The sequence below is a fragment of the Rhea pennata genome, chromosome 11 (genome assembly GCF_028389875.1).
Source record: "Rhea pennata isolate bPtePen1 chromosome 11, bPtePen1.pri, whole genome shotgun sequence".
Lineage (NCBI taxonomy): Eukaryota > Metazoa > Chordata > Aves > Rheiformes > Rheidae > Rhea > Rhea pennata.
The window spans coordinates 16,718,558-16,789,565 of NC_084673.1; the positions used below are offsets into that span (position 1 = coordinate 16,718,558).

The following is a 71,008-nucleotide window of genomic DNA, read 5'->3' on the forward strand; positions in this document are numbered from 1 at the left end:
TCCAAGCTGTAATGTGGAAAAAGACATCTGGGCAATAGTATTAGTGGGAAACATTCACTGGACCCATTTCAAAATGCCATGCCCAAGGAACAGTTTATGATTATAGCAGTGTTGTGCAAGGTCAGCCTCCCTGCAGCATGTGCAAGTCTTCAGCAGAGAACTTAAGGAGGAATCAGCACTTGCTCTGCAACAGCTGTCGGTCTTTCCAGATCATCTCTCCAGAACTAAGAAAGAAAAAAAATCATGACTCTTCCCCCCTCACACCTCCACTGCAAGTCCTCAGTGCTCCCTCTCTGAGCAGGAGTTGCACTAAGGGAAACAAGACAGGTGGAAGATATTCCTGACAAATCCCACTCAGATTTAGTCCAGTGATTCCAAATGGCTGAAGGAAAATATGAAGATGGCTCAATCTACAGTACCAGAAGCAGGTTACTTGATGAACCCTGTCCTTTGTACTTTAATGATTGTAACAGAACCATGACAAAGTTACTAGATGTACTGGCAAACAACCAATAATGCTGTCTCCTGTTCAGGCCACTGGCATACCAGGCAAGTACCCTCCTGTAACAGCACCAAACCATCAGGTTTGGTATTTTTAAGATTTCTGTCACTTTTGCATCTAATCCTCACTTAAAGTTTGCAAGGTTGGACTCAATCCCTCTAGAAGCTCATTTCCTCCCCTTCCAATCTTTTTCTTTCTTTCTTTCTTTTTTTTTTTTAAAGCTAGGTCTTAAAGAAGATTCAGGAATGGAAGCCACTTAGAAAACTCAAGGGATTTTAATGACTGAATGAAAAAGGAACTACTCATATTTAAGCAGCAAACAGGTATTTTGTTATGAAAGCACAAGCTAAAGATTTCAAGGAAGCCACAAACATCAGTAAGCCCAACATACAGAAGTTTGAGTAAGAAGGCATTTTACACACAATTTTATCAACACAAAACTGTTTAATATTTATTAAATGACACAAAATACCTAGATAACAGACTCACTCTTTGAAAGGACATGTATTTACATTATTTACCAACTTAAGAAAGACTCTCTGTACCCATGCCAGACTTGTTATGAAACATTAAAAAGGTTTTGCTTTTTGCATCAAAGGATGCAATGGTGACACATGCCCTGTTTGCAAGTCTGCATAAACTATAACTTTTTGATGCAGTGAAAAAGCACAATTGTATATTCTGGTAGCCGAGTGAAGAGGCTTCTGAAAAGTAACAGGGTTGTTTCTCCCTCCCCTCCTCTCCCTCCCCCCAACATACCTTGAAGGATTCTTATACAAAAAGTATATTACATTTTTGAATGCTGCTGTACTCTTACAATTTTAGCATAACTTTTCAAAGAAAATACTCTTTCTACTGTACGAAATCACTAAAAACAAAGTGGTATTTGAACATTTCTTTAGATGCACCTTTTTTTTTTTTTTTTTTAAAAAAAGAAAGCATTAGGGCAAATGATATGTTTAGGAAAAATAAAGACTAACTGAAAAAAAAAAAAGGGAGAAGAGACCAAAATATGAACCACAGCTAAAGCAACTTAACAATTTGCTTTTTTTTTTTTTTTTTTTTTATTAACTATTTACTTTGGCACCTTTGTGTAACCTATAGAACAAAACAATGTTTACAACACATTTGCAATTACAGCATTTAAACAAAATGGTCACTTTTTAAACCAGCCAAGACAAAAAAATAGTCCATTTATGGGTATAAAGATTAAAAAACCTAAAATATATATTTCTAAGAATAAACTGCAATTTCTTATGAACAAGGTGCTATAAACTGCATGCAAGAGTCAAGATTAAAAATGTGTGGCCAAACAGACAAGCTGTGTTATAGCCAGATGAGCTGTGGTCCAAGCCCACATTATTTTTTATATAGAGATATATATGGCTCAATAGGCAGGCACATGATCCCAGCAAAGAGTTGTGGAGTTGTTCAGCTGGACAATAATCTTGGCTGCAGCTTTGTCATTAACCAGGAATGAGCAAGACCTTAGCAGAAGAGATGAACAAGTTCTTGGGGGAAAAGCCATGAAGATACAAGAACGAAAGGCTTCTTCCCTGCCCCCTCTCACCCATCTTCTCAGCCTAGCCAATATTCTCAAAGTTGTTCTTTGGGTTGCTTTAACTAGATTGCCAACAAAAAGCTTAGGGTCTGCCTCAGATCTTGAAGTCTGATGAGATCTTCTGTGTTATAGTTTCTGCACCTAAATTACTGAAATAGATCTGATAAAAATTAAATAAGCATTTGGACCTTTTTTGGTGATTTGACTGAATGTAATACACTTGTCTAATGAGGGAGGATTTTACTTTTGCCTTTTTTTTAAAAAAAACTTTAAAGTTTTTTTTTATTTGCTGTAATAGACTGAACAGAACCAGTTCAGTATTGATTTTCGTCATCATCTGCCTTCTAAAGAGTTAAGTATTATGCTTCTTCTCCAAAATACCTTTTTAAAAAGTAATCTTTTATTGGCTGAAGATAGAAAACACATACAAGGAAAAGGAACATTGACTGCAGAATACAGAAGGCTTTTTTTTCAGGCATTCTTTCCTCCCTAGTGGATCTCTATTTGAACTAATCCTTAAAGATCTGCCTCTGTTTGCAGGAGCAGTGTCCAAGTTTCTTACTAAAATTCTATTGGTAGCATTTTTCTTACAGAGGCAAGGGTGTTCCTGGATGTCTACCAGTGATTATGCTGCAATAGTGTCAAGGAATAGGTAGATTTTCTGCAGATTGTTTCATGAGCTGTATACGACAGTTAGTAGAGGTTGGCAACAATTAATTAAGTAAGAAGAAAACATCTGCTTCATCTGTCAACTGAGGACTGTATATAGAAGAGCTTGGGAAAAAAAAAACACAGCTGGAGAAAATATGGAATTAAACAGTGGACCAAAAAAGCAGTAGGGATGGGATGTGTCAGATACTATATATATATATATATAAATATACACACACACTCTCTCCCCCTAACACACACACACACACACCCCTGAATATGGGATCACAGTGATAAAAGTTATAGATTGTAAGGACTTAAGTTACATTGCCTTTGAACAAAAAAATAACATCTTGCTTTCAAGAAATATCTGGTATTCTCCAGGACTATCAGTGCCTGAAAGAGGATGAGGTTTTCATTGTGCTCTGCAACACAGCTGATGGTAGGTCTAAAGCTTAGCTGGGTAAGGAAGAACAGTTTCATGGAGGAGTTACATTTTCTGCTGACACTTTTTCTTCTCTTCTGCCCCCCTCCCCCCCCCCCCAATATTCTGGACAGACACTACTATAGCAATAAAAAATCATTCCATCGAAACAAAGCTCTGCATTCAAGTGACTTATTCTCCCATGTTTTATAAAGATGCAAGGAATGCTCTCTGGTCATCTAAGGAAATAGCTTCTAGATGCCTCGTAGCAATACTTAACTATCTTTCTATATGAGAGGTAGGTGTCTGGGTTCTAGGAGGCCTGCCACATCTAGGGCTGAGTTCTTAAAGCTTTAAGTTAAAGCAATCCAAAGCAGGGCAGTCTTATTAAAAGCTGCCCTGTCTAAACCTTGAGGTTAGTTCAAGTTTAGAATGTTGCAAAGCAAAACAAGTATTAAAATCCATTTGTAATTTTTGTTCTTATAGCTTTACCAAAAGAACAGTGTGGCTTTTCATAAATATCTTTAAATAGATTCTCTTTGTAGAGTATTGCTGCCAAGAGGTGAAAGCCTCCTACCCATGACTGGTGGAAAAAAAAAAAAGTCGCTTTTTCCATTATGGCTCTTTTATGCTTAAAATTCCCCAAAGTGAACACTAAGTTTTATAGGCAAGCCATATAAATATAAACCTGAACCTGTTTTGTTGTAACAGTTATGTAAGAATGGTGTTTGTATATATAATATATATGCCCACACTGCAAACTTTATACATCATTTTATATTGGTACAATTTTGTTTTAATTGTGACTAAGAATATATTCCATCAGATCATAAGTATAGCTCAGCTTATTCCCCATTTTCCCACCCTCAAAGGAAAAATCCAAGTGTGGGTATCCACCAAACCAATGGTATGTTGCTAATTGAAATGCATTCTGTACAGTAAATTAAAAGTTTGCATGCAGTTTAAGCATTTTAAAGGCTATTTTCTTATATTAATTAACCTTCTGTTTCTGTTTAAAGGTGTGAAAGACATCTGTCATATATCAAGGGACTCCTCTTCAGACCCAGAGACAAATGGAATCACGAAGACCAGGTACTTTCTTGCAGCCTTCTGCACATCTTACTAAATAACATGCAAAGAGTTCAACAGCATTCTTCGTAAAATGTAAATAGTACTCTTTAAATGGGCATGTTAACCACTGAAAGAAGTCCACTCTACTATACTTTTCCATTACACTGCTTTCATTCAGTCATCGGTAGTATAAAAAGTCAATTAATGGGATCAACAGGCTAGTTTATCCACTGGCAATTGCGTATGACACCAAGTGTGCAGTAAAACAAAGGCCAACATATGTTTATGCAATATAGTTGTATTGATTTGGGTTCTCTTTATCTCTTTCCATGTAGTCCCTGTCAATTAAAGATTCTATTCTCTTCTTAAGGTCAGCAGGCTGTAAAATAAAGCAGATTTTTCAGTATTATTATTTTGCTTTCAATAATCCTCAATTCTTCCTTTCCATATAACCCAAACATCCACATTGTTCAAGATGACTGAGGAAACAGGAATCAATCTAAATACTATGAATAATTGACTGAAGAGAAAGCTACAAAATTAGCTTGTCACCTGCAGCTATCATAATCCTTTTACAGCACTGAAAAATATTTGCTCCCTTTCAAATTTAATGCTATTTTGAAAACTGGAATTTATGTTACAGGCCGAAGTGTTTCTGACTTTTATCTAGTAAAATTTTATCTTGATACAAGTATTGATGTAATTCTTGATACAAAAATTTTATCTTGATACATTTTGCAGTAGCTTGGGTACCCTATGATTTTGTTGAGTGAAAAACTTTAAAAATGCTGCATGTTAAAGAGTGAAAAAAAAATATTTAAATTACCTGTTAAATTACCCTACATGCCCAACTGCAGCTTATACAGTACTTACAAGTCTGCAGAAATTTAACGTGGTAACAAAATAGAATTAAATAGCAATACCTTTTATTTTTCCATTGATAGAAAGCACTGTATATTTAAACTCAAAACAAGTGCATACACCACTGTCCATTTGAAAATCTATTTCCAAGTATACACAGAACCAAGCTATTTATATCAGAAATGTGAGCTGCATTGGCTTAGTGACATTCACCAATATCTGATTTTCACTCCCCATATTAATATAATCTGTCCAAAAAAACTACTGTACATTTATTGTTTACTCAATTATAAAAAGTGTCAACCAAGCAGTTAGGATCAAAAACACTTCTACATGACTTATCTGAACTATTTCCACCTCCCCCACAAGAATGCATTGCCAGAGCACTTACAAAATGCAAGAACAGTTTAAGGCAACATGCAAACAAAGAGGGTTAGCTTCATAGCTACTACTAACAACAGATGTCCAATTCTGAAAACATTTGGTAATAGGTTTTATGAACTTACTAAAAGCTTGAGGTAACATTCAGATAAATCAATGCAAAAAATTCCTCAAAGGGAGTATTTGCCCTTCCTAACAGTAAAAAGATTCAGGTTACAGACAGAAACACTGTTTAACTGGGGACAGGCAAGGGAACCTTAAAAAGAAGTATTACATTTTTAGAACAAGGAAAAAAAAAATCAGTACTCCACCTTTACTGGGAATTTAAGCTGGTTGTAAACCTCTGACACAAGCAAGTTATGACTCAATGTCTTGCGCATCTTCATGATTCGCACAATTGCAGCGTCAATCTGGTATTGCCGGTCCTGGAATACTCTCTCTGTAGTGCTTGCCTGTTCCTCTACCTGGAGAATTTGTTTAGGAAAGTTTTTAAGAAAACAGAACTGTCAAATCAATTTTTATTCAAAGAATTGTTCGTAGCATAGATGCTAAGATTTTGGGAATTGTCAAATACTTGATTTAAATTCTTCACGAGTATGAAGACCTATGGTCTATCAAAATAAAAGTTAGGCAAGGGATTAAACTCTTTGCACAGATTTTATATCGGATAGCTGTTAATAGATTAACAATTGTTGCAGGTATCATCTGTGCAAGATATTAAGAGAAAATTCACTTGAACTTGTTGCTATGTTTACAGACCATTTTGTAAAGTTCCACGTAACAATCAAGCATCAAAACATTTACTACTTAGAATTTCTGTTAATGAAGCTTATTTAGAGAGATGTAGAACCACTGGAATCTAAGTTAATATGTCAACTCACATTTAAATCCCCCTCTGTCATGTCTATGCTATCATTGAAAGTATCCTTTATGAAGATACCAATATAAATGTTACAACTGAGTGGAAAAAAATATTTGTAAATGAGTGGGCAGCAGAGACTTGACCCAAGGTTCTAGAAACCAAATGATTAAAAAGAATATACCGTTTCTTTCATCTGAATTTGATTGATCTTTATCCTGAAAAGCTTGTGTCTAAAGTCATCATTGCATGTGAATTTATCACCATCTTCCACATCTTTTCCTTTGGGACTTTTAGTCAGTACTCTGGCTTTGCCACAAGCCAGAGATTGAAGTGTTCTTCTCAGCTCTCCATCCTCTAAAGCAGAAACAAGTTGTTTAGTATTTGGAGTTCAGAGCATTTGGAAGTAGTTGGCTGTTTTCAGTACCAACCTATCCCAGTGGCTTGCTTTATCTCCTCTAAACTGAACTCTTCTCCTTCATTAAACATGAGCAGCACCAGCGTCTGGAACAAGGAGACCTGAAGTTCTTTCTTGCCCTGTCACAGAGAAAATAAGCAGACATCACTAGGCTTCTTTTTTTGGGGGGTGGGGGTGGGGGTGAGAGGGGATGGAGGGAGAGGAAATCACTTGGAGAAAGTGATTGCTATTTTATTCATTTGGGAATATGAAAGAAGAAAAATTACTGGTCATCTCGTGTTAACAGCGAAATGCACAGTAAATTAGAGATCAGAAGGCTAGACTATCACACCACTGACAAAACTCACTGAGATATGCATCAACACTCTCAATCTCAAATGCACTAAGTGCTTAAAACTACAGTTTGAAACAGGTTTAATCCAAAGATTAAGATAAGCATTATTTTTAAAACATAGTATAAGGAACTAAAGGATCTTTGAAATAACCAGTTTTGATAATACTTGTTTTTATCATTAACATTTTTCTGGAAAATGCAGGTAAGTATTTCTATTCTGAGAGTTTTTTTCCTTTGAAATATACTTGTGTCCGTGAACAAATACTGAAGTGGAGTAACTGAAAGCCCTCTAAAAACAGTTATATTCTTGTACAATACGAAACTTTCCTTTAAGTAGCAAAGAGCCCATAGTAAACATGCTTGATGTTGTCAAATGAAGCAAGGTCATCTATGGAACAAGGTCCAATTTTTAGTATAAAAAAAAGTTAGTGTCATTTTTAATATGGAACCACACCCGCAAGATATTTTCCCTAAGCAGTAATCAACAATTTCTTTCTTTCCAATACAGAAACCAGATGCTTCTTTTACCTTAACACACATTTCAGAAACTACCATATCCAGAGATGATAGCAAGAAGTCATAAGTTAAGAGTAAATGCAAAAACAGTGCTAAGCTTTCTATAACAAAAAAAGCTTTTCTAACTATCCTTAAGATGCAATCCAGAAACTTGGAACTGACAAAGTAACAGGAATAAAAGAGAAGCAAAACACTTACCTCTTTAAATTCTGCTTTTAGCACACAGTGTCCTAGTGTTGACTGCCACTGAAGTTTCCTACCACTGTGTTTTCCTAAGTAAAAGGTCTTGAAAATCTCCTGCAGTTTTACCATCTAAAAACAAAACAAATTATACTTCAAAAGCATGCCTCCCTGTCTTACAATAAATAAGCCTTAAATAAAGGCTTAGAAAAATAAAGGGAAATGCAAGAAAAGGAAGTAAACTCTACATAAAGATGTATACTTCTTCCTAAAGATTATATGCATATATCTATATTTAAAAAACAAGTTGCTAGTTGATATTGAGATGCATTACTGATATGCAAACACTGGATATATTATGTGTGTATATTCATTACCTCTGGGGGCAAATGGACCTCCATAGGCACATAGGTTGGCCAATAACCCATAGTCAGTATATTCACTGTGAGTTCAATGTTTCCAGGTACATTCTGATTTTGCATATACTGCAGAAAGAAGCAAAGTAAATTGCAATAAAGCAATGTTTGTTAAACTTATTTCAGCTGATAAGCTAGTAGAAAAACCCAAGCATTGTGAATGCTACCTGCACAGCAAATAAATGATCATATGATGTCTTTGCTATCTAAACTAAAGTTAGATGGAAGAAAATTAGGGTCAGAGAAAGTGCCTTTCAGATGGTCTTAAAGGCAATTTACAGGAAAAGTCTACCAGCAGAAGTAGTGTTCTAGCAGGCTGATGTGAAGATGTACCTAATAAGATGTGATGTGTGAATGAAAAAAAAGGAAGTTAAACTTTGCTTGTATTCAAAACATTAAGTAACTGCCAGAAATAATGAGGAGAAGCATTCTTCTAGCATCACTGGTTGGCCAAACCACTGAACTTAAAAGCCAGTCCCAACAGAATAAAGTAGTGCTAAAATGTTTTATGATTTTTCCTTTACCTTAATACCTTTATACTATTATTATTAAAAGAAGCAGCTCCTTGCTCCAGGTTTTCTACTTTGCAGTTCAGGAAAACTATTAATAAATACAGTAAGGCACAGACAGGAATTAGGTGATCAACTCCCACTGATTTTCAGCAGTAGCTGTTTTCCTAATTGCGCTTTTGTCCACTCCCTTTGAAAACAATCACCTACAAAGCCCTTTTCTCTGTAGTGACAGAGCATTACACACAGGAGTAATTCAAAAGGAATTTAACTCAATTACAATAAATATTGACAATTAAATATATTCTGCACCCTCATATTAGACATATATTTTGAGAATAATTCATTCAAAAAACAAAGCAAAGGAAGGAGCCATGGCAGGCTTTCCAGCAATACCTGTTTGAATTGTATCATTATGTCTTTTGAAAGCTCCATATCCTTAAACATTCCTTCAAGTTTGCTGGTGAAAGCAGCTCCACATTCTATGAGAGAGGAAATTTCATTGCTAAAAGTTAAATCTTGCTTATTTTCAACACCAGAGAGTCATTATTCTAAATACCAGAATGCACTTTGTTGCAAGAAAACCTATTTCAGCAAGTATTCTTTAAAAAAGACTAAATTCCAATTAAGAGAGAGAGTAAGTGCATTAAAAAGGGGGGTGGTGGGGAAATATGTCTTAATTTGGTACCTATTTTGGCAATACAGTGTTTTTCCACACAAGCATAACTGTTCAAACATCGTCAGACTCCACTGGCAACCGGTCACTCAGACAGTAATTCTAAATACAATCAGTTTCCTAGCAAGCCTTGTCTCTTGATGATGAATCAAGGTCAAGTTCTAGAAATTCTTATCACCCAAAGACTCCATACTATGAAGCAATGAAGACCAAACTAGAAGACTGCTAGCTGGCAGTTTCATGTTTCAGATCTCATACACAGTAAGTGACAAGAGGAAAAAGTGATCAAGTTCTCTGAACATACCAACTTATTCTGCAGAAGCACCTCAACTCTATTCCAAACTGAACTTAAAGCTAAAGATTTTTGCCTATTATTACTGTAATTACTAAACTAAAAGCTTCGCAAGTACACCAGAGTCATTCAAGACTTGCACACACAGACTCTTGCCCTCTTAGGAACAGAACAAAAGAAACAGCATTTCTGAGAAGTCCAGTTAAACTAATCTTTTTTTAAAAAAGCAAGCTAGAAGTATAGATATTTACCATGTTTGAGTTTGGAAAGCATAGATTTTTCAGCGTCTACTGATGCACTTTTCCCAACTAGTAGCCTCTTTGCTAGATCTTTTTTATAAAAGGCCTCAAACACATCTTTTCCTGTAAGAGATCAGAGCTGATGATGATGATCACATAGATCTTCTTTAACTGTTAAAGAAATACTGCCTACAAAAGGCGCAATTCAAAGCTCAGTAAAGGTAACAAGAACTTTCACATTAAGATTTCAATAGGTTGAGTCAGGTTTTTGTTGATTCTAACACGCATACTAGTTAAAAAGCACAACACCACCAGCAGGCTCTGTAGACAGAGTATGAATTCTTAAAAATGCAGACTAATTGCAAAAACGATTTCAAAATACCTTTATTATTGATTAAACAACTGTTCCCAGTTAAAAAAAATATCACTTACCATATATGAATCTAAATATGATCATGATTTTATCCAGCATTTTTTCAAGTTCTTCATCAGTAGCTTCTTTGTTGCCTGCACGAAGCTTTGAATCTACATATTTAGCTAAAAATTGTAAAGGAATAAAAATTTTAATATTCGCTTATTGTCAAATGAAATGGCAATTTAATTTTTTATTTGTTTTTAAACCTACCATTATAGATCCTTCAGAAATGTAAAGAATCCTGAAGTTACTGTCAAATCAGTTTGACCACAGCTAGTTTGATATATGTTCATAGATGATGTAAAATTAGAAAAACGCTATAGCCTAGTGTCCCCTTCAGAGTAAGCAGTTATAGCAGTTTAGCTTTATTAATGTACCTAATGTTAAAAAAAAATCTATATTATCATGTCAAAATAAAAAGTCAGTTTTATTATTGACTGACACGATTATAATAAAAAAGTTATCTAGAAGAAAAATAAGAAAAACTTAGTTAACTGAACTTAATATACTGCCCAATTTCTCCAGCAGGTTACAGTTTGTTTTAATTTCAAGTGGTTTGATAAACACATTACAGTTAGTGAATTCATTTAAAAAGGGAGAGGAAAAAGCATCACTCCACACCCCGAACACCATAATAGATAGCAAAACAGGTGTTATTCACTGTGTAGGGAAACAATTAAGGTGTTCAGAATTGCAGCGTGCCACATAAAACACACAAATCTGTAAACAATGTTCTTTGCAAACTACAAAGGCTCTGTTCCCATAACATGATAGAGATTATGGGTACAGTGTATCCTTATTGCTCGTTGTTTTTATATGTAAAAACAAATGATTGTCTGGATCCCCTTATAGCAGCACAGCTGTTATGTAAGCTCCTGAAAAATCAAATTATTAGAAATATTCTCCTGTGTGTCATCTCACAATTAGACACTGGCTAACTGCTTCAATATCTTAGTGCTAATATTTTTCACTATTCTTTAGCACTGGCCGTGAACTGGTGAACAGAGGTCGTTCATGATTTTTAATGGTGTCCTATCAAATAATTCACATGCATAATAAGAGCACAGTCAGTCCCAGTTTGCTGATGCATTAAGTGTAATGTCTTAATATACAACATCATATCTTATCTGTTTAAGCTGCATCAGCCATTACTGCCTGTCCCCCACCCTAATTCTCATATGGGAAGAAACAAGAAAAATACCTATGAGCTCAGCTGGCTTATTTGGTCTTTTGTTAATGAATGTTTCAAATGCTTCTTTCATGGCGTTTACAAACTTCTCATTCTTGAGGAAGCAAACATCAATAATATGGTCAACTTTATCTTTAAAATCAAGTAGTTCTTGGACCATCGTTTTGTCTTTTTCTGGATTAATTACTATTGTGCTACCAAATGCCTGCAAAAAACCAAAACAAAACCAATCTTCCATCACCCCAAAATAATGAATTAAAATGACAAGACTTCTAAAAGCCTAAATTATCTTTTTCAAGTCTTATTAGTAAAAATCTCATATTTTTTCTACTAATAAAACAGAAATAAATGCATTATAAAGTGTTTGCTATATAATCAGAGCTAGAGATAATACTAGACCTAATGTTTTGATTCAAAACCAATCTGTCAATATCTGAACAAATTGAGAACTTCTGTCAGAAGAAATAAATTTACGTGTGGCAGGATTAATGTGTCCTTTTAAAGTATCTATATCTTCAGGTTTTACACAAGTAAAGTTCCCAGTAAAGCAAATTTTATCTAACACTAATCTTATGACATTAGAAAGCACTTCTTCACAACAATAATACTCATAACATTTTCACTGAATAATAAAATGAAAGGTCTTAACTGATATTCAGGCGTTCTTTGAACTTCAATTGTTTGGTGACTGAAGCCTAAGCTACCACTTGTTCTGACAAGAAATTTTAACAGGGAGATGTCAGAAATGTTCTCCCATTACCAGTAAAAATTTATGGAAGAAATCCGGTTGTTCCCCACAACCAGCTACAAGCAAGATAGGACTTCCAAATATATTTCCATGAAATCCAGTACTTTCTTCAATATGATTAGAACAGTTACTGTACTTTTACTAATACAGTTTCAAAGCCTGCCTATTAAATATTATGATTATAAGCAAGAAATAGTCTTCAGCACATAGAAAAATGCAATACACTGTCTAGAGATTATTTTAATATAGGGATACCTGTTCAAGAGTCTCAGAAACAGTACCTTTATGTATTCAATCCAGTGTTGCAAGAGAACTTGCACTCCACCTCTCACTCGGCTGAACAACTGATACAGAAGAGAGAGGTCTTGAATTCGATTTTCATCAAGGAGATGGTTTAAACCTGCAAATGACAGAATTTCAGTAGAACTTATACAGTAATCCAAACAGAATATGGCATATTAGTACAGTAAGGGACCTCCTCAAAGCTAGTATTTTTTAATCAAGCAATTAGATTTTTTTGAAAGTTATCCAATTTATCTGAAAGACAACAATGAAACATAGAATGGCTATTTGAACTAGCTCAAACCTTAATAGCTTTCTGTTACTAGACTGGATATATTGGGCTACACACACTTCATATAACAGACTTATCACAATACCTTCGCTTACTTTTACTTCACCCTTCCCTTAAGATTTGAGAATTCTATGCCTTGTTCATCAGTAAGAAACGTTCCTTGGCAAGACAGAGGTCTGACTCTCAATTCCAGCTGGAAAATAAACTTTGCAGATGTTTAAAAGCAAGCAGGTTCAAGCAGCCAAGAAATATCTTCATGTTTAGGTTTTTGGCAAAGAAGGCCTGATGCTCCACAGTAAGGTTCTAAGAAAGTAGATGGGTAAATATTGCTAACTTGATACTTCTCTCAGTAAATAGAAAGAGTCTGTTACAGATGTACATGGAGATGCTCACACACCTGTTTCATTCAGAATCTGGCTAGTAAGAACTTGATCATTTTCTTATTTTTCCATTTTTGCTGCACCCATATTTATCTCCAGACTACCACTTAGAGCACCAAAGGGTCACTTGACTCCACAGACAATTGCAGAGCTAAAGCAACATACTTTATTGCTTGAATCGTACTAAGTTTTAAACAAGTTGCATTTTACAAGCAGCAAGTAATTGAAGTTTCCTCTTTCTAGTACATCCATAATTCAAAGCTACTCCCTTGCCTCTGTTCTTCAAAATGCTATTTAGCACATTCAATCCAGATATTCTTATTCTACTTTTTCTAATTTTTCGTTTGTTTTGCTATGTATCTGAAGATATTGTGGCTCCTTACCTCTGACAAGGAGATTTGCACTTGCCCTCTTGCAAAACGGTCAGTGCTATTTCATGAACTGAGTGGCAAAGGGCTTTAAAGAATGATGTAGCTTGTGTCCTCCCCCAGCACCTGAATCTGTCACTTTCTTTTCAGCACAGGAATTGAAAGCCCCGAAGCAGTAATTAGAAACATTTCTATAAAGAAGAAAGATTACCTTTCTGAAGAATGGCTGTTAAATGTTCACCTAGAAGTTGCTTTTCTACAGTAGCAATTAGTGGCTTCCTATAGAAAAAATGTTTAGAATTACTTTTCCTTTCTCCATTATTGACAGTTTTAAATCCTTTTCTGAGATTACATTAACTACACTTGACATTGGGAGGGTTCTAGTTATCTGTGGCCACGGACCTAAAATGAATACATACATATTTATACTTTTTTCTCCCCAGTAAGCAACCTTTTTATTTTAAATGTTTGCTGTCTGAGGATTTAATTCACACATCAAACCTGTTGCACATGACCTCAAAGCAGTTGGACAATGATTCCATCAGAGAAGAAATTGTGCAAAAAGTTTGTCAAAGAATATTCCCTCTCCTGCCTTGTGAGAGGAGATTCATATTTTGGGAGACAAAGCCAGGAGGGAAGGAAAAAAAGGGGGGGGGGAATGGAGAAAAAGCTTACTGACCCAAGAGATATCAAAACAAAATGGGAGTTGGTCACTAATGATGGTGTGGAAGAAGGAAGCCACTAAACAAGCCAAAAGTTTTTAATAGCTGAAGGAGGAAGGAAATCAAAATGTAAGAAGATAGCAATAAACCAGCTTCCCCTCTGAGAGATCCTCTGTATCTGCTCTTTAAGAAATTGCTACCACTTGTTCAAAGAGTTGTGTTACGTTACTGATGTGCTTTTCCTCTCAGCCACGACTGCTGTGGCTTTACATTAGGAGAAACTTTTCCTACCCTTCAAGTCATGAATTCTACCTGATTCTATTTGAGAAAATCCTGCCTTTAAGTAGCAAGGATTGAAGACTGACAGTATTCAATAACTCCCCACACTCCACTAAGAATATGTAAATATTCTTATGTAAATATTCAGAACCTTTTACTTGAGAATTCTCTATTCCTGCTCTTCTCTTTTCCAGGTAGGAAAGAGATGCAGCTGATCATTTGCATTTTAGCAAGAGAGAGATGTTTGGACTAGGGGTGGCAACCTGTATTTCTCCAACAAAATGCCCAACTCTGTCAAAATGGGTAGAAGTTTATAAGAATATAAGAATAAGTTGTGAACCAAGACAGTGCTTTACTGTGGGAAAGAAGCATTTGATGGTCAATCAATAACTGAAATAAATTGCAGCTATTAGATGGCCCTCAACATAAATAGAGCCAAACAGTTAAAGATATAAAGCAATGAGAAATTGCACTTACTGTGTGCTCTGATCTAAATAAGTGATTATCCTGTCTGCTTCTTCTTCCAAGCGCTTGTTGACATGATGAAGATATTCTGGAACCTGAAAACGTCAAAGTACTTTTGTATGTTAAAAAAAAAAAAAAAAAAATATGGACAATACTGGTTTGACCACAGGAGCAGCTCCAGTTTTAAGCAGAAAGCAGTAACACCATGAAGGTAAGTGCATTTGAATTTGCTTTCCTAAAGTACTACAAAGTCATATAATTGACCAGCACACAGGAATTAGTCAGTAAGGCTAATATTCTGGATAAAGCAGCAGAATAGTTCCTCTCTGTGAGAGATGTTTTATTACTAAGCATAACAAATATTGTTAAACATTCAAAATACCTCTCGTTCCTGCATAAGCCTCTGTCCCTCTGCTGCATACAAACGGTTAGTCTCTTCCAAGAATCTATGTTCGAAAGAATCTTGATAAATCTAAGAAAATAACATGATAGCAATTCAAGTAAAGCTTATAGAGCTCTAAATACGAATCCAAATTGTTTATTTGTTTGCAAGCGAAACAATTTACTTGCCTGCAAGTCAGAAAGCATGCTTAGAAGGCTTCGCAGTAAACTCCTGTCAATAGCCTCACCATTTCTTTCCCTCTCAATCAGCAGAAGAATGCCATCAATAGTTTTGTTCTGAACCTTCTGGTCACTAATTATATGAGTCCTGAATAATTCTAGCCCCATATCCCTAGAAAGAAAATAAAGTCTCTTCAATAAATTGCATAAAAATCAACCCCAAGCGATCTTATTGACAACATTTGATCTAGATCAAATGGAGAACCCAATAAATACGTGCATTCCTCAAATTCACCTCTGCTGCCAAATAATTTGCAAGACAAATCAACACACACACACACACACTAAAGTAAACCCTGACAAAGTGTCAATATTAAACCACAGATTTTTAAGCACCAACACATACATTTTTCCTAAATATTCACCTAATTTTTGCAGTACTTTTATTTTTCACCTGGTTGGCTAGATGACTGAAACTGAATGAACAGCAACCTACGCTAGGAATAGAAAATAATATCCTGGATCCCAATTCCATGTTTAAGCTATTCAACTATACTCCTTTTTTTCATCACTTTCTAATCTCTAATTCTCTTAGAGTTTTAAAGAATTCAGTAAATTGAAAGACTAGTATCTCTGCTTTGGGCATTCCAGTTGAAACCTTCCATGAACTTGAAATTGTTGGGTGCTGGACACTTTTTGAAAAGCCAGGCCTTCCATTCACCACTCCTTCAATCTGTGGCAAACAAAGTAACACAGGTAGTTTACCCCCCAGTGAAGGGCCAAATGCTATGTGGTAAGAGCACTGTAGGACATTTGCTAATTATTAAAGTATTAGAGAGAGTCCAAATAGGAATACCTTCCTCTGATTTGAAGTATTTTTCCCCCCTTTCAAATATATTCAAAGAACATTCAATAACTAGGTACATTCAAGCCAAACCCTGATGCTTCAGTTGTTGAACATGGCCCTTCCTTTTATTGTGCAAACTGGTGGCTGATAACTACTTGCTGAAATGTGTAATCACAGCTATACTAGAAGAATCCTGCAATTCATAGCAAGTAGATTAAAAGCAGATTAAAAATACAATATCCTTTTGCCACATACAGCCATGTATTCAACATCTAATTCACTGGTCATTAGAAAAATTTTTAAATTTATATATTTATTTTATATTTATATATGTGTGTGTGTGTATGTGTACACACATATGGATACACACACACATGGATAAACACACACAAATATAAACAAAGAAAGATAGTATAGGCTAATGTAAACATTCCCCTCTCACTTTTATCTTTCATGTCCTTACCAAATAGATGGCAGCATTGAATTCTGAAGTACGTAAGTTCGATCCAAGAACAAAAAGATACTTCTAATCATGATCTGTTGTGAGAAGGAAAAGTCAAAATCATTTTACTCCTGAAACTGAAGAGCAACACAACTTGTGCTTGACAACACCAAAAAAAAAAAAAAAAAAAACAAAACAAAACAAAAAAAAAAAACAAAAAAAAACCTCACTGACAGATTCTGAATAGCTCTTTCTTAGAAAGTTTTGATTTGTTTAAAATATTCCACTGATCTCTGTGAGATGATCAATACAACATCTAGCATCTTTCTGCACAAAAGAATAGCTCCTTTCTATAATACCTATAAAAAGGTTTGCACAGAAGCAACAGCTAAGAGATTCCCTCTCCCCCTCCTCCCAAGATTAGATCAATTTGTCTAGAAACACTCTACAGATAAGTATTTTCAAGGCATGATTTCTAATGAACTAGATGCAATTTTATTTCACAAAGAAACCTTTCAGAAGCACAGCACGTCTGTAAAGGAACAGAGATAAGTAAAACATTAGCTGAACTAGGCAACAAATTTTCTTAAAAAAAAAAAAAAACTTACCATTTGTCTGCAGTGATCTTGCCAACATTTGTCTATTTTCTTTAGAAAAAGGACACTATCCAGCGAATCCATGAAGAGATCATTAAGAAAGTTATAATTACTAGTAGTGTGAACAATAAAATGAACCAACATTACCTTTTCTTTAAATAATAGAAGACATTTAACGGAGTACACAAACTCACCTACTACCAAACAGAACCACTTAAATTTCTACCAATATGTTTATTTTTATTTTTTTTTTTAACTTTAATGAGGTTCCCAATGTTAACACAGTAGTATACTTTCTGATAACAGCAAAACTTCTTTTCTTTTCATTTTTTTTAAAGGATCTAAATACATTTGAATGTTTTATCCAGTCTCTCCCTCTCCCCCACCCAAACCCCAAGATAACTCCACAACTCAAAACCCAACAACCCACAATACACTTAAGAGTCTACCACTACACAGATACTATAGTTCCAGGTCATGTTTAGAGATAACCAACATTCTTTCCACAAAGTTTTACTTGCACTCAGTTTCTAGCATAGATCTAATACTAACAGTCCCTTTAATATCCAGCTTAACACAATTTCAGTATGATCCAGCTCCAAACTTTATAAATAAAATGTTTATATCCTCAGAATCTCCAACATCCAACTTCCAGACCACTAGCAGTTTCCAAAAATAAAACAGGATCTAATTTTTCCAAGACAGATGTTTACATCAGCAAGGTAACTTCAACATACAAAACCCCACAAAGAGATACAGCAAACAGCTGTTTCAAGGCCCGAAGAATCTTACTTGAGCTTCTATAAAAACATGTCAAACTGTTTCATAAATACTAATGAAACTTTCTCACAAACCTCAAATGGTTACAAAAAAAACTGGCAGGACCTCAGAGAGAACATTGCAAAAATGAAAACAGACCCAATTATGCAAAAATTAGGAGTTTAGATTACCACTGCCCAGTGTCATGAACTAGCAAAATAAACTTATTATATACTTGCTGGTGAAAAGTATTTTGGCTTGCCAACAGTTAAAAAAGGATATTCTCTGAATTGGTGAATTTGTGCTTTAATGTGGTCTTCACAGATCTGTCTCAATTGTTTATACAAGTTTGCAGAAATCTTGTAGGAGCAGAGATTTTCAACAGCCTAAAGTAAAGAAAAACAGATACTAAGAAGTCTCTTTGTATTCTCACACGTAGTTTTACAAGGAAAAGGGTGAAAAAAGAGGTACTGAATTCTTCTAGTTCTCATTCAAAAATTACTAACTTTTAACATATTTTTCAGCTGCATGCAAAACTCCAGGGAGATGCTTGGAGCTGTACAGTAGCAAGACAAGAGAGCCATGCTCTGAACAGCTTAGATTCTACAGGCTTATTAATTTCAATTGGAATACTGATATCTAATTAAGAACTGCAGAATTCACCTTTCAGAGAACAAGGATGTTAGTTTAATATTGTTCTAGCAGCATGTCGGGTTTAATACTTCACAACACACACTTAAGTTCTTAGTTTTATTAACTATTGTGCTTTGCAGGCATACTGAAACACTGGTAGAAACGCACTGGTCACGTTACTCCTTTCACAGTCCTTATCTTGATTAGGCTTCTCCTCAATCCCAAAACTGTGTGTGTATATGTATGTGTGTACATGTATGAGTGTGTATGTATTCCTTACCTCCTTGCCCTAAACAATTGTTATAATTCCGAACAATTTTAGCAGTACAATTGTATTCCAAATATTTAGACTGACAAACCCAAAATGTCCTATTTCTAGATCATAATTACATGTTAGGCAAATTGTCTGTGCTTCACAAGTGATTTTAAGCAAGAAACAAAAAAGTTTAACGGGGTCATATCTTGGAGAGTGATCAAACAAACAAGCAATCATTTAAAGAATGTAAGTTTAAGACTTTTCCACAATTGATATCAAATGCCCAGATTTGGAAAGCGCTGTAGCAATCTTAACTCTGTGGATGGGTGAGAAAGAAACAGACAATGTGTGATTATTGTGTAAAACACTCTGTTCAAGCTGGAGAAGAGAGGTATAGCTGATTTTCAACTACTGCTTTTATTTATTTTATAAATGAAAAGGACTTCAATTGCCAGTAAAACCATCTCATAAGAACAGCGGACTGGAAAATCAAGTTCATTTCCTAGCAGCTGTGAGCAACCATGCAGTAACAATGTAATCCAGAAGCATACACAGTGTATCTAGTCCGTAACTCTGAAGCCCCCCAGCAGTCTATAGAGAAACATTCAGCATACAGTGAACAGCCACCACTACAGTGGAGCAGAGTAACAATCAAAAGATCTAATCAGGGTGTTCCCCAGTTTGTCCTAGGACATCAGCAAGAATGATTCTGTGGGGGGGAGGTAACAATACACTCAAGCAAGTACACCACAGCTAATACTGGCTCTTGGACACAGAGGAGTTAAATACACACACACACACACAAAAACAAAAACAAGAAACCCCAGAAAAAAACCAAATGTGCATAAGCTTATTGGCAGAAACAAACAAATATAGTAAGAGAATAAAGGTACCAAGTAAGACCAAAAGGGCATTGTCTGAACACTGATATATCACAAATACAAGCTAAGTACTTAAGGTCTGAATGGTGATTATTAGGAAAGCCGGAACTTAATTATCACTAAAATATATAGCTCTTAATAGTTGGAAATAGCAGCAAATTCACCTCTCAGTCTTAAAAGAAATCCTAAACAAATATAATCATGTAATGAAAACTTATACAGTTCATTGTACAACAGCAGAATAGAATTGAGCACTGTCAGTGACATGCTCTGGTCAGAGTCAGGTTCCAAATGAAACAGCAGCAAAACACAAGAAATAAATACTATTTTGATATTAGAAGAAAAGGTGGATGGAAAGCACAGAGGTCTAATCAGACTCTAAGTTTAAAGTGCAATGAATAGATTTCTTCCTTTTACCTACTTATTTGGAAGAAGCCAACAGTGCTGAAAAGATGAATATTTTAGATAGAACTTGCCCTCTGCAGAGCACCAGTTAATTTTACCTTAATTAGTAGACTAGGACACCACTGGCTACTTTGCTGTACTTTGTATGTAAAAATTTCTGGTCAGTCACTCTAACCTCAACTACCCACGCATGTTTTCATAGTTCAAAACAAGTAATACTTAAATCATGCTGCTCCAATCCTTAGAAGAATTAGTCTTTGCACTGTAGATGGAAAAACACATACTCATTAACACTTAGTGAAATAAATTAACATATGCCAATATGCACTTTTTTTATAGACAGCTGCGCTTTTCCATTTGTGTGCCAGAAATTCCAAAATGTTAAATACCATGTGTGTGTTAATATCTGAGTTTTTGAGCATCAAGCACAGATCTTTTGCATCTTCAGTGATAACATCCACAAAAATTGTTTGAACTTTAATTTGTGAGTTCAGCCTGACTTACTGGCATTACTTTTTTTTGTGATTGATAAATTGTCTAAGCACACAAATATGAAGTCTTTTACTAAAACTCACTCTGTGGAGCATAACACCACTAAATGTCATGCTGTGCAAATTTAATTATTGACATTACAAAGTGATAATTATAATATATCAAAGATTTCTGACAACTTCAGGAGCTGTAGTTCACAAAATTATTGTATTCTGAATTAGTAGAATAAAGGTTGCTGATCAGAAAAAACTATGCCCAGAGGATGGTCAGAACATCTGAAGGCAGTGTCACATTTCCATTAGGTAACATCATTTTGTTTCTTTAATAGTAACATCTGCATCTGTATTTGTGTGTTGAGGGAAGTAGGAAAAAAAACAAACCTAGCTCTGCTAAGAGAATATTGGAACTTTCCAAAAGTAGTTAAATATATGATTGATTAAAAAAAGTAAAAAGGGTTAGGTAGGGATCTGGCACCAGAGCTTACTAGCTCTTTAGTTTCTGGTACTAACGGAAGGAAAATCATTCTAAGAAAAAAGCACTTGTGAAAAGCTTTCAATTCTCTACTGCTTCGGCTACTTGGATGTGTACTATTTCTCTTGTTGGGGAGGAAAAAAACGAGCACAAAGCTTGATCTACAAAGAAATAAAATCTCAGTGTTCCCTCAGAGGAATTCTACTGACACATACAACAGGTAAAAAAAAAATAAACAAACTTAAGAAGCTTAACTCTGTTTAAACTCCATTAAAAAAAAAAAAAGTTATTTTGAGGTGCGTAGAAGAAACTTGCAGATTCTTTTGCTGTTCCCCTCTATGCTTGGATAATGATGTCTGCCAAGGAATATTTGGAATCAGATCTATTTACCAAGCAGCTGTTCAGAAACGACATTAGTTCAGTTAGTGTTTAAAAACACTAGTGATTGCTATTACTATTTTTAAATTAAGATTTTTTTTAGATTTATAATAAACAGAATGCAAACAAGTATGAAATTTTTCTATTTCCTTGAAAAGTATCTAAGCTATTGCAATGTTAAAATTAAGATTTAAAACAGAAAGCTTATCTTCTATTTTCTGAGCATAAGCACTAATAAAATTAGGTTGAAGTGCAAAAGAGCAGAAATAAGTGCTAACTTGGAAGTAGAAGTAAAGCTTTCAATGGAACTGTATCTTTAATCGATATTGTTCATTCTTCCTGTACTGGATTAACAGTTATTAGCTCTGTTATTTTTCTTTGAAACTAAGCATCCCGATATCAACAACTACAGTGGACTGTAACTTATTAGTTTCATCATGTTGTATTGCAAAAACAATTTTTTTAAAACAATATCATGTATTATTTTAAAACAAACTCACAGAAAAAGCTGTTTTTAAATTAACTGAACATTATATACGAATATCCTAAGCTTAAAAATGCAATGGGCAGAGGAAATTGGCCCATGCCAAGAGCAATTTGTCCTTTCCCAAATCTTTCCCCAAACATTGTGCAAATAGAAATTTTTTCCCAACTCTTCATAGAGGTCAGTCACATTCAAATGTACTTTTATTAAAAGGAGGGAAGAGGGGAAGAAAAGACACTAAAACAGATGAAGAGAAGTATATATACACACAGAAACCAACTCAATAAGCAATTTGGTAATAAAAGCTTTAAAATTACAGTTAAAAAAAAGTACTACTTAATACGTAGCTAAGGCAGTAGTGTTACTAGGCCACTAAAAATACAAATACTAGAAAGCTGCGGGGCGGTGGGCGTGGTGGTGGTGTCTCTCTAACATGTTAAGCTGAGAGAGCAGAGTGGGAGCTTATAAAGAAATTGAGATGCAGTACAAAAGCCTGATCACTTCCTAAAACATTTAGAGCAAAACAATCAGCACTGTTAAATGAATTTTGACTATCAATTGTTAGAGCATACAGAACTCTAATAATCAATTACAACCAAACCAAAATACTAAAATTCATGAAGAAAAATGGTATTTTACTTACTTTTAAGAATTTTTTAATGAATACAATTATTTACAATTGTCAAGCACAAGCAGATTTTGTCTTAAGACAGAGGATTACATTTCAATCCAAACTGTCCTTTGTTTAACCTAAAGACCAGTGTTCATACTTCTCCTTTAGCAGCTACACACCACAACACCAAAAGTAAAGGAAATACAGCTCCTTGCCTTATTTAATTCTTATCAGCTGTTACAAGGGAAACCATACCTTGGATTTTTTTTATTATTTGCCATAAACATAAAATTTAGTTCAAGTGTAGGTCTTTCAAGTCTTTTACGGATAATTTCAAAATCTGAGAATCTGTTGTAAGAGAAATTTGTCAACTAGAAAAGCAACTGTCAAGCAAAACGTCATGTTTTCCTTATTATCCCAAAACTATTTTTAAACAAAAAGACAAATTTTTTTTAACTTTTATTTAAAGCACTTACCTGATAGAGCTCCTCTAAATTGTACTTAATTGAAGTACTGTTCTGGATAGCTTCTACAGCTTCTTTCAGTTTTTGCCAGGTTTCATCTGTGTAGTTTTCAGGCAATTTGGGTTTATCTTTAAAAAGAGAGAGAGAGATTTTGAGAAAGCAGAACATTTTACCTTTCCCAGAAATGAAAAACATTGCTTTGAGGAAAAAAAAAAGTACAAATTGATGCTGCATTTTTTAAAATACATGTATGAATAAGAAAGCATTAGCCTAAGAGTAGTATCTGGTTTACATTTGAAATAGCAATGCCCTGTAAATATTCAGCATTACTTTTTATACCACTCCGTTGCACATGCATATTATAGCCCGAATCATATGCATGAGTTACAGAAATCACAGTACTGTGACTTGCAAGTCTGCATCTTCATTACAGTCCTTTTGACTACCAGAACAACACAGCCAGAAAAATGAAAGTGACATAAAAGTTGGAACATGATGGATTAAGAACACAATACCAATATAATCGATATTCCACAACACACAGTTGTGTATAGGATATTTTAAATTTACTGCTCATTAATTCTACTCTGTATTCATACTTGTAAGGAAATCTCTAAGAAACATACATGGAAACGCTATTCTCAGAATACTGTGGCTATTTTAAAATTCTCTGTGTTATCCTAACTAAATAAAATGGCCATTTCTGTTCTGATATGCACCTTCTCAGAGGGAAGGAGGAGACAATTTAAGCAGGGGAAGTCACATGTACATCCATGCCACCAACAGGTTAAGAGTTGGTCCAGAGTTTACACTGTATTAAAATTACCTTTTATGTACTTTAAGATAAAATCTAAAGCGTTACGATTCTCTAGAAATAAGAAATGGAGAGAAGTTTTCTTCCTCCCCCTCCCCCATAAACAAGAGTTCTCCTACAATATTAGCAATATCCTCACATCACTTGTCTCACACGAATCTGCGGAGCCAATTAAACATAAGCAAAACTTACTACTTAATCGCTAGTAAAAAGAGGAAAGTCGCTCAAGCACAAACAGTAAGATTCTGGATTTCAAGAAGTTATTAGGTCGTAAAGGATGTTATCGCTATCACAGATAAAGGCATACTAAAAATATCATTCAGCTTAGAATCTGAGAATAAATAAAAATCAATCACAGTTGCTAGATTTTCAAGACCTCCGTTTTAAGCAAGGGATTCAAATACCAGTTCATAAGCAATGATGATCATTGCAACATGCAAACCACGATATTTAACAAATATTTTAAACGTGAAAAGCTGACTTTCTTTAAGGATAATAGAGTACAAGCAGCAGCAGAATGGCCTTTATCCCTCACCTTCATGCATCATCAACAGAAAATTTAAGATAATCAGTCACGTTAAGTGATGATAATGACATGTGAGCATGGGAAGAGGAGGAGAGAGCATTTTTGAGAATCAGGAACACCTTAAAGCAAGAACTTACACTGCAACCATGCACTGCTGTAACACATTACGGTGGCTAAAGTAAGTCCTACCTTCAGTGCTATCTTTATGGCATATCTGTATCATGTATATATTAGTTTTCACCTCCATAATATTAAAATACTAAAAAACAAAACAAAACAAAACAAAAAAAACACACCCTCCCAAAGACAGACACATAGGGGAAAAGAAACATAACTCAGAAAAGAAAGCTACCAGACTAGCGTAGAAAATAGTAAGAGGCAAGAAACAAGGAAAGCTCCTAATTTACCCCATTTTATATGCAAACTAACAGGATTTTAGGTCCCTGAAACTAAGTTCTCTGTCTACACTTATTTGTAATTTATTCACTAGCAGCATCAGCAGAAAGCTTCATTTTTCCATATCAGTTGGTTTCAAGTAACAGTACTTTAGAAGATCTAACACTTGCTTGTTGAGAGAAGTTTACAGAACAAGCTACAACTTTTTTTAAAAAGTAAGAATATGTTATAACACAAAAAGGTCATAAAAAGGTAAAATAGTAAAAGCTGCACTGAGAATATTGTGAGGAAAACAGTCGGCAAGATTCTGAACTACCTACTTTAAAAACAAGTAGGGCAAGTGGAAAGAAAACCCACCATAACAGCCTGATAATCACCTTAGTTTCAACATTTTAACTAAGCACACACAAATTAACCTATAATCAGACAAAACAGATGGGAGCAAGACATATAACTTTGGGCCCCTCCAAAACAAACAAACAAACAAAACCCTTCTGCCAAGACATAATAAACTGGGCTAAACTATACACTGTATCCTGAATCAGGATTATAGAAAAGCCGTATCAAATTTTACAAGTTCAAATAAAGGTGGTTTACACACTTATGTAGTAAAACATTTCATTTGACATCCAACTTAAGGCGTTCTTAAAAGGTAAGAGTGAAAACAGTGAAAAATAATCTCAAGCAACACAGTTTAGCTCAAGATAGGAACAGGACTGGGCAACATCCTAACATAATGTGTCATAACACATTATTTCCCCCTTTACATATGTGTAGAAGTGTTTACCACAGAAAAGTATTCCCCATAAAAATTAGACCTATTTGAAAGCCAAAACACAACACACTTTGTTTGAAAACAAAACACAAAGTTAAGTGCCAACTCCTCACAGGTTGTGACAAATTATGGCCTGTTACCTTTAAAGTTCTTGATCACTAGTTTCTTAGCAGAGCCAGGTTTACTGTTGGCGAAACTGGAAACAGTAGAAGAGGCAGCTTTGGTCAGACCATTTGCATGGTGCCCCACAGCCACTGAAGAAATCAAAAGGCTTTTGTTTTTGAGCTGTTGTTGGTGCTGCTGTTGAGAAGAGGCAGCAGGAGAGGAGGAGGAAGACGACTCTTCAGCCATCTTCACATCGAGTCCAATAAAATCCAAGGAATCCTCAAAACGCAGCTTCTTCTGGAGGTGATGGTTGGAGGAGGCAACTCCTGAGGAGGAGGAGGTGATGATGGAGGAAGATGATGAGGAGTTGCTTTTAGAAGGAGAAGAGGAGCAGGAGGAAATGGAATCAAATTCCTCTCTCTCAGAGTTGTTGCTGCTGCTGTTATTTAACTTTCTCTTCTTGCAGGAGGAGCTGCTGCTACTATTACCATCAGTGGCAGGTCTGACCTCCTGAGCTGCTGCTGGGGGGTTGGGGGAAGAGAAACCTGTGGGAAACATGAACACACAGAAGTGAACAGGCTGAGGGGCATCAAATCCTTGTGGAGTGACAAAGGGAGTACGAGAGTTTTAGAGTTAGTCTCTGCTTGCTGGCTTTCAGGAGAGTCTGTCAACTCTTTTTTCTCTCCTCCTTTTATGAGCAGAGTCTCTCCGTGTCCTCTCTCCTCTGCTCTCTTCTTTCGCGGAGGAATCGCTTTATTTCCTCCCTTCCCCTTTTCTTTATTACTGCTGCTTCTCGTGGTTCGTCTCCGCGTTCAAGCCTCTCCCGGGGAGCGGCTCCGCTCCGGCCTCTCTCCACCCGCCAGCTCCCGTCCGCTCTCCTCTCCACGGCCTGGGTCTCGCCGCCGCTCCCCCGCGCGCTCCGTCCGCTCCCCGCCGCCTCCGGCCGCCGCGTCTCCGCCGAGCAGCAGCCGGGAGGGCCGAGCGCGGCTGCCGCCCGCCTCGGCTCCAGCCCCGGGCCCGCGCTCCGGCCGCTCGCGCTCCCGCGGGGACAGCCCGGCCCGGGCTTGTTATTGTCAATACAAGGCGGAGAGGCAGCCTAAAGATGGCGGCACATCCGGTCGCCAGGCATGCTGGGCCGCAGCCGCCCGGAAGCGCGGCCGGAGCCCCGCGGCGGTAGCGGCGGCTCTCGCCTCGCCGCCGGCCGCGCCGCGCCGCCCTCCCCACGCGGCGCCGCGCCGCGCCGCGCTCCTTGCTCCTGCCGGCGGCCGCGGGCGAGGCCGCCTCCGCCCGCTCCTTTCCGTTACCCTCTGACCTACCGGAAGTAATCATGGTTGCCGGCAGCCGGTGACGGGCGCGCTCGTTACCCCGGCGCGCGCCGGCGTGTGGTGCGTCGTGCGGAAGGGGGCGGGGCCTCGGCCCTCCGCGTGGCGGGAGCGGCAGGGGCGGGGCTCGCGCGCGCGCGCGGGGGGGCGGGGCGGGGCGGGGCGCGGCTTGGCCCTCGTGAGCCCCCGTACGGCCGCGGCGCGGGGGCGGCCGCCCGGCGGCGCGCGAGACTCGGGCGCGCGGGCGCGCGGCCGCCGTCGGCCAGCGCTGAGGGCGCCGGGCCGCGAGCGCGCCGCGCTGGGCGCCCCCCCCCCCCCCCCCCCCACAGCGCGTTTCGGAGACGGAGAGGTTTCGTCTTCGCTGCTCATAAACACATAAGAACCGTTGTGTTCTCAGTATCACGCTGCCTAGTGTGTTCGGGCTGGCGCTGGCCCGGAGCGTAGCACTCTGAAAAAAGAGCTCGGGGGCCGACACAGGCCCTGAGCTGTCAGCGGCTCTCTGTGATGCTGGTGGTTTTCTGTTATTAAGGGAGATGTGAACTCTCCGAGAATACTGTAGTTCGATCGGGGCTGAGAAATAGCTGCAGAAAGAGTGATGGAACAAGCTGTGAGGTGTTGTTTCAGGAGAGAGGCTCACAGGACCTCGCTGAGGGTTTGCACCTGCCTTTCGGACAGAGGAGCTCCTCAGGGGAAGGCTGTTGGCAGTTGTGTTCTTAACAGAAAAAGATATACAAGCTTGTCTTGACAGAAAGTGGTTTGTACAGAAATGAATGTAATTTTCCTGAGTTTTTTTCTGGAGCATGTTTGCTATCTGAGTAGCTGTCAGACAGCTCCTAAGGCCTGAAACCTAATCATGGAGTTGTGTAGAAAAGTACTTTTTCCAGTTTAAAAAAAAATTAGTTTGTTTCTGACTGGATGCTGAACAAGTTATATAGTTGCAAAAGCTCTAATGAATTACATTCCAAATCATGTACAATAGAAATAAACAGGTTTGCTAGGTAAGCAAAGCTCTAATGATTACACAGTCAAGTTTTCCTCTTTTCCACTGAGACAGATGGAGAAGAAGGGAAAATTCTGAATCCATCATATGTAGAATATGATCCTACCAGGAGATCTTCCTAGGAGTAGGAAGGGTTGTAAAACTATCTGCTAGATGTCCCAGTTGCTTGGCCAGTCTTAGCTAGGTATCATGCTTTTAAAATTGTTACTAAAAAGTAACTGTGCAACCAGAGCAATGGTGCCCAGCTTTTTGGTGGTGAGGCTCAGTAGCTATGAGAGCTGGGTTACAAAGTTCTAGTCTAAAGATATTCTTCCAAAATTCTTTATACAAATAAATTTGTATTAGGCAAGGAGTTAGCTACCTTGAAGCCTGTGCACACCAACAAAAAGCCTATGTATTTGGAAGAGAAAATGGAGATATGGAGACCAAACTGGAGATTAGCTCTGCTCTGAAGGGAGCCCATGACCAGGGTGAATTCAGCTTTCCGAAGAAAAGAAATAAGAGCTTCCAGGGTGAAAAAAAGCCATTTTTGGAGAATTATTAACTGATCTTGCTGTTTCATGCTTGTGTGAAACCAGTGGTTCAGAGGGCTTCAGTGAAATGTGCTATTTATTAGGAGTTACTGAGGGTAAGAGTTTTTGCCTTGGGTTTCTAATGTGTGTGAGAGTATGATGAATTTTTCACTACTATTTTTTAAAATGTCACCACACCAGTAAGGATTGTTATCTTGGCAAAGTATTATTAAAAATGACATTCTGAGGAATGCAAAAAATGTATGGAATAGTTTGTCGGTGTGAGAAATTTTCCCTTTCACTTTCTAATCTGAGTATGAGGAATGTTATTGTGCTTTAGTTAAAATTGGATCTTGGATTGTAGCTTACTATTTTAAGTGATGAGACAAAGTAAGAGAATGTTTTGCATTTAAATGCTTGAATATTTATATAATGCTACGATTCTTTCTTTTCCTATTTTTTTAATATTAGTATGTTCCTAACTCTGTATTTTACAATTTGAATAAATTTTACCGTTTATAAAAGCTCGATTTTATATTGTATTATAAAATTAATCTTAATTGTTAGGTTTTAATTAATTATATAATACCAAGATTGACATCCTTGATTGATTTTCTTTCGTGTAGCAGTTAGCAAAATGATGACCTGATCTCTTTAGTCCTTTTCTCTCTCCCCTTTATGTCAGAGATAATGTTTCCATTGCTCTCAAAGGAAAAAAGAATTGTGGCCCCTATGTATGCTGCTCTTGCAGTTCACTGCATAAAGAACAAAATCATGCATGTTTGCTCTTCAAGGAGATAAAGAACAATATGATAAAATCCTCTATCTATAGTTTTCATTATTATTCACAATTACAGAATTTCATTATTATCCACAATAAACACTGTAAAACATAATTGTCTGCACCAGAACCAATTTTTGTGTTTGGCAGTTGAGATCTTCATGGGAGACCAGGTATGTTTTACTCCTCCACCCTGAAGCATGGCATGTGGCACTGTCACCTTTTCCTGCGGCGGATTTCCTGACTGGCTCCAGATCCACTGTTTGACAAGCAAACACACCTCTCACAATCCTGTAGGTAGGACCTTGTTTCCTGTTCTCAAACTGGGGAAGAATGCCTTCTGCGTCGCTAGTTTGAAGGCATCTGCAGTTTTTTCTTGTTAAACACATTTTGTATTTAAGTAATTGTAGTAGTATTAACTCTTTCACTTTTGAAAGTTTTTTTTTTTTACAAAGTAGTATAATACATAAGAAAACAATGCTATATCTGCAAATAAGCAAATTGTTATTGTGAAAGCAAAATAAAGACAGTGTTGTGTAATAGCTAATAATATGACAGAAAGGCATGCTAAAGATCTTAAAATGAGATGACTTCTTGTTCCATCCATCATCTTTCTTCATGTTCTGACAGATGTGGGGTTTTACATATGCTTTGACAAAACTACAAGCAAAGTATCTTTGATCAATTTGAATACTTTAAAAATAGTTTGGCAGTTTGAAGAAATTACTTCATTTTTAAACTTAAAGTCTATCCTTTGCAGCAGTTTTGCAGGTCAGGACAAAATCTTATTGGAATCAGGAACATGAGGATGTTAATACTGGATCAGTCCATCCACTGCGTGGCTATTGCATCAGAGGCAGGTACATACCTACTACAGGTTGAGAATGCATTTGCAAGGGAACTTTTTAAACTCTTTTAGAAAATACATTTGCCCTTGGGGGAGAGTGACTTTTTTGAAAATTAATTTTTAATTCATATTGCCTTGACTATTGCTGTTATTTTTATATGTGCATAAAATGCCTAAAGAGTTTTACCCGCTTAAGTGGCATGTTTGAGCTGAAATGCCTTTTTGCAAAAAATAAGGTACTTCTTTTTAAAAATGTGATTTTACTTTCAAAAGTGACTGTGTAAAAATAATTTCTTAATAGAACAATGCCATGTTTGAAGTCAGGTTGTATCTTGCTGTCTTGAGAAACAAAAATAGTGCTGTAACTCCCAGTAGTCCCACAGCACCAATGCTCCGAGGAGGGCATTCAGGTTTGTTTCTTGTGCAGCCCCAGCAGTGCTGCTTGCTAAGCTGATGTGCTGGGGCGCTGCAGCCATCCTGGGCATAACTGCTTTGCAAAAATGGAGAGGCTCAGAGGGGAACAATAAAAATGAGCAAAATGCTAAGGGCTAGTGATGTTTGAAAGAAAATAGGAGTCTGACTCTCATGTGGTTGGATCAAAACCAACAAACTAGAACTGATGAGCTTATGAGATGAATGAGAGTGTAGTTGGGAGATGTCTTGAGCCTGTTTAAGCGTGGGCTCCTCTATAGTGCCGCTCCTAAGCTCATCCAGTCCTCTGCAGTAGCAGCAGTGCTTGTGAGCTGTAGCTCTCTGAACCTGCTCCCTGGGCTGATCCAGGTGGACACCTTTCTTTTTGTGGGAGGATAGAGTCAATTTTATTTTTTGGGTAAATCAGGTCCTTTAGCTAGTTTTTTGTGAGGGACTGGGAGAATGTACTGGGGTGAGGAGAGCATGTTCTGACAGCCTCGATTAGATAATGTGAGCTGCTGTGGAACAGACTGAGAAAGTGGAACACAGTAGTTTTTCTAAAACTATGAAGGAAGCAGAGTAATTTAAGTGTGTATATGGTGTCAGGAAAAAGGATTTTTACTGCTTCCTTTTAAGAGTCTGTTGGCCTAATGTAGCTGACTGGAAACTTTCCCTGTTACTTAATTTATTTAGGTAGGAAAAAAAAAAAGCACTGATGGTTCAATGCGGGAACCAATCTCGTTTTGGCAGAGACGCAGATCAGGTTAAATTGGCCTTTCGTATAAACATTTATGTGATTATCTGAACTGTGCTGCTTACTGGTAAATGTGATTGTTTTAACGTTGCACTGACCAGCAATGAGAAATCACAATAAAATTTTCCCTCTGATACTTATTGGCTGTTAGGCATCTGCTGAGTTTGAAAGTAGTTGTGTCATCGTAAACACTATGCAGACAGGCTTTTCTGGTTAAAAGAATGTGGTAGATAAATGGAGGCGGCTCCAGGGTGCCGGTGTGCCTGGCGTGAATTTCTCTGACTTTTATTGTTAGTCTCTCTGAGCTTTCGAGTTTCATCTCCTGGGATTTTGTCTTTGCCGGGTGAATACCGCCTGCCTGCGGTCCCGAGCTCCTTGGGAGCGTGTTTTTACGCCGCCCGGGATGCAAGGAGAGGGCACCGGTGAGGGAGCGCTGGCGAGCCGAGGCCACGAACGAAGGCGTGGTGAAGGACTTGGGAATGGCATTCCCTGAATTTCCTGTTAAAGTCGAGCCTATTCTTCAAAGGCCTCTTTTGATTGCTGTAATTGTGCATATATGACATATACGCGTTGGCGTGGTTGTGGTATGTACAGCAGGTGGCTTTCAGCCGCTCGGTCTGCTGCTGCACACGCTGCTTTCCCGCAGTAGCGCTGCCTGAGGTAGCAGCTGCCGCTTGTTACTGCGCCTTGCGTACAGCTGCTTTGGTGATCACACGGGAGAGCGAGAACAGGGCGGCGGGGCTGGCACCGCCTCGCGTCTAACCGCCGTGAGCTGCGCGGCGGCGGCCTTCGCCACACGGGCGGCGCGCGGCGGGGCGGGGCCGGGCGGCGCGCGGGCTCCTGGGAGCTGTAGTCGCCGCCGGGCGCCGCGTTGAGGCTGCGCGCGCCGCGTTGTTATGGTGCGGCGCGACAGGCCGTAAAGCGCGCGGCGCTTCCGGCTGGCGCGGAGGGCAGGGCCGGGACGGGAGCCTCGTGCGAGGAGCCGTGGCCGCCCGCGCCGCCGCCCGGCCCCAGCCCCATCCCCCGCCCGCCCGGCCCCCGCCGCCCCCAGGATGTTCAAGAAGTGAGTGCGGCGCTATCCGGCCGGGCCCAGCCACCCGGGCCGGGCCGGGCCGGGCCGCGCGGGGGGGCGGGGGAGGCCGGCGCTGCCCCGGGGCCGCTCCTGCCGGCCGGGCCCCGCGGGCTGCGGCTGGTCCGGCGCGTAGTTACGTATCTGTAGTTACTTAGCTGTCTATTTATTTATTTGGTTATTGTGAGATCTTTAAGTTGCCTAAGCTTTAGGGTAATACAAAGCGCGATTCATGTGCCTGTGGTAAAGCCGAACGGCAGTTCGTAAACGCATCTGAACAACGCTGTGGAAGTTAGGGTAATCGGCAAAGTCTAACTGAATAACGAATGAAGTACTACTGTGTGCCGAGGTATAGCTGTGAGACAGTTAAAGTTGTTTCACGGACATAAACAAAAGTTTTGAGGGAAAAACAGGCCGCTAGCGAGACATTTTGTGCCATCCCACGCCCAGTGTCTCCAGGTGATAAATTTAAGCCCTGTGAACGATCTCCAAGACTCAAAAGTTGAACAGCTATGACATTGTTTTAGCCAATTTGCAGGCATTTCTTAAAATGCTACTTAAAGGTGTGGCATCTTGTAGGCAGCAAATTCTGCTTTTTGAAATGCTCTCACTGACTTTGCAGATTTGATGAAAAGGAGAATGTATCAAACTGCATCCAGCTGAAGACTTCAGTTATTAAAGGTATTAAGAATCAGCTGATAGATCAGTTTCCTGTTATTGAACCATGGCTAAATCAGATTATGCCAAAGAAAGACCCTGTCAAAATAGTAAGATGGTAAGTTTCTTCTCTCTTGTCTTACTTCTGTAAGCTATTTGGATTGCTTTATTCATATGTTTGCTTTCTCTAGTAGATTAACCTAATGGTTTTGAGAAGTGTGTATCACTTCTTCTAATTGTGCATGTTATGACCAAGCCATAAAATTTGGATGTGCTTATGCTTTCAAAGCCTGTTATGAGGATGTTTGAAGAAAGTAATAATACCACTTAGTAATGAGTACATGTACAACATACTTGGGGACTCTCCAGGGGGTCAGTCTTGTAAGGGAAGCTTTCAGCTTTACGGCTATGAAAGTTCGGGCTTATTTGGATAGCTTCCACTAGCCTTATTTTTACTAATTTTAGGCTGGATTTCTTTTTTCTTTGGGGGGGGGGGGAATACAGGGTAGTATATTTTTGCTGATTTTCCTGTTAATGCTCTTTATATGAAACTTTGGGGAGAAAAAAAGATCAGATTGAGAACTACTGGATGTTTGTTTTCAGATCTTTTTTTGGAGCGAAGAAAATGTGCAGGGGGAAAATGTTGAAGAATAGGGCATACCATAGGATAATATTTTTTGTTCCATGTTTTCCTGTTAATTTACTGCCTTAACTCTTAGATGTGAAGACAGACCTGACTATATGATCTGAAATATTTCGCTTAAAATGTCAGAGTTATGTAGTTATTTGAATAACACCTTTTTTTCCCCCCTTGTGTTGCAGTCATGAACATATAGAAATCCTCACTGTGAATGGGGAGTTGCTGTTCTTCAGGCAAAGAGAAGGGATTTTTTACCCAACCCTAAGGTTACTTCACAAATGTAAGTTTCTTGAGGACAGTTCTGGTTGGGAGGAAAAGGGTGAGTGCAGGATTCAGCAGGACTTCTGAAGAACTGAGTTAAAAAGAACTTAGTTACATGCATATATAGGTTGCAGAATATATCTTAAAGATAAGTTCCAGGTTAGAAGATGTACTATATTGCTTTGATATTTCAGCTGCTTACATGGATTGCTTTCTCCAGAATTGTTATAATGCTAGATGTTAAGCAACTCAAACTTCCATTTTTAAGAATTAAATTGCACAAAGTGCTATAAAAATTCTTGAGAGAGTTTTCCCTAAGACTGAGTCTAAATTTCTTGTTGGTCCTGTTGCCTCATGTTGTGTATCTTTATTCTTGCAATGTTTCTTTAAACTCTTTTTGCTGCCTTCAGATATTTGTAGGTGCTTCCTACAAAAATATTCTTAAATATCAGTTAGAGTTTATCATAGAATTGGTAAGGTTGGAAGGAGCCTCTGGAGGTGATCTAGTCCAACCTCCCTGCTCAGCAGGGTCACCTAGAGCATGGTAGACAAAGTTGCATCCAGGCGGGCCTTGAATCTCGCCAGAGGAGACTCCACAACCTCTCTGGGCAACCTGTTCCCGTGCTCTGTCACTCTCACAGTGAAGAAATATTACTATTACTACTTCTCTCCTTCAAGAATTTATACTGCATAGTTTTAACTTTTTAAAACCGAATCTCTTTTTGCTATTCTCACTGTTCTTGATTATACTGCTGTGGTTCTCAGCACAGGTGTTGAGCTCAGGTGTTCCTGAAGATGTTAGTCAGATCCCAGTGTTTGAAAACTGTTTGAAATAGTTCAAGTAGTTGTGGACACTTGAATGGCTGAGAGAGCTGACAGCCTTCGTAACTTTTGTCTGTCTGGCCCTTTTTTGGCCTATTTAATCTCTTAAATGAAAAAGTAAAGTTTATACCTGTAATTTGGAGTATTCAAGGCTCTTTGTATGTGGGCACTTAAGTGATTGTTTTCATTTATGAAAGCTTGTTGAAATTGTTATTCTGTATAGAGGTTCCAGGTGTATGCAGGAGGGTTAGTTCTGGATTAGTCTTAGGCTCTGAGAAAGAGCTGTGAACTAGGAAAACAGTACTCATGCCCTTTGGGGCAGTACTGCTCCAAATTGTTTCTGAAACTTCTTACCTTTTCAGCACAGTGCTGAAACTGTGCTGGAACTGCCCCTTCTAACCTGACTTGGTAATGAGTTGTTCATATTGTGATCTTACCGTATTATTGTAACACTGTATCTTTCCCCTCCTAGATCCATTTATTCTACCACATCAGCAGGTTGATAAAGGAGCGATTAAATTTGTACTAAGTGGAGCTAATATAATGTGCCCTGGCCTGACATCTCCTGGAGCAAAACTTTACCCTGCTGCTGTTGATACTGTTGTTGTATCCTTTAATGATGAATTACTGCTTGTTGTGAGATGAGTAAATTTCTTTGTGTTTTCTCATCTGGTCATCCAAATTACTTCGGATTTTAATAATATTTCATGGATTAACCAATAAGCTGAAGAGAGATGCAGATAATGAAATGTTACTTGGCAAAGTAAGCATTGTTCTTAATTCCTTCTACTTAGTGTGGTGTTCCAAGCCCAAAATAAGTTCCTGCTGTGCTCACTAAAGTTAGATGCTGTTTCATTAATCTGATGGATAAGTGGAGCCTCTTTGTGAATTTATGCAGAACTGTGCAAAGAGATGAGGTACAATGGAATTTGTCCACTCCCCACCTTAATCCTGTACCTCCTTCAGTTGTAGAATTTGGTCCAGTTCTGACTGAGTGTGGAGAGAAGTTTGTGATGAGCTTTGCTGTAATCAGGATTTTGCTCTATGCATCTTATGATACTTTTCTCATTTCACAAGTTCCTAATTTACTCCTGCCTATTATTTTATTAAGAAAGGAACTAAGAGCAAATACAATCTTGTTAATATCAAACTCTGCTGCTTTTGTTGTTACTCAGATGCTGTAGGAAAAGATCAGCAGTTAATGCCTCATGTTGTTGAGCTTTAAAAATGACACATCTGATTTCAACGCTTACTTTTTCAGATTTGTTTTGCTATTCTTTTGTACCTTGGAATCTGAAATGGACTTTCATGTAGTTGTAATAGTGTCATAGAAAGGGAGAGTCTATAACTTCCTTGTTTGGTACAGAGGAAGAAATTAAGTGTAGTGCTGGAAGACCTTTTATTTATTTATTTATTTATTTATTTATTAATGTAATTGATATTTGAGGGTCATAAATATGTTTTATGTTCTGTGCAAGGTGATTTGGCTGTTAAATACAACATCGTTATTTTGCTTATCTCATAAGCCAGTGCTCTAGAATTACTTAAAGGGGCAAAAGTTCAACTAGGGATTTTGATACTTTTTTTGAGAAGTGATTTCCTCATGTTATTGCTTTTACTTTTCTGGAATAGTTTTAAAAATAAAAATATACTTTCCCTTAGCAATAATTTGTAGGCAATAATGGCAGAGGGAAAACAGCATGCATTATGTGTGGGAGTAATGAAGATGTCAGCTGAAGACATGTAAGTCTTTTTAAAAAAAAAAAAAAAAGAAATATAATCTGTTCTGTGTCATAATTCCTGTGTTAGTTTGGAATAGAAGCACCATGGCCCAGGTTACTGAGTCACTGTTGCAGCTTATTTCTTTCAAATACAGAATTTATTTAGACCTTCATTCTGGTGATTAATATTCAATATGGAGAAGAAATGATGGAGAATATCTTCCATATTTATCTACCAAATGGAATCAGAACAGTTCTTTTATCAGAATGTGGATTTTTAAGAGACACAACATCAATAATGCCTTTGAATGTTAATATTTCTTCCTTTCTGGTCACATTTTCTCAAGAATTTTGCTGAACAAAAAAAAAAAATCTATATGGACTACTTACTAGCTGGACTAGGCAAGATATGTGATTTGAATTTGAGGGCATCTGAAACCACTGAAGTGCTTTTGTTTGCAGGGATAACAGATCGAAGTCCTGCTGGTTCTTGGTTGACCAGCCAGTTTTTTTTCTGTGACCTGCTGTCTTTCTCTGCCTTGCTCCCACACACAGCATTCCTGTGTAACATGCTTAATAGCTTAGCTAAGCTTCTTGTAGAAGTGTCAGCCAAGGGATAAACATCAAGTGAAAAATTACCTGAGAAGGCAGAGAGGATGTTAAGTGGAAGGAAATGGATGCTAATTGTCTTTAGTATTCAACTAACGCTAAGCAATCAGGATCTAAATCATTTTGTGATTTTAAGTTCTATGACTTGTAATAGTAAGATGTAAGTTGCACCTAGCAGGTTTGGCCTGCTTTGGTTCCAGCTGCTTCCAGGACATGTGTGGGTGAGAAAGTTGACTGTGATTGAAAAAAAAAATCACTCTTTGGGGATAATTCTCAGCTGGATGATCTTCTGCACTGGATCACTGCACAGTCATAGGTGGTAAGGGTAGTATGAGGGAGAGCAGAAGTGCATTAGTGAGGACAAAAGTAGAATGGGACTGCAGCAGCATGAATTTGGACTTGCTTTAGCTGCGGAGGAGTTGCATGCCTCAGGACGTTCATAGTGCCTTCAAAACACTCACAGAGTAGCTAGGAAGAAGGGAGATGCAGCTACTTATGTCCCCTGTATGTGTGACCTGCTGGGATCACTGCAGACCTAGAATATCTCTAACACTGTTCAAATTCAGCAGCGTAACAGCTGAATATCCAGTTCCTGTGAGAAGCAATATGAGCTGAAGAGGAAAGAGCAGTATGAAGAGGAAAATGACATGATACCAATCTGTGCAGCCTGTTAGAATACTGTTGCGCATGATATAGTATAAAACAAAAAGATGAAATAGTGTGATTTCTGTTATTTGGAGTGAGTGTGATGCATAATACAACCACTTGTTACTTATTTCCAATAAGCCAGTAATTTTTTCCAGTTTACTTTTGGGCAAGTTGTCAGGGTAATGGGGCACTGTAGTTGTGAATACAGCAAATTATGTTCTCGAGGGGAATGAGGCCTGTTCTCAGTCCCCGAATATCTTGCTTATTGTGACAAAACTAGATTCTCTAATGGAATAGTGTTCTGGAGAAAAGATAAATGCAAATCCAGTGGAGATGCACAAAACCATATTTGAAAGATGATACGACTCACAAGATGTAGAGGGATAATCTCCAACTGCAATATGTTGCAAGTCCTTGGCATGTGAACTTAGCATTTGCAGTTCTTTATGAAGTGGGCAGATACCCTGCAATAGAAGAGAAGCAGATCACCTGCCTCTGGTTGTGTTGGTAGCACATCTAGAACCAGAAGTTGTTGAATTCTGCATTCCAGCTCTGTTTTGTGTTACACCACTGTGTGTGCTGGGAGAAGGGTCACTCACAATTTGTATAATAGTTTGATAGAGGAATGAAATGGTTAACAAAAATGTTGTGTGAAGAACTGTCTACCACAAAGAAGCTGTTAAGAAATACAGTAGTACGTCGCTGATAAAACCTGGAAGCAAATATTGTCGTCTTATCATACAGCAGTGTGGTTGTGTGTAATAACTATTGTTTCTTCTCCAGCTGCTGAGTGATATTATGACTTTATGGTGATAGCTTCTGCCTGTTCAGTTGATAAATACTATATTTTGTACTTTAACTATCGTGTTTTTTTCACTGCTTTAATGTTTAACCTAACTGACTAATACTTGAATACCTTTTTCCTTGTTTTACAGTGAGAAGGTCAACAAAGGGATTGGTATAGAAAATATCCATTATTTAAATGATGGCCTTTGGCATATGAAGACGTACAAGTGAAACAAAAGGAACTGTGTTACTCCAAAGGAATGCACTTAGATTAAATGTGGACTGCTTTGTAATTCCTTCTGTTTTTAATGTGACTGAATGTACAAATTACTTTGTTCTGTGGCTATGCTAAATAAATCAAGTGAGTGCGAAAGTACTGTTAGGCTACAATAGTTTTCTAGATTTTTCATTACAGTTCTTAATTTTTTTGTCTTAAAGCCAAGTCTTTAGTCACTGAAGATATTTGATGGAAAGAGCATGCATGGACTGTGAGTAAACTGTTTCAGACTAATAGGAAGAAAAAGCCAAGAAATGTTTACATTTTTATGCTCTTCTAACAGAGTAATATAAAGCATATATGAAATACAATTAATACAGTTTATACAACCTCTCAAACTTTTTTTTTAACTTCTGATTAACATCTCTTTAGTCAACCTGTTTTCTGAACGTGGAAACATTTTTTTTAACTGTTATTTTTTTAACCTAATGTAATTTATTAACAACATTAACTTCAGTATTTTACTTCAGGGTTTTTCTTCTTAAAATGCATTTATCTGTATAGGATTTATGGACTTAATCTAGATTATGTGAACTATTTCTTTTTTGCTAGTTGGTATCTAAAGAATATATATATGAATGTTTGAGTTTCTACCTGCCAGCACTGTTTGATCTCATGGGCATGCTCCATTTGGAGCATGTGCCAATCGGTGCCTGATGCTCTATTCCCTATTTGCTTTTTTTTATTTGAGGAACAGAAACAATATCATTTCTCAGCAAAGGCATGATAGCAGAACATGGTTATCAGTGTAGCCAGGCGTTTCTTCTTCAGGTGGAACTTCAAAATGATCTCAGTTTGTGCGCGCTGCTACATACCTGTACATCTGCAGTACTGGCTAAAGAGCACGGTGTGTTTGTCTGGGTAACTCAACTCTGTTTAGTGACTGCATACCCAAAGTTATACATATGCAAAACAGCCTGTGCTGTGGAATGACTTAATAAACTAAGGGAATGTTAAGGTCTACCACTCATAACTCTGTCTCTGGAAGCATTTATTGTTTGAAGCCTCTATTCTAATGCTTGTACTTTTATTAATGACAGAGCTTCATTTTGTATACAGTGCCTTGTCTCAGTGCTGTTTTGCATGTTTTATTTCCCTGTGCTGTGACCTCTGCAGAAGACAGTGACAGAGGTCTTCTCAATCTGATCTTAAAGTCAAATTACAACATGGGAGATGTAAAATATTACCTAATCTGTGCTTTTTTCTTCCTGCAAAGATGATTGAAAATGTCTGAGAGTGTAGCTGTTTACTAATATAGGGATACAAAATTTAAGGTGATTATTATAGTAGTGTCATAGGGAAAGGAAGTTCAGTCAAATCTCAGGCATTCCCTTTGGAATGCTAGTAAGCATTAATATGTAGCTTAGAGTCTGCTATAAGTGTATTCCTTGTTAGCACTATGGGGAATCAGTTTGTGCCTCAGTGGTTCTGTTGTACATAAAATAAGCTAGTCAGTCTGAGTTGGGTGGCTTTCTCCTCCCTCATCTCTTCTGTTTCCTTCTTCCCCTGCTGAATCACGATATATTTCATTTGAAATGTGTATTTCAGATCTGTGACAAATAAGGTATATTCTCTTTCGGACTGTTAACTCATGCTCTTATCCTGACTTGACCTAAGACCATAGTTGCAGCAAGGTCAGAATTGTATTAAATTCTGGAAATACCCCTGAAATCAAAATTGTACTTAATTCTCATTTTGTCTGGCTTTGTCAGAGTATGCTAAACTGTGAAGCCCACCTTTTAAAAATGATTTTGTAAACAGAAGTTAAATCAAGCTTTAATTGATTCACATACCAGTTAAGCAAGTTCTTGCAGTTGTTAAAAATACTAACTTCAGTTTTATGGTAGCTAGATTTTAGCTACCATTGTGTGCTTGTGTGTCTTGGTATGTCAGCTGAACTCTGGCAGCAGGAGGGGAACATGCACAAATTGTGAGGTGAAGTGTGCCCTGTTAAACTGCTGAGCTACAGTAGCTTGCTTGGGTGTCTGAGCGGTTGCTTACCATTCTCATAAAAAATGAAGGATCTGACACCACCAAAAGAGATAGTGATATTCTTGTCTGAAGCAGCCATTTCACAACTGTGTTTTCCTGCAGCTGAGGATAGAATGAGATATTACAAATGGTCGGATAAAGGTGTTGTAACCTAGTATCTTCTCAGGTGTTTTATAGATTTCCCTAGTACCAGCGCCTGTAATGCTCCTAGATGTAGTTGACAGTTGCAGGACCCTTCTTAAGTCTTGAGATGTCTAGGTCAGGGAGGTGAATTTTAAATGGAGTAAACATACTGAAGTGTTGTGCATCGCTATTTACTATGACCAGGGAAGGAATGGAGTGTGATCTGGTAATTTGCATAAAACTATCAGTGCAGTTTCAAATGCACTTTTTTTTTTAGCAAGTGTTTGGGAGTTCTACACACTGCTTTGTTGTACTCTTACCTATTTTGAATCACTTTCAAAGCAAGGTTGAGAGTGAAAGTTTATGTTGCTTCTTGATATTAAGTATCTGTGAATACATCAATATTTTACACTTGCATTGACAGCTAACCAACTTCTTCCTTGTAATACTATAATCACCACTAACAGGAATGAAAACTAATAGACTAAATCTTTATTTTAATATGCTTATATATCAAGCACAACTTAAAATGAGCAATTACTCTTGTGTTAACAGCCTACCTAACTTTGTAAATATTTATTCAAATTTAGTTATCTCTTTCTTTTGTCCAATTAAGAATGAAAGTCCAAGGGTCACTTTAAAAAGTCTGTTAAAGCTGTTCTGGAACAATATTGTCAGCTTGCTTCCTGCTCTTAAGAGATTAGAAAATTGCACATAATGATAGGAGACTGCAGCATAACCAGCATAGCTCAAGCTGTTGTAGAGAAGGTATGAGCTTTTCCTTGCCATGGAAAAAATTTTCCAGGCACATGTCTCTTTACTGTTCAATGTAAGTACTTCCCTCTCCTTCCCTTATAGGTAAATAGTAGCATACACAGAATACCCTATTTTTATGCAAGCAAAACCATGTATTTGAAACCTTACCTATTGGCTGCTTAAATCTTAAGATGATGTTTTGGGCTGGGATTGCAGGTCATTCTCCCTACATTTGTCTGCTGCTTCTTAATCTTACCATAAGGCATAGAAATATGCTGAACCTGATCTGTGCTGTAAGTTGAGTAGTTTCATAAGAATAAATTAAGACAAATACTCTTTACAAGAATCAATTCTAGTGATTAATTAGTAGGTATAGCATCACTCTACACTGTCCACAAACATTAACTAAGATTCTACAGACCACTGAAATTTAAGACCACAGAAAATGAGTTTGATAACAACGCAAAGAGAATAACTTAAGGTTGATTGTTGATAATCAATCTGTAGTCAGTTTTATTGGTACAGCTTAGAAAGATATAAAGACATTCTAGAAATGCCTGAAAGAATTCAAAGAATCAAAATATTGCAAAAATATTTGTAACAGATTTAAAGTTCACTTGAATTTTCATTAATAAATATTTACATATACAAACACCCCATATAAATTTAATTTCCTTTATCACAAACATGAACAACTCCTTTTATCGTTCCATTGCAGCACTGTCAAAAGCCAGAAACATTTCTGTATAAAAGTTCTAGAAAAAAGTTCTTTCCACTTTTAAAATTAAAAGCATTACCAAACCTTATTGTGCAAAAATGTTACCAGTACCATCAGATACAAAAATGGAATCTGTCTGTACAGACACACGTCACCAGAAGGGCTGACTTCATGGTTACATGCCTTCTTCAAAGAGACATCAGTCATTGTCTGAGCCTGCAGGTGGTAAGAAGACAAGTGCATCATTGTAAGTGTGTCCATATGGTCTCAGCCTGTAAACACCATACATCATTACGTGCATGTGGTTTGGGGCCAGTCCGCTGAAGGTGATGGCCATGTCTGAGCAGCAGCCTTCCACCACTTGTTGAGGGTGACTAGACATCGCTTCTTTAATAAGAGTGCTGACTGATTTGGTGTTAAAGACATCTTTTCCTTCCGAGTCCTCTGCGTTTTCAGCAAACACTCCAGTATACTTCAGGCAGACTGCTAGCTGTTTATCCTCAGAAAGTTTCCAGATCATACCTCCCTGCTCCGGACACTTGTCGGAGTCTTCAATAACAGTGGAAAGCCGTCGTAGTGATTCGATGCTTAAGACTATTCCTCCATCACCATCTACATACTCAAGGTCACCAGATTTCACAGTATGACCTATATAAAAAGGCTGTGAGGGGTCTTTTTTCAGCAAGAAATACTTAAGATTTTCAATAATGGCAAATGTTGTTGGATGTGCAAGAAAGAACCAGTTGAATTCATTTTTATAACGTTCGTAAGTTATTTTGTAAGCTTTTCTCATCATCATCCACATATCATTTGTGTTGAGGGCTACTGAATCAAATACTTTAACCTTCTCAGAGCTGTAGAACTCCGCCTTGTCACAGTGTTTGCTCCACGTCTCCTTCACGGCAGCCCAGTGCCCGAGATCCTTGGGTCTCACCAGGATGATACAGTAAACGCTGATACTTTGGCTAAGCTCCATGCGCTCACCTTCTGAAAGGTTTAAGACGTCTTCTTTGTTGGGAGCTTGAATGTGATGGTGCTCGTGGTGACGTGCCTTAGTCCCATGGCCCAGCTTAACGTGTCCCAGGAGCGTGACCAGCACGCAGAAGACTCCTCCTAGCACCAGTCCTTTCACGAAGGAGCTGCTTTCGGAAGTCATTTTCCCTAGAAAGCAACGGCGCTTGGCGCACTCGCGGGAAGGGCCCGGCTGCTGCAGATTCCCCAGGAGGCGCCTGAGCCCAGGCTGCGCTCCCGTAGCTTACGCACCACACGGCGGTGGCGTTCAGAGCAGCGGAAAAAAAAAGAAAAGGGGGAAAAAAATCAAATAACGTTTTTGTGAGCCGCGTTACGGACTGCCGCAGGCCTCCTCCCCGCTCCGCCGGCCACCGCCGCGTCGCCGCCCCGCGCAGCGGCGCTGCGGCGCGGAGCCCTCCCAGGCCGCCCGCGCAGCCGCCCCCCGCCCGCCAGCCCGGCCCGGCCCGGCCCGGCCCGGCCCGGCGCGGCGCGGCACTCACTCACTCACCGGCGCTGCCGGGCCGGCCTGCGTAAGCGCCCCGGCGCCCGCGCCCCGCCCCGGAAGCGGCCCGCCGGAAGCGCCGCCCGCAGCCCTTCTAGGCAGCACCCCGCCCGCCACTCGCCGGTGTGGCGGTACCGCCTCCCTCAGTGCGGCCGCCATCTTGTGGTGGCGCCGCCGTCCCGCGCGTTCCCGCGCCTCGCCGCGACCGCGGTGCCCGGGCGCCCGCCGCACGCCCCCTTCGCCTGTCCCCGCCGCGCCACGCAGCGCCTAGGGCCGCCGCGGTCCGCCCTGCGGAGGCGACCGTGCTCCCAGCCGCGCCCGCGCCTCGCCCTCACGGCGGCCCATGTGTACCTCGTGCCCCCCACGGGGCGGCCCGCCCGGCCTCGTGGCGCCGCCGGGGCGGCCCGGCCCCTGGGCCGCGTGTGTGGTGGCCCGGGCCTGCGTCCCGCGCCCCGGGGCGGCCCGGCGCCTGGGCTGCGTGTGTGGTGGCCCGGGCCTGCATCCCGCGCCCCGGGGCGGCCTGGCCCCTGGGCTGCGTGTGTGGTGGCCCGGGCCTGCGTCCCGCGTCCCGGGGCGGCCCGGCACCTGGGCTGCGTGTGTGGTGGCCCGGGCCTGCATCCCGCGCCCTGGGGCGGCCTGGCCCCTGGGCTGCGTGTGTGGTGGCCCGGCCCCTGGGCCGCGTGTGTGGTGGCCCGGGCCTGCGTCCCGCACCCCGGGGCGGCCCGGCCCTGCCCTTGCGTTGCCTGCGCGGTGGCCTGCCCCGCGCCTCGGCGTCCCCTTGGGCCCAGGGAGGTAGCTGCCCTGCAGGCAGGTCTCGCATCCCTGTGGGGCTGGCAGGCGGCTGCCCCGCGCTGATGGTGGAGGTGCCCCGCAGGTCCGTAAAGACAAGGGCTGTGCTTGGAAAGCCCGCGAGGGACCGAGCAGGGGGGCTGCCTTGCAAGACTGGTGAAAGCGGGAGGTTTGGGGAAGAATGAGATTGCCCCGGTGCCCTTGTGATTGGCAGATGTGTGAAACGGCGCCGAACACGGGTCATTCACTTTTAGAAACACCCACAGCTTTCCCTGAAGGTGGTTGTCACAGCTAAGGGAGTTGTAACAAATTTCGTACAAGAGGAGAGAACTAGGCAGAGAAACCCTGCCATCTGGTGGGGAAGGATGACTTGCAGGTTCTTCCCTGCTGAGTTCGCAGATCAGTGTGAGGTCAAAACAGACTCTTCCAAGCTTGAAACCCTGAGAAAAGCCAAGGGCTGCTGTGGTGGGAATACCTCTATCCCTCTGCTAATGAATCGTACCAACGAAAATAACAATTGTGGAGGCCGGTTAGCATTTTGTTTACTATATTCCTCTTCTGAATCTTTCTCTTTTTGAATGTATTTATGTGACTAGTTAGGAAAGCGGTTTAATTTTCTAGCACAAACTCATGCTCTTAAATAAGAAAGTATATGAATGAAGACAGGACAGCAATTGAAAAGAGGAACCAGCCTTAAACCATGTCCAGGATAAATTTACTGTCCCCTATTGGATTTTTTGTCCTGCATTTTAAAATCAGTACAATATTCTGTGCTGGAGGCATACTATAATGATAGTATATATCAGTTGTTTTTCTGTCCCTAGAATAGAGCACAACACACACACACACAAGATGAGTTAATGTTTAAAGAACAAAGCAAGAACATTTTTCTACTAACCTATCCTACCTTAACCTTTCTGTTCCTTTAATAATAACTATTACTGAGCTCCGATTGAAATAAGTATGTCAGCTAAATCATCTCTCAAGAATTTAGAATTGACATCTGACTTGAAGGAACATGACTGAACAACAGCAATTTGCTTTCTTTTTCAGAAAGCTCCTTTTCAGCCTCTTGTAAAAAAGTTTTGCAGTTTTTTCCCCTTTATGAGCTGTTTGTAGCATATCCTGAGGCCAACCCAGTGGCTAGGATAAAATCCTGTCTGGGTTTTGCCTGTACTGGAAGATACACATTTCTTTTTTATTCCTGCTTGGCTGAACCTAGTGGATTTAAGTCAATTTACAACTCAGCTGCTCTGGACTCCCTGGCATCTGGCTGGGTTCTCCAGATGCTTCAATTATTCAAGTCAGCTTCTTTCTAGACTAGTGACTGTATTGCAGACAGCGTGATTTAACAGTGTTATCTTTGGCAAAAACTTCTGTAAGAATTGCTTGACTCATAGGCCTGGAAACCTCCATAGTTCATGCATTACAAGATGGCGATTTTGGTTAGATCAGTGTGTCTCCAGAATGGTTCCATTCATTGGACTAATCCCCAATTACACACTATAATGGAGAGAAAAATTCTGTCAGCTTGCATGTTCTGGTAGTTCTGTTGGTATGCTGAAGGAGCATCACTCGTCCTATCTTTTCCCACCTGGCTGCCTTTGAGGTATAAATAGGAAGAATTTCAGGTTGTTATCTACCAGTGACAAGGTCAGTTCAAAGCTTCTGTTACATACGCTCTATTTGCAGCACCAACTGTGGCTTTTATAGCTGCAGTAGTTGCTTGATCATGTGTGTAGAAATATTTCAATGAGATGCAACTCATTGCTTCAGCTGATGCCTCAACAAATTGTTTTCCTGCTTTACTTCAGTGAGGTTCTTTCCAAGGCTCTGACAGAATGACTAATGTAGCTACAGATTTTGAGTGTCACGTTAATATATTTTCAACATCGCTTTTATCCAGCAGCAGATCAGTGAAGAGAAAGTTTAAGCAGCATGTAAAGCATGTTATAAATCTGAAAAGACTTTTCTGGCTTCTGTGTTGCTCAAAATTGTTGCTTGGTGTTAAAAGGAGTTAAATGGCATAGGAATGCTCACACCAGCTGTGGTAAGGTGTTTTGGGGCTATGTTTGGGGCCCCTAGACACACTAAACTCTGTACACTATCCATCTCAAATTATCATAATCTGATAAAGAAACACTTAAGAACTGCAGGAGATTAGTGTTTAAAGTCATTCCAACATGGGCTAGGAGCAAGTCAGTTCTCAAGATGAGAGTTAAGCGAGGAAAGCCGAGGGAGCTGCTGCGTTTCAAGGCAGCAGTTTGTTCTGAGACAGGATCGAGCCAGGAGAGGTGGCTCCCCTAATATGATTGCAAGTGGCCATGCTTTAGTTTTGTATTAAAACCTATGTAGTTATGCATGCACACAGAATATCAGCCAAATTTCAACTTTGAGCACTGACTTGCTGTTGATTGAGATGTTCTTTAGCTGCAACTTCACCCGTTACTGTTGATCATTTGTACTGACTCTACTACACTCTCAAACAACAGCAGCTTTTGAAACCTACAGACCTGTGCCAGGATCTCGACTGCAGACTGAGCTGAAGAGCTCCTCCGTTTGTTACCCATCTCGACAGACAGCTGATCCCCTGCTAAGTTCTGTTTGTCTGTCTTCACTGGCTGCAGGTACGTTACCTTCTGATGTTTCTTTGTTGCCTCCAAGGAAAGACATCAGACATTATGTTCTCACTGTGTGATCCAAAATGTCCGTGAGAGACTGGCTATTATCAAAACATACGTAATAGGAACTCTGTTCCAATTCACGTGAAATGTTCCAGCTGACACAAGTTGTCATCTTTTACGGTGACTGCTTGTTAATGGTCACAAATGACTTGTCCACTCTTTTGGAAATGAACTCCTCTGTTTCTGCATTATGTAAGTGTGCAGCTGAGAGAAGCTTAGTGTAGAGCAGCGCTGTAACATTCAGAATGGGTAGCGGAAGCTGGAGGTGAGCTATTGTGGATGTTTCTGGCTAGCTAAAACACCAAGTCAGCTGTTGGCCGTATCAACAGAACTGTTAGAAGATATTATTGAAATTATTAGAAATGGTTAGAATTATTAGAAATAATTAGAGTGGTTGAATTAAGACAATTGTCTTGTTCTCATTGTGAAGTATTGTCTCTCCTTGTGAAGTATTAAAGCTTTTGGAATACATGCTGAGTTGCTGTTTTATAATTCCTTCTGTTGTTAATGTGTGTAGCTGAATACAAAAGCCATCTTATTCTCTGGCTATGCTAAATCAGTCATCTGAATGCTAATGTCCTGCTAGCTCCAGCAATTCTGCCGGAATTGAACTAACAAAGACAATGCTCAGAGCTGAGCTGACATCACTGTGTATGGCTCTGATGCACAAATACAACGGAAAGAGAATAGGAACTAGCCATGTTCATGTCATCTCTCTTAGAAGCACAGGGAAAAAAGAATCATTATTGATCAAACAGAAACAGACAGGGAGAAAAAAAAGAAGTCAGAGATAGAGAAATCTTATTTTTCAAGCTCCCAAAGGAAAAAAAATAGTGGAGGTGAAAATAGACTTCTATCAAAAAGAATCCTTTTTGATAGAAAGGTCCTTAATCATGTTTTAAAATAAAAATATGTGTGATGAGGTTGTTTCACTGCATCTTTAAGGAGCTTGTTTTTGTCATTCTGAGGCTCCAGTTTTTGAAAGGTGTCTCCGCAGAAAATTGCGGTCTCAGCAGAGGTTTTCAGGCTAAGTCTGCATTGGTTGGTAGCATCACTGTGAACAGCAGTGACAAAGGCAGCCCTGTGGCATGTAGGCAGGCCAGGAGAGGAACGTAGCTCTTTGGGCACTGCCTTGACATGCCTTAGAGACCATCTGTGGTGCACCAGCTCCAGGTGGGGAATCCTGGGCCTAGAACAGGACTAGATTTGCATTTTGGATTATAGAAGTTCTAATCCAGGGTCTAAGAAAATCTTGTTTAGACCTTAGTCTCAGTTCTGTTACTAGCATCCTAGGGATACAAATGCTTCTGGCACAGTATTTATTGTGAAAGGTGTTGAGGTGAGTAAACAGTTACTGTTATTAGATGGAGAGATTTATGATGTTCTGTTGACATTAACCCCTTAAGGGAAAAGGAGCAAGAGGAAGGGTGGAAACAGCAGAGCTTTTGACAGGCGAGTGTGTCAGTAGCTTTTTTGAGATGCCTTTGTGCATCAAGTGCCAACATACCTCCTTCTTCCACAGAGGAAAGTGAGGTTCTGAAATGTTAGATACTCCAAGCAGACATTTGTTTTCCTTTACTGATGTTGAAATAGGAGACTTCCAAACTCTATGTGCAGAGGCAAAACAGAAGTGTCTACTAGATACATGTGTTTTCACCAAACTGGAAATATTAATGACATTAGAGCAGCAAATCAGAGCCCCATACTGCAGTTGTAAATCTGGGATTTAGTGGAGAGCCGTGTGCCATGAACATTACATACCTGGTCCTGGGGGTGAGGGAAGAACTGCTTCATCTTCACCTGTTAGCCAAGGACCGTGAAAGAGAGTTTCTTCTGTTTGGGAAGGGATGCTGTCACTGTAGGACTGTGATTTGGAGGAAAATGTGGTAAAAGCTTTGTACTTTTCCTTTCTGGAAAGCAGTGCTAATAGTTTGTGCATGTGAGCAGGGAGCAACACAGACTGCAGGCAAAGGACACAGCGGGTCAGAGATTGCCGTGTCTGAGATCACTCAGTGCGTCAGATTTTAGCCTCTTTCCCTTTCAAACAGATGTTGACAGTGTCGTCTCGCAGGGGCTCGGTTTGGCTAGTCCTGGCATGCTGTCTGGTTTCCTTTAACTCAGTTCATTAATAGTGGGCTGTGTTTAGATCTCCTGACTTGCGCAGCCTTTTCTTACTGCAGCTACTGTGCTGCAGCCGTTAGCAAAGGCTCTGCTGTCAATAGCTGAACCACAGTGCTCCTGAGCTCTGCCAGTTATTGGCCTTTATATATCCCCTTTCCCTACACAAGTAAAAAGGTACCACTCTGCTCTTTGGCACTGTGGTACTAACAACAGTGTGCCAGAGATACGGCTTAATCATATAAGAAGGAGACCCAAGAGAAAGGCACCTGTGGGATTTCTGAGCCTACAAACTCAGCGCTGCTCCTGGCTCCCTGCAGTACTGGCAGGGCTGCATTGCTCAGGGAATATTGTTTCTGTTTGCACCAGCTGTGCGCCCCCAGTGGTCCTTTGCTGACAGAGGGCAAGCAGTTGTGCCTGCCACTTGGGTCAGCGCACATAGACGAGACACCCTACTCCCTAATTTCCAAGGGAATGATGTCCCAGGTGGTAAATACAATGGAATCTGCTGAGGAGCAGGGGAGGAAATGTTACATGCTGTCTTCTCTGTCCTCCCCTCATTTCCATAGAACTTTCATGTATTTTATTCTCTATAGGTGGACTTTTTTTTTTTTTTTTTTTTTTTTTAATACACATAGTATTTAACATTCAGATAATCCTGAGATTGCATTCAGTTTCAGTTGCTAATATACTGATAGGTGGAAAATAATGACCTATTTTCCCAGTCACACCAAACCATCTGCTTTCAGATAAGAATATTGCGGTAGTTGATTGTTACACCATCTTTCATCTGGGCTCAATTTTGTTATCTCATTATTTCAAGGAATTTTTCTTGAGAACAAATTATGTGTGTGGGTCAGTTATCTCAGGATAAGAGGCTGTGAAACAGCTATGAAGGAGCAGAAAAATCTGTTTAGGACTGTGAATTGTCAGTGATGTACAGTATCTATTCACACTCTAAAAGGCTGAATTAAAAGTGATAATTATGTGCTGGTTTTGCTGCTTAAATGGTTTAATGCCATTATGACTGTGCTACTTAATAGAAAAGCTTAGAATCAGACTAGCATGGGAATACTAAAAAATTTAATGGATTTCTGCTCAAATCATTCTTTCTATTAGGAAACAAACCCACCAAATATATAACTAGGTCTTTGGATTCAATTATTAATTCTCTGTCCTAATTTGAAGAGCAAAATTATCTTTTAACAGTGGTTCTCTGAAATAGAATTTTAATGATTCTAGTCATCTTATAGCGGAATATGATTTTTTCTGATTAGAACAAAGTTGGAAGACTCATAGTCCTGAATCAGTTTTAGTTTTTAGTCTTAAATATTTAAAAATATACTGTCAACAGCGTATCTTGAACATTTATCAAGGAAGCCATCTGAAACAATTTCACTGGATTCTCTTGTGTTATCTGTCTTCTCTGTATGAGGCAGTTTTGGAAAAGGCTTTATGTAAAAAGGCTTTGGGACATACTAATTGGAATGGACTGTAGAAATAATGTATAGGAAGAGAACTGCACTCTATGCTTGGAAGGATTCTGATGGTCTGAGCCTGCCATAGTTTTAAAATAAATCTGATAGGCCTCATCACAAAGTGATCGTAGCTACCCAAAGAAATGTGCAGTATTTTACCTAAAGTTGTTGTTTTGACCATGAACTGAGAAAAGGAAGCAGGTGGAAGACTGAGCAGTTGGTAGATCATTTATAGGCTGATGTTAAAACAAATGGATTGAGATGTTATAACTCATGCTTCTTGAATGTGGATGCAGATATTCATGGATTACAAGGCTATATTGGTTACAACTGCTATCGCAGGTTCAAACACAGAAATAAGTCCTTGTAGAACCTCTGCAAAACTTTTCTAGGAAGAATCCAGATAAATGTGGGAAGATCAAGGTCAAAAAACTCTATTTCCTTCATGATTAGTCACGTATTTCCACTTCTACCTGTCTCTGATTATTCCCCTGGATTTCTTTATATCCACTCAGAAGACTGTGTAAACTCAGAGGAGATCCGGGTGGATTTCTGCTCAGTATGCTGTTAGCTGCCAAAGCTACTTTGTTCTCAGTGTCTCATGGCAGCTATTTGTGCTTTATGATACCTATACCAGAAAATTAAAGTTAGCAATTATATTAAATGATGCCATGCTATTTGGGTCAGCAGTAATTTGCCAGAGCAACTTCTTGACACATCTAAAAGTCAAGTCAAAGTTTGCTTAGGCAGCAAAATGTCAGTACTTACACACTGCTAATATTTCAGTGTTTCATACCATGTGGGTCAAGTTGATACTGACCAAGAGGCTTATTTGGCCAGTCAGTAGTCATGGACTTCTGGGTGTTCATACCAGAATACCCACTATTTCAGCTTGCCAATCCATTTAGCTTATTGCGTATTTTTCCCTTTCCATATATTTTCATTTTTTCCTCTTCTCATGCTTTAATGTCCAATACAAGGGTATAGAAGATGTATGTTGTAAGTTCCTGAGGTCTTTCTGATGGAAGTATTGGCACTTCCTTTACAGTTCTGCTCAGTCATCTTGACTATAATTATGCAAAAAAAAATTATGAGATTGAATTCCTTCCCCTTTGAAATTGAGAAACTGATAGAAGTTGACAGAAATGTTCATAATGCATACAAACATCTTGCAAGAAGAAGGCTGTCTGTCTGAGGTCCTCGGATGCTATTGTAATCAATGAAAATATGATGATTTCATCTTCTACAGTGATCTCAAATTGTCTTGTCAGCACTAGTTATGCTAGTTGTGGGAGTTTTCTTCTTGGTTATTTTTCTGGTTGGATGTCCGTCAGGAATACCACTGCGGTAAACATTAATGTGGGTTCCAATCCCTTTCATCTTTCCTCCACTTGAAGTGAAAGGGAATTTGGAGTACAGAATCAAGCCCTTAATTTGTTACTTACATTTGATTTGAAGCTTAGTGTCCAAGGTTAAGCTAGGTTGAGGTTAACAGATTAACTCAGCACCTGCAAACAACTTGTGTTAGACAGAAAGCAATTTGGTCCAAGGCAGAGCATGTTGGAAGATTGCCACTTCTTTTTTCTTTCAGTATTGTTCTGCATTCCCACTCCTGTAAGCATTCTCTTCATCCACTTTGTATGGTAACTGAACTTTCTTCCTGAAGCCTTCCTAAATGCAAACTGCATTTGGCAATAATTTTGTATTTGTGTTTGATACAAAAGTTTTCAAAAGAACTTCACAGACACTAATCAGGGTAAAATACAAATCTAAAGTCTGTCTTATTCTAATGTTTCCGTTGGAGCCATTTCATTTCTTACAAGCACACTTTGGCAGATGATGTGGCTCCCACAGCAATAAATCACAGTAACATGAGACACTCCACTGCAGCTGCAACATGGCTAGTTAGGATCCTATTCAAGAAAAAGGCTTAGGCAGTGTATTTTCTTTCCTATACTCTGCTGTACCATTTCTCCCCTTTATAGATCAAGTGAAAAGACTCTCAGAATGCTCTTGTAATTCTCTCTTTAGAGCTATATAATGTGCAAATGCATTTTTGTAAAGGATAAAAATACCCAAATCTTAATGGAGCCTTTTTAAATGGCACATTGTTAACTCTCCAACCTCCTTCGTGGTTTTGTAAATCTCTTTAATAAGGGTGAGAAGAAGCTTAGAGAGGTCTCTTTGATTAAAGGTTTGACCTGGAATTACTTTGAATTTGTATTATGGAGTCAGCAGGTTTACCATGGTAGTCTTAACAGAGAATCTTTTGAAGTACTTTGCAGGTAGAGCTGTAAAGAGAACAAGTGTTACGTGAAAATTCCTAAAAATTCTGCAGAACTGGTTAACCATCAGAGTACTAATTTCTTGAAAAGCCACATCCACAGAACACTGGGAATAAACTACCTTGCTAGTTTAAAGCCTGAATTTGCAGGTCTTGCAAGTAGACTTCTATGACACGATTTCAAGAAGAGGCTGGATTGTCCCAGGTTCCTACAAGACTATAATCACTGAGAAAAAGTAGAATTACTTAATTCAGCAAGAGATGTTATGAGGCCAGTGAGTTTCACGGAACTGAATGTGCTCAGTGCTTCATCACCATGCATGACTTGGCTCAAAGGAAGGGACCAAGGACACAAAGACCTGTGAGGTTTTGTGACTCCACTCATTTTGAGGCTTAGGGGTGCAAGCTTCTTAGTAGGTGGTGTTCACCTCAAGGTCATCTAACTCTTTGCCACCTGAGCAGATTTGCTCTATATGTCAATGGTACCCCTATCGTTATGGTTAATGAAGATGTTTCTCTGCTGGATGGTTGGCCTCAATTCTCCCTGTCGCAGCCTTTTGTAAGGTCTCTAAAGCTTAGGCAGAACTTTCAGTACAGGGTAGTGAGTCTGCACCTGATTTACTGTACAATATTTCGTGGCTGACTTTCAAGGTGGTTTGAGCAGGATTGCCTAATGTATATAGTACTCATGATATGTCAGAGACTTACAATCAGAAAGGTCAGATTTTCTTTGGCATTATCCCTGTTTTCAACCTTTTGTTGGCTTTTGTTTTTGAGGTTGGACTTCTTGGCAGGAACATACTTCGAATATCCCTGTAACTGCTGACTAAGGACAGGAACTTGGAGCTTAAAGAAACCAGCATTGCAGTATAGATAGCCTTTACTTTGGAGAGTATAAGTCTGTATGCTAGGCCTGCATGTTAGATGTCTGCATCACGGAGCATACACTGTATGTAGCTAAATTTGCAAGACCTGAAGGCAGAGCCACAGTGTAGACAATACAGTTATGAAGTCCACAGGGGAGGTCAATCTTAATTTCCCTTGTTTGTTCATTTTTTCTCCTGGTTTTTATGTTCTGCAGAAGTGCAAATAGTCTAGATAGAAAAGCAAGTGTATGCACATTAATTACCAATTCACTGCATAGTGATAGGTGGTGTCAACTGAACTTCCCACAGAAGCAACAGCATCTCCCCATGATATTGCTCAACCTTCCAGACATGGTGCCTGGGCTTTCTCTTCCCCTCCCAGCTGCTCCCCACCCTCTGCCACTCTACTTTTGCTTTGGTACAGGACGTGCCATCTAGAGGCGCTCTTCCCCCAGACACACAGGGCAGCTCCACACCGACACTTTGCTGGGCAGATAGGGAAGCATTGCTGGTTGGGAAGAGGAAAAGGTAAGAAGAGGGGAGTGTGTTTTCCATCTCTCAATTGCTAGAACAGAACAATTGTTCAAAGAGGACCCAGATCTGGAGAAGGGAAACAGAGAGGGCATGCAGAAGTACTGGACAGAGAAGAGATAGTGAAAAGTAGGACATGAAAGTAAAAAGCTTTTTATGGGAAGTTTTGTTAGTCTGAAAGAAAAATGAAAGGCCTTTGTACTTCCGGAAGGAAAGGCTTTTCAGTGGTGGTTTTTTTTTTGTCATTTTGAAGGGAGTGTTACAAAAGAAGAGACTTCTCTTTGTATGCTCTGATAAAATGCTCTTTCCTTCCTGCAATGATAGCATTAAAGAAGTTGCAAGTGAATTTATTAGGCTCTTGTGTACAACATGTGCACATCCTACCGCAGACCTTGGTGACTAAATGTAGACAGATTTCTCTGCAAGATGTTCAGTGGTTTCAGTCCCTCCTGAGGCTAGTGACAGAGGAAGTTTCAGCTCTTATCAAGACCCCTTAGCTTTCTCTTAGAATTAAAAGTCTCATTTCTGCAGACCCTGGGGAAAGTGAGTGCTGGTCTGATTAGGTGGCAGCAAGACTGAAATAACGCAGAGGAAGTATCAGTGCAGAGCTGCTTGAACAAGAATATTTAAGGTGATCCCAGAAGTAGCTGGTATTCATAGTTGCTCAGGGGAAGGCACTCAGCACATCTGATGGGACAGGTAAAGGGCATAGTAAGACACTAGCAGTGCCAGGTATACTACAGGCTTCCAAAATGCCTCAGAATTTTTGATTTTTTTGAAGTTTTGTTACTGTTCCTTTTGAAGAAGGTTGGTAGATGTAAACCCCATAAACAGAAGTGGCACGGTACCCCTGGATGTATCCAGGATCCTATGTGGCCAAATATGGTGGTCAATAGCAAGTAGAACAAAATAAAGCATTTAGCTGTTTTTACCGTATTGGTGAGAAGTTTGTGACTTCCTGGCAATCTGCATAATCCTCCTGAGGAGACAGATGTGATTATTCCTGCCTGTGACAAACCTTTTTCGGAAAAGCAACTGCAGTATGTAAGTTTATTGAAATGCTGGATGACAAAGCAAAGCCTTTGTGTAGCACTGATGTAACTAGGGGGATGGTCTGACGGTAGTGAGATGACATGGCTCCAGGTCACCGTTGCCCTTTCGCTCAGCGGGGAATGTCAGCCTCCAGCCTGCATTTGACCAGCTCCTGTTAAACATGATGCAGAAGTACCCACAAACTTTTCTATTACAATACCTAGACCTATGAAGATCCCTAGTGTTTGCTGCTGAGGCATGCTGTGATGCTTCTGCACTGTTTTCACAGGCATTGGTGAGAGCAGAGGATGGTCAGATCTTGTTAGGAAAAAACATTCTCTGGTGAAATAGATGTTCTGTGGCTTGTGCTCCACAGCTGTAAGATATTTCTTGTATGGACCAGTCGAAGGTTCCTTGAACCATCCTGTAGTCCTCTGCTGCCTGCAAGATCAGGCCTTTCTCAGGAGGAGTGTGTAGTCCTGTGGATGTGACACTGCTGCAGGACATTACAGATGGATGGTGACAGACTGGGGCTACGCGGGCCCTGTTGCTGCCATGCTGCACATAGGGGAATGCTTATACTAAGACTTCTCTTACGTTTGGTGTGGAGTTTCAGAACAATAGTGGAGCATCTAAAGGGATAGTGTTGAGAAGTCCAGCTGCTTTACAGGTGAGAGGATTATTCACCCAGTCCATGTTTTAGGCATGTAATTTTTTTGTCCTCTGAATCACCTTCTGGTGCAGTTGGAAATACCCACCTCTCTCTGCTGAAGGTGGGGGGAATATAGGCTTCTATCTGCAGATGCTGCTTTGAAATCAGATACCTAGGCAGGCTGTGTATGTACCCCTTTCATGTACACAAAGGCAGTAGGAAAAATAAAAATGGCACCTTCTATTCCTTGGAGCTCTGACATCTGTCTCCTATTCTCTGATTTTCCTACAATGCCATTTCCTCATCTATTTTACTGGGTGCGTAGGAGCCTTTATTGCTTCCAGTATTTAGATAGAATGAAAACTCTTGCTTAAATGAGTAGCTCCTGAAATTGTTTCCTTTCTGGGAATCATTAATATGCCATATGGATTCAGTTCATGTATCTGAGCTAACATTGCATCCAGAATTGCAAGTCTGTTTATTTTGAACCTTTAACCCTTTATTGGACAGAGGAGGAGGATTTCTTTTTTTCTTTCGGTGACTGAGGTTTCAATATGAGTCTTTGTTGCAGTTCGTTCAAGATGTCACACTTGAGTGTCTTGTCCTCCCAGGATGATATATATCTTCATCGCTTACCCAGAACCTTAGGACATTTTGCAAAGTTGTTCTCAATTCAGACATGAGGAAAATTGCTCAGGAACAGGGCTCTCCCTAGCACTCAGAGATCAGTGGGAAGTTCAGCAGGAGCTGACCAGTCAGGCTTGGGAGGGTCAGGAAAGGTGAGATAAAAATGTGAAGTCAAATAAGGGCAAGAGATTGCAACTGATAGACATTTCAAGGCAAGCTACTGTGACTGGTTTTAGGTGCTCTTTTGGTCTACTAAAAATGCAGAATTAAATGTATTTGCCTTAACGACCTTCCTTAAGCCTTTCTGATGTTTAGTGCTATGAACATGGAAAGAGGAGATTGCAAATGGTCAACTATTCTGGCTCAAATGACAACTTGTAATTCATTAAGAAACGGTAATTTAGTTGCTTGTGATTGTCTTTCTCCTCTCGTAGTATCTGAGCAAGAAAAGTATTCTGAATCATAAAGGAAATAATTCTTCCTGACTTACGCCACCAAAAATATCCTGAGGGAAGATTAATTCTAAGAAATGAAAGTGTCTATTAACATAAAAGACAGTTAGCTATAGTGAGCATTAAACTTAAATGTATCTATTCTCTCCATGTGGCACCACAATTTTAAGTGCAGAGGCCTGAGTGCTGCAGTAATCTGAATGAGAAATAGTGGAAGCTTTATAGCTCAGCTAGGCACTGAAATGGTAGCAGTTTGGAAAGCCTGACAGATGAGACAGGGTTGAGGAAAATAGGTGAATTGAAGCTGTAGTTAGAAAACCAACGCAGCCCGAACATACTCATCTCTCCTATGGTTTAGTAATGATACTTCTGTTGATTTACTTGCCTCACCGTATCTCAGAAGATGAGATCAGTAATAGTGGCTGAGGGTTTCCTTTTGAACCTACATGCTCTCACTCAAAAAGTGGATTAAAACTGGATTTTAATGTAGTAGCTCTCATTTTGTCTAGCACTGAAAAGCATATTGCTAGCAGGATAGATAGCTTGCCTGGTGTGTGTCTGTGTGTCCTCAGGCATTAATGTGCTGCATAGATGCCTCTATTTTTAGGACAGTTTTGCTCAAATTGCATCTAGCAGGCCTGTTGTGGCTCAGACTATCCCTGCATTCTGTGAGCTGTCCCCAGCCATCCCCTTTCCCAGGGACAGTGTGAGATTGAATGTGTTGTGCTGGTACCAGCCCGCTCCTGTGTGACAGGAGGACAGTGCTGTGCATTTGCAATAGTCATTCTGCATGCTGGCAGGAAGCCGTAGAGTTTGTGCCTGCCTGCGCTACTTCACCTCTCAGCAATCAGCCAGACACCTCCCTCAGCTGAAGAAGCTACTGTGCTGCACTTGCAGAGGAAAGCCGATGTGCCCAGAAGGTGTCAGGGCTGTGTGTGTGTATAGTCATGGCATGGAAGGAAGAGGTGTTGCTGTGGTTTCTGGCTCTGCTTAGGCTGAAACAGGAGAACTGGCCCAGCTAACCAGAGAGAGAGAGTATTTGTTTCTGTGCTGCAAGGTGGAGAGCAGTCTTGTGAGGGAGATTTGCATACTTAACTCTATCCCCTCCCTTTATGTTGCTCAGGCACGCTGTGCTCACACTGAGTGAAGTGTCCAGCATCAAGTATGAGGGATTATTGCCCAGTACTGTCAGTGGTGTTAACAGAAACTGGAAAAGCAACATAAATACTTCAGATATGCCGATACAGTAAGGCAACTCTAGTCTAGATGATGCCAAAAGAAGTGGTGACTTCCACGGTTACCCTGTCTCCATTTTGAAGGCAGGGAGGAAGAGGTCAACGTGTTTTAAGTTTGTCCTGAAAAGGATGCTGCAGGGAGGCAAGGACAAGAAAGCATCTGTTCTAGGAAGTCAAGGCCTGGTGGAACAGCCTGCTGCAGCTGTTTAGCAGGTGGCTGTTAGAGGAAGCTGAGAGGTGGGACTGGTCCTGACCTGATGAAATGTATCTCTCCTTCAGCAGTAAATCTGTAGAGGCAAATGTGGCAGTGACAGCTTCCTTCTCTGGCTCCTACAAAATCTTCAGCCAGCTGGTTGCCTCAGTTATCAGTCCTGGACCATTGAGATGCCTGTTTTTTTCCTTTAAGTGTCCTTTGTCTTCATAAACTATATATGTGAGACTAGCCCTGCAAGGGTTATCTTGGAAGATAACTATTTCTAACATCATGTTTAGAGAGGAATAGACTTTTATTCTCTCTATATGTTCTCTATTCTTAGCTCCAGCCCTTGCTTATATATTTCTGTTGTGATACTGAATAAGAGCACCTACTCAGTTAAAGCTCAGATCATTTGGAAATTGAACTCCAACTGGTAAGAAAGAAACCAGATGATGCTGCAGAACAGGTAGCAGTGTGCCTGCTGGAAGCATTCACCGCAGCTGGCAGAGCTCAGGAAGGGAGATTGCTTGGCTTGAAAATGGTCACTATAATGTTGAAGCACAGAAATATGTGGTAGAAATCTGTCTAGACCTGTCCAGAGCTATTTGCTTCTTATTCTCTCCAATGGAGGATAAAACAGTTAAATAGAAGAGTCACTGCTTTCAGATAGCTTGGAAACTTAAGCAAATGAAAGTTTCCCTTAAATTGTGATGGGATGGCTAAAGTGCTAGGAGATCGCTTAGTAGGGCTGAGATGCATCTGATGGAAATTAGTCAGTAGACTGGTGACTGTATTGCACTTGTTTCTAAGTGTGTCTCTTTCTGAAGGGAAAACTTTAACCTGACAGAGCTTCAGTTCAGTAAAAAGAGTGCTACTCTTCCGCAAGCTCACAGGAAACACCGTATCTCATTCAAAGCCAACCAGAAAGGGCTGGATTAGTGCACTGTTACAAGCCTTTACGATAGACAGGCAAAACAGATTCCAAAGGAGCTGACTGTTTTGGAAGAGAAGGAACTGGCTGGATAGCTTTATGCCTTGTTAAGGTATGGATTAGTCTACTGCATGTCATATTTTAACTCTAGTTGTCCTTCAAGCCTGCACCTAAACTCTTGGCAGCAAGAGATCTTTTAAGCCATTTAATTTCATCTGCTTGAAGTCTCTTGTTGAATGACCAGTGATAAAATCCCTTGCATTAAATTAAATGGGGACACTAGCAGCACAACACCAAATAGACAAGTGTTGCATGATGTAGCACTCAGCACGATGTTACTCATGGTTTGTGAGGAGGATTTCCACAAAGTAAATAGCAAATATGGAAAGCTTCCCTATTCAAAGGTCTCTGCCAGTGATGTATGATGACCTTTGTCAGCTCTGCACCACCTTTTAAAAGACTCAATACCAATTTTAAAACCCTGCATACTTATCTACACTGGCTTAGAAATCAGATGCAGATCTGCACACAGCACAGTTGAACAAAAGCAGTTGGGGGGAGACTTCTTGTCAAAGAAAAAGCTGATTGTGATAAGCTCTTGCTTTAGTGCTTGACTGCAGAATAAATAGAAAGGTTGAGAGGAAGAGGAGATACACTGTATTTTCCCATTTGCCTTTGTTCCTTTATGCTCACTAGAGGCAGAACTGTATGCCTCATTCACCCTTCAGTGTGATGAGGCACAAGCAGGTAAGTTCTGACTCCTAGGAATTTGGTAATGTGCCTGCTGGAGGAAAACACCACTATACTGCTGTAGTGCTGAAAGTAAAAAAAAAAAAAAAAGAAAAAAGAAAAGAAAAAACAAACAGACCCCCCCCCAAAAAAAACACTCCCCCTTGCTCTGCCGGACTGGTGCTACTCATCCTGTTTCCTAGTTATGCAGTTAGAAAGAGCTTGTACTGGACTGCAGTCCCTGAGCCTGGCATCTTCTGCCTCTTGAAAAGAAGATGATAACTTGTATGTAGAAAGGACCAAGGACAGATTCTCTTGCCTCAAGACATTTCTATAAACACTAGAGGCTGAGTTGAAAGTTGCATGGGTAGATGAGGTTATGAGTGAATGAGTGACAGAGGATTACTGTGCTGATGGGGCTGTGCAGGAGTTTGGCAAGCAGCTCCTAAAGCAATTAATTCAGGGCTCTGCTGACTCCCACTGGTCTGGTTTGCTCTGGACAGAATTGTGATTGGAAATTATCTCCATTCTCAAGGTACAGTCGTACATAGTATCCTATTTTGAGAACAAAAGTCAAATTTCTGTAAGTATGGGTAATAATGGGCAAAATGTTTGATGTAGAGCTCGCACAGGTCACTCGATGAAGTTGAAATGACATCATGAGCCTTAACCCTTAAGAGTTTCCTAGCTCAATGTCTGTCCTATAAATAAAAATCTTTTGAACTCTAGTGAGCGCTGGCTTGCGTGCTCTGTGCTTTCACAACATGCCTGTACTGGAACAAGAGCTCTGGAGCAGTGGGATGGAGTTTTAGACAGTGAAAAGGATAGGTGGGAAACCTCTCTTAGCTCTTACTTCTTTTTCCTTGCTAGATGAAACAAGTGATCCTGAGGCTTGGAAGTGCTGTGCAGAAAACAGTAGGTGTGTGGGGGTCAGACCTAACTATTCTAGGTGAAGTAAGGATTGTCATGTTTGACTCAATTTTTTTCTTTCTTTTTTTCTCCTACAGATCTGTTTCTGAACAGAGATGTTTGTTTTTATAGCTAGGAGCTGAGGCTTTTGGTAGAGGATGAGTTATAAAGTACTTAATTGGGAGGGTGGAGAGCAACTTGAAATGAAACCTGCACCTTCCCACTGAGAATAACATTGTGCTTCTCAGCTGTAGAGGCTGTATTGATTAATTCCTGCTGTCTTGAAATGCTGTTGTGCTAGTTACCTTAACTCTACCTAATGGTGTTTTTATAATGAAATGGAAAAGGTTTGAAATAATGAGACACAAAAATAATCACTGTGGTGGAGCAATAAAAAATTCCATCTTAATATATATACCAACATTTCCTGTGTGATTGGTCACGGCAGTGATAGGGTAGCACATCACACTGACTACTCTACTTTTTTCTATCTGAGATGATGAAAGGAAGGCAATCTCTAAAATTAAGGTGAGAACACACTGAAGGTACTTTAACTGACTACAGGCTCCTTGATCAACATGATGAGTAAATTCAGACAACTAGCAGTATATCAGAAAAGCATATAGAATTTGGCCTGCTAGAAGAGGGGTGAGAAGGTAGCCTTCATTCTCCAAAAAATGAAACAAAACCAAAAACAACTCCCCCCCCCTCCAAAGCCCCATCAAGAAACGTCTTGGTTATTTTGAAAGCAAGCAATACATCTAGCCCTTATTGATTATTTTCTGGGGGAAGGGAAACCAAATCTGATTTAATATTAGAACAGTGGAGTAGTCCCATAGGCATCTGACTTGTGGCATGTTCATTGCAGGAAGAAAGCTCAGGAGAGAAGAGAAAGAGGATGGAGATTCTTCTTTTTGACAATATTCTGTTTTTCTATATAACGTAAGTCTTTGAAAATGTTTATATGTACTGAATGTAAGAGAGGATCAAAAACTATTGTATCACTCCCTGGGAATGAAGGAAGTTGTTTAGATATGAAGATTTTATTGCCTTTGAAACAGCTTGTTCTATTGCAGCAAAAAATTGCCAGCTGCTGGCCAGGATTCTTATTTGATATTATATAAAACAGAGAAAAAAAATCTATATTACTTTAATGATTTTGAATATTTGCATATCATCCTCTATTTCATATCCTCAAATACTTTTACAGACTACTACTAACTTCAGCTTTCAAAACACAAAAGAGTAGATAATGTTTTTTGCTCCTTACAGGTGGGACAATCTCAAGCCCAATTAATTTGAAGTTGCAGTCCTCAAAGCTATTATCTTATAATTCCAGTTGAAGATAAGGCTAGCCCTGGAGGGGCTTGCTGCAAGTTAGGATACAACTGGATTAGCGTGGATTTGGTGCTGTGCTAACCTTTTTACAGCCTTCAGCAGTGCAGTTACTGAGCTAAGAGCAGGGGTAGAAGACTTTGTCTGCACCTGCATGTTCCAGAAAGCCCCAAATGATTTGCTAGGAATAGAAACCAGGTCCAGGCAGTAATGATGATCTTTCTTCTCTCTACATGTATTTGCAAGACGAATATATATTAAAACTAATGTAGTAACCATAAACATCAGTAAGAATTACCTTACTTGAAATGAAGATGTCAGACCCACTTGTCAGTATTTAAGAGGAAAAAAATCATCATGTGCTGCGTTGCAGATGAGTCCTGTGGGGAACAGATTTTTAGGAGATTCTCTATATCTCAGTGCAGCAGTGATGGCTGTTCTGAAACAGAGCTACTTAAATTAACTGTTTGGTGGCTTCATTAAATGGTAAATTTCTCCAATATAAGGTATAGTTCAAAGAGAAGTTTTTTCAGTATACTTCTAAAAATTAAACTCTCTGTCCTTTCTTGATAGATATCTGTGACTGGGAACCAATGATGCTGTAACTAGTCTGATTAAAGAGTCCCATTCTTGTTCAAGAGGCAAAGTATTCCCCCCCCCCAAAAAAAAAGGTGGTTTATTTGCTATACTTTTGATGTATAACCTGAATTAGAGAGCTGTAGATTCAGGTCCCAATGTAATATGGATGCAATTGCAAAAATCAATGCATAAAAGAGAGTCCAGAAGAGAATTACATTTAGCAGGAGACAGAAAATCAAAACAGATTCCAAACAAATTAGAAATTAAGACTGCAGCAGCTTGAGCTAAATTTGCCTTATGGGGAAAGCTTACTAATGTAACTAAGGCAATTTTTTTCTCCAGGACTCCCCATCAGTAGTATTTGCCCATGTCATGTCTCTGTTCTGTGACTTATTTATAAAGCAATGCGAGTAGCAGATCAACAGTGAAAAAGAGCCAAGAAGATAATTAAAGCTTTACAGTGTGTTGGAACTTTAAAGATATTGGAAGGTGCTGATATGGAGTCTGAGCAACTGAGCTGTAGCAATATTGCAGAACTGAAGCAATATTGCTTTTAGTCTGGAGAAATATCCTGCATTTCCCAGATCTAATAAAGTATATTGTATCTGTAATTTGCTTTAGAAAAAGATCCAAGTGCTTTGCATTTGTTTAACCTAATCTAATCTTAACCTAATCTAATCTTAACCTTTGCTAATATGAAAGGGCTTTGTCTTGCATGTCCCTTGGAGAAAGATTTGCCAAATATGTAACTATTGATAGAAAATGGTCACCTGTGGTCAGAATATTGGACTAGTGGCTGCAAGAGTTGAGTTAGTTTTGTATCTAAGAGTAGGTGAATTATTTTGTCCCTGTTTGTCTATCCAAAACAAAGAGAAACCTCCCTCTTTCATATAGGTGGTGGGAAGTTGGTTTAAAATGCACTGGAAGTCTTACAACTTTTCACTATCTAAACTATTTGTAGGAAGAGAAGGTTCTTCGTACACCTAAGAGATGCCTTACTGCTGCCTGCAGCTACCTGATCAGAGAATACAGAAAAGATGGAGCCAGACTCTTCTTGGAGATGCACAGCAACAGGATGAGAGGCAATAGGCACAGTTTGTAAACTTGGAAACTGAGAAATTCTGGTTGGGTATAAAGAAAAGCTCTTTTTTTTTTTTTTTTTACCATGAAGGTGGTCAAGCACTGTAACAGAGTGCCCAGAGAGGATGTGGAATCTGTGTCATTGGAGGTGTTCAAACCGCAACTGGAAAGGTCCCTGAGCAACTTGGCATAATTGTCCCTGCTTTGAGCTGGAGGTTGAACTAGGGCCCTCCTGAGGCCTCTTCCAATGTAAATCTGTGATTTTTGCAAGTGGAACTAGGTCTTTAACTCTTGAACTAGTGTTTATTATGTTTAGTAGTTCAAATACATATAATCTCTTGACAGTCTGTAGCAGCTGAAATTGCTTGAAGGCATTTGACCTGGCATTCTGTATAAAGAAATCATTTGCACTTGGGTCAGTATGTGGCAGGCTGTTTATCATGGAATCTGGAAGTAAAGGAACAACCACAGAATTGTTTCTGTGTTTCCCAAAGTCAGTGTAGCTGGAAATAATGAGAGTTAATATGCTGACCTGGGGTGCTTAAAAAATTATAATTGGAAAGATAAACATGTTGTAATAAAGAAGAAAAAAAAGAAGCTAATTCAGGATGTGACAGCGTGATACTAGATTGTTCATGTGCCTATGGTAAGAGTAAGAGCAACTTCAATGTTACAGATCTACACAGGAATGTATTTTACCGACTTCGCGCTGGATACCAACACAGAACCAGGCGTTTCTCCAGTGACTTTCGTAGGTTAACCTGTGCTATCATAGCAAGCATTTTATGGACTTCTCTGTTCCTCTGCCCAGTTTTTCCACTCAGCTTCCTGATTCCGTACCATTACTTGGTGCTACCCTCAGTTACTGAAGACCATGTGGTTTTTTATCTTTGCTGTCTGAGTTTTTATTTTTCTGTCTGAAGCAGGTGAAGGAGCTACAAAAAGGTCAACTGCTTATTTACAGCTGTGCAGCAATCCATTAAATGTCTTCTATAGATACCTGTGGTCCCTTGGTCCATTTGGACCGATAGCTTGGAATACATTTAGTGCAGTAAAGCACCACTGTCCCTTTTTCTCTTGAATTTCGTTTGTCTTGTAGAAGAAAATGTTTAATGAGCCCCATTCATGGTTTTCCAACTGTTCGCCTTGGCTACAAGCTGTCATTTGCATGAGGATATATTAATGGTGCTGTTATCTCTTGATCATGGCAATGTTAATGCATGGAAGTGCTGTTTTTGCTTTGTTCCCATAAAATTACAAGCCTGTATTTGGCAAATGAGGATATGTTTGCTTTTTTGATTAAGAAGGTTCTAAGAAATTTTTGCCTACTTGGTAGGAAATAACTTATGAAAAGAGCTAATTTAGGAGAGAATCCCAGCAGTAGAGGTTCTTAATATTTCCCTAATACTTTCCTCTGCTGGGCAGAAAGCAGTTTGTGAATGCTAATGAAATCAGCTTTGCATTACCCCAGTGAAGTAGCTGTGCATTATTCCCATGAGGAGATGGAGGCACAGCATGAATAAGTGACTTGTCTGGATTCATGTGACTACTGGGATTCCAGCATTTGCACAGGTGTTGGCTCTCATGCTAGACCCAAGGGCCAAACTAGAATAGAGTAGCCTGATAAAGTGCTGTTTTTTTTTTCTAGAAGCTGCTGTTCTGTGTCCGAAAAGCTAGCCTCTTGCTTAAAGTAAAATGTCTCTATTCTTCATGAAGCTAATATTTTAAAAGTGAACTGCATGTAATCAATGCCTTGTTCTTGCAGTTAGCCTGAAATAATAAATATTTGAGAGAAATGGACTGCACCCATTTATTCCACTCTGAGTTAATTTGAAAGTTTGCCATAAAGATTTGGATAATGCCACTAAACTATTTCACCCACAACCAAATAAGAAAGAAGGAGGGTGGGTATATTAATATGCTAGAAGAGACTGCGCACAGCACATCTTTTTCATATCAGAGGTAATGGTTGTTGAGTCATGTGTGTATCCTCATTTCTTTCCACTCTGATCCCTGCCTGGATCACAAAGGAAGAAGCTGTTCTTTAGAGCTGATCAGCGGTGTCCCATAGTCCAAGTTTACCTGTTGGAGACTATCATTTTAAAGAATTTTTTTGATGAGCCATATGACTTACCTTCATAGCTTGCATTATCACTATCAAATATTTTAGATTAGTTTCTTTGATAGCAGCTTTTAAAAGCATTTTGTCCTGTTACAAACCCTCAATTGTTTTCTACTAAAGTTGCTTTAGTAGCTGATACAGTGTTACCTCTGTCCTTGGTGTTTGGGGCCTTGCAGTTCCTAAAGGTCCTGGGATTCGAAGAACCTGGTCTAACTCCTGCCCATTTTGAACAGAAGACCATAATGATTTTAAAGACATTTTAAGTATTTGTCTGTTTGGTCTTCAGATTTTTTTAAGCTTCTCTAGAAGAACACAAAAAGTTGGAAAAAGTTGATTATGGAGGGCCCAAGCTCTTTCTTAACATGCTTCAATATTGCAGTCCAATATTTAAACTCAAGTAATGCCAGCAAATATGGTCAGACAGCTTTGTAGATGTTTGGGAATGGGGTTATATACAGGGATCTCTTGGTTGTATGCCTGTTCAGTTCAAGGAAAACCGCTGAGATCCTCCACTGATTGAAAGGAAGCTGCTCTCTTGGAATCAGTGCTGAATTTTAGCCAGCTTTAGAGCTGGTATTCCTTTATATGCTATCCTGTGGAGAATGCCTTAAATTAGAGCCTGTGCAAGGAGGCCAATAAACAGTTTAATTTAGTGGTTGGTTAGTGCTGCTGATTCCCCAGACCCTTTCAGGATCTAATTCTTTAAACACTTGTGTCAGGGGAATGACTATTAACCCTCAGTTCATTGGCAGTGTTGCTGCATCTATTAACTTGGGTGCTCTAGCAGCAGAAAGGTACTAATGATCTCAGATATTTTTTGAGAGGATAGAGGTGATAGTTGAATGGGAGGCTGGATGGCAATGCAAAATGGTGTGTAGTGTGCTAGGCCCAGTGTGAGAAATGAATGCATGCTTAAGAACCAGCAAGTCAGCAGGCAGCAACAGGAGCATGCGTAGTGCTGGATGGCAAGCCAGGGGACTGGGAGAGACTGCACAGGCTGGAAAACTTGCATCCAGTGCTGTTGTCCCCAGTGCTGACAACAAGGTCCTTGCAACCAAAGTACAAATTTGAGATCATTCCTGCTGCTTTGGAATGTATTTCTTTTTATGCAGACAGGAGGAAGGTGAGCAGCTCTTGCCGGAGTTAATAGAAGTAGCTCTCCGAGATCGTGGAGCAGAGCTGACTGGGTGAACGAGGTTTTCCTCTGCAGTTCCTTATCTCTGGGGGTGGGAGAACAGGTTATAACCAGAGCCTGTGGCCCAGGGGCCAGCATGCCAACGTCTTCCATCCTGGATCCTGAGCTTCCAGATGGCCATACACTACTCCGCAGCCTTTCCACCTCACTAGAAGTCCAGTAGCTTTTGCTTGAGACCATGCCTGGGGCAGTCTGGTAATTACTGTACATCTAAAAAGGGCATTTACGGGCAAGCACTTTGTGTGTGTGCGCACATGCGTGAGCTGGAAACGGGGGAGCGTAAACATTCCGACACCACCTTTTGATTTAGGTTTTGGCCTGTACATCCTCCACAGAATGTGCTTTCTTTGACACATAAGCAGCGAGATGCCATTTATATGGCAACTGTTTGTGATAGAGATTGGGGACAGTAATAGATTTTTTTTCCTTGAAAGGCACCAAGCACTAAAATGGATTTTCACAGAAAAATCTGGGAAACTTATGAATAATCTTCTGTGGTTGTGAGTCTTCTTGTGGTGTGAGCCTTTCCTCCTGTTCCCTAGTTTGTTGAACTTAATCTTTTATGTCCCTTTCCAAAGCTCTAACTAATGAGGACATGCACATGCACAAGCATTTGGCAGAAATTGGGTCACATCCATCATCTCACTATTGTAACAAAATTCCTCACTAGTATTAGTGAAAACTGTTTTTTTTTTTTTTTTTTTTTTTTTTTTTTTTGTGTGTGTGTGTGTGTGTGGTGGAAGGGATGCAGAGCACTTTCCTGTCTTAACAGCCTCACCTCTGACAGAATCAGTTAAAATGTAAAATTACTGCAGTGTGAAGATCAGAGCAGAGACTCTGACAGAGTACAGCCTTGATTAATCCATCATCTCTGATTGAAAATTTGTGGTGTAAAGTTGTCAAGGTCATTGGGTACAGGACAAGGCTGATGGTGATTATTCCTTGGAGGGCCCCCATTTGCACCAAGGGCTATGAATAATGCTTAAAAAGTGAAGGGAGCCAGAGCTGCCTAATAAAGGCTTATTTCCCTCCATTCTGAATTTACTTGGGCTTAGCTCCCCAAGAAGGCCGATACGGGGCAAACTAGTACTGTTGGGACCTACAAGTTGAAAGTTAAGAGCTTTAGAACTTTCCTGCCCTGAAGGAACGCGTCTCTTTGGCTGAACTTGTTTTTTTTTTGTTCTTGAAGTGCCACAGGTGCCATCAATTCTGCTGTTTGGCTCAGGCAGAGATAAATCACACCTGTGTTGCTGGATGGTCTATCTTCGAGCTGGGGCTGCAGTCTTACTGGGCTTCCCAAATAGGCATCTCTGTGCTTAGCCTCTGATCTAGTAGGTATGCAGGCTTCGTACCCTGTACGGAAAAGTAAGTGGTATGGTGGAAGGTTTAGTGCTGTTTTTTCTCCTCTTTCTGGGAATATATAACCTGTCTTCTTGGTGAACACTCTGGCTGCCAGACTGTGCATCCTCCAGAGCAGGGAATAGTGGACTACTAAGAGAGGAAAGAGTAAGTATGATGTTTTTTCCTGGGAGTTTGTGCACCTTTGAAAAGGCAGGAACTGGGATTCCAGGCCACTGGGTAATATAAAATAGCAATATATATCTAGGGGCTGCAATCCAGGTGTTTTCCTCTACTAGTATATCCTGGGCACTACACACTGTGGTCAATGAAGATCTAATTAATCGGTGTAGAGCAGATTAGCCTTTGCTTGTGTGAACACAAGTGTTTTCTTCTTTCCTTTGTCCCAAATAGCCTAGTAACCAGAGGATCTGTTTTTGGAGGAGTATGTTCAAGTCTCTGTAGACAGGGAGAGATCTGAACCCTGACTTTCTCTGCCCCAGAGTACTTGAGCATGGGGTCAGGTGGGGTTTCCTTATACCAAAGCTTAAAGATAGTAGGCTCCTAAGGAATCTGTAATTTCTATACGCTGGCAAAGGTTAAAGGCTTTGGGGTTTTAGAAGAAAATGTGTTGCAGGTAGCAAGGATATCAAGAAGGAGAAGAAGTATTAGTTAGACCACTCAAGAGAAGTATATGAAGCTGAGGCTTTGGTTCAAAGAGATTCCCTCCACTCCTACAAAAAAAAAAAAAAAAAAAAAAAAAAAAAAAAAATCCATGAGGCTTCTTTTCAAAGTATGTGGGTAGGTACATCTCTGCAGCTGAGAGAAAAAGCACTTCAGAAGAATAGGCTTTCTGTTTTTGCTTTAATAACCTTAAGAGGCTTCTATTCTCTTCTTGGCAATTCCCATTAACTACCACTGGAGTCAGGCACATACCTGTAGAAAGCCCTGAACATCACAAATGAACTAATACCCCACAAGGGGGGGGGGGGGAGAGAGAAAAGGGATGTTTATTTTTCTTTCAGGCTTCATACTGAGTTTTCTCAACTGGTTCTAAAGTGCCCTACAACAGTGGGCTTATGTTTCAGCCTGACCCTTATAAAGGGCTGCCCGTTCAATGAACGGGTCTTTGTGGCTCCCCTTCTGCAGTACACAGCATTGTGTGGTGTGTAGGGAGCCTGGGAGTGTAATTCAGATGCCACAAACCCCTTTGCAAGGCAAAAAACCCACTGAAACAGGGGAGCTGCAAAACTCTGCTGAGACATTTTGTACCTGCAGCTTTTATTTCTTTCAAATTGGCATGTTTTAGTATCCTGAAAAGCATGGGAATCTCTGTCAAGGTGGAAGGGGAAGGTTTATGGTCAATATTTTTCATAGAAACTCATCTTTGAGGAGGAATAGTCCATTATATTCAAAAAACTTCCTGAATATTTTTGAAGTGCTTCTTTATTTTTTATAGAACTGTTAATACTACAATTACCTGTAAAAGAACTGCCAACTAACTAGAAAAATGTTTTGTAGGCCCCATAATTGTGTTTTTTTTCAAGCTGTTCATATGTATAATGTTGCTGTGTCCTTTATGAGCACAGAGATCCTTGCATATTTATTTTGAAAGCAGGTATAATGTTAATAAGCTGCAGGCTTCCTTAAAGCAAAGCTTTAAGACAGCTGGATCCTAGTAAACCTATAATTGCTATTTGCTGGAAGGGTCAACAACTTTCAGATCTCTGTTGAATAGTGAATGGTTGCAAAACTGTGC

General features: G+C 39.7%; 3 protein-coding genes across 6 annotated transcripts; 1 reads left to right on the top strand and 2 right to left on the bottom strand.

Annotated features, from left to right (window-relative positions):
* Window positions 1–758: 758 nt before the first annotated feature.
* On the bottom strand, window positions 759–27,247 carry CUL4B (cullin 4B). 2 transcript variants are annotated; one of them, XM_062584871.1, is made up of 21 exons: window positions 27,185–27,247; window positions 25,904–26,413; window positions 23,265–23,380; window positions 18,458–18,561; window positions 17,429–17,498; window positions 16,842–16,915; window positions 15,541–15,703; window positions 15,353–15,442; window positions 14,983–15,065; window positions 13,776–13,843; window positions 12,524–12,642; window positions 11,507–11,699; window positions 10,323–10,427; window positions 9,903–10,013; window positions 9,080–9,165; window positions 8,136–8,243; window positions 7,777–7,890; window positions 6,742–6,847; window positions 6,495–6,667; window positions 5,763–5,915; window positions 759–4,588 (listed from the first exon to the last, which is right to left on the bottom strand). In XM_062584871.1, the coding sequence occupies exons 1-21, from the start codon at window positions 27,195–27,197 to the stop codon at window positions 4,493–4,495; spliced, it is 2,655 nt and encodes an 884-aa protein (XP_062440855.1). In that variant the 5' UTR covers window positions 27,198–27,247; the 3' UTR covers window positions 759–4,492. The 2 variants fall into 2 exon arrangements, with proteins under 2 accessions (XP_062440855.1, XP_062440856.1); XM_062584872.1 differs by lacking the exons at window positions 18,458–18,561; window positions 25,904–26,413; window positions 27,185–27,247 and having other exon boundaries at window positions 17,429–17,483; window positions 23,265–23,300.
* MCTS1 (MCTS1 re-initiation and release factor) lies at window positions 27,198–39,084 on the top strand. 3 transcript variants are annotated; one of them, XM_062584874.1, is made up of 8 exons: window positions 27,198–27,253; window positions 29,634–29,780; window positions 30,244–30,343; window positions 33,187–33,339; window positions 34,044–34,141; window positions 35,417–35,550; window positions 36,620–36,687; window positions 38,858–39,084. In XM_062584874.1, the coding sequence occupies exons 2-8, from the start codon at window positions 29,684–29,686 to the stop codon at window positions 38,937–38,939; spliced, it is 732 nt and encodes a 243-aa protein (XP_062440858.1). In that variant the 5' UTR covers window positions 27,198–27,253; window positions 29,634–29,683; the 3' UTR covers window positions 38,940–39,084. The 3 variants fall into 3 exon arrangements, with proteins under 3 accessions (XP_062440858.1, XP_062440859.1, XP_062440860.1); XM_062584875.1 differs by having other exon boundaries at window positions 27,199–27,253; window positions 30,247–30,343; XM_062584876.1 differs by lacking the exons at window positions 27,198–27,253; window positions 29,634–29,780; window positions 30,244–30,343 and adding an exon at window positions 32,431–32,558.
* A 3,321-nt stretch (window positions 39,085–42,405) lies between these two features.
* C1GALT1C1 (C1GALT1 specific chaperone 1) lies at window positions 42,406–44,134 on the bottom strand. The gene is made up of 2 exons (XM_062584873.1): window positions 44,094–44,134; window positions 42,406–43,828 (listed from the first exon to the last, which is right to left on the bottom strand). The coding sequence occupies exon 2, from the start codon at window positions 43,728–43,730 to the stop codon at window positions 42,774–42,776; it is 957 nt and encodes a 318-aa protein (XP_062440857.1). The 5' UTR covers window positions 43,731–43,828; window positions 44,094–44,134; the 3' UTR covers window positions 42,406–42,773.
* Window positions 44,135–71,008: the final 26,874 nt, after the last annotated feature.

Coding starts and splice junctions, on each gene's coding strand:
- CUL4B (XM_062584871.1), bottom strand. Junction 23,381..25,903: donor AGTGATCAAGAACTTTAAAG/GTAACAGGCCAT, acceptor CTCTTTTTAAAG/ATAAACCCAAATTGCCTGAA. Junction 10,428..11,506: donor TAAGCCAGCTGAGCTCATAG/GTATTTTTCTTG, acceptor TACAATTTTTAG/CTAAATATGTAGATTCAAAG.
- MCTS1 (XM_062584874.1), top strand. CDS start 29,684: ATGGCATGTGGCACTGTCACCTTTTCCTGCGGCGGATTTCCTGACTGG. Junction 33,340..34,043: donor CCTGTCAAAATAGTAAGATG/GTAAGTTTCTTC, acceptor CTTGTGTTGCAG/TCATGAACATATAGAAATCC. Junction 36,688..38,857: donor AAGATGTCAGCTGAAGACAT/GTAAGTCTTTTT, acceptor CTTGTTTTACAG/TGAGAAGGTCAACAAAGGGA.
- C1GALT1C1 (XM_062584873.1), bottom strand. CDS start 43,730: ATGACTTCCGAAAGCAGCTCCTTCGTGAAAGGACTGGTGCTAGGAGGA.